Source organism: Peromyscus leucopus, chromosome 8a (assembly GCF_004664715.2).
Source record: "Peromyscus leucopus breed LL Stock chromosome 8a, UCI_PerLeu_2.1, whole genome shotgun sequence".
NCBI classification, from domain to species: domain Eukaryota; kingdom Metazoa; phylum Chordata; class Mammalia; order Rodentia; family Cricetidae; genus Peromyscus; species Peromyscus leucopus.
In genome coordinates, this window is record NC_051085.1 from 27,233,866 (window position 1) to 27,305,954 (window position 72,089).

At 39.6% G+C, this 72,089-nt stretch overlaps 1 protein-coding gene across 1 annotated transcript; it reads right to left on the reverse strand.

Moving 5' to 3' along the window:
* Nucleotides 1-4,317: 4,317 nt before the first annotated feature.
* On the reverse strand, nt 4,318-16,007 carry Tmem244 (transmembrane protein 244). The gene is given in 5 exon segments (XM_028877412.1): nt 4,318-4,370; nt 7,170-7,295; nt 12,846-12,919; nt 15,747-15,832; nt 15,945-16,007. Coding segments are annotated over 5 exon segments (402 nt in total).
* Between the last annotated feature and the right edge of the window lie 56,082 nt (nt 16,008-72,089).

Below are 72,089 nucleotides of genomic sequence, written 5' to 3' on the forward strand. Positions count from 1 at the left end.
TTTCCTTTAGCAACAACCTTAACATTCTTCAGAACTAATATTCTATAGAAAACATTTTTCAGAAACATCACATTTTAGAAGTTCTGCAAAATTTTGCTTACGCATTCTTTGCTAAGATCACTCTGTTCTCCATTCACTTCTGTGCTTTTTATAGTTATAAGGTATACGGAGTGATTCATTTTGGAATACAGCTCGACACAATATTTATAGCTTAGCAATTCCAAGGTAAATGAATCCAGTTGTACTGTTAAAAATTATCCAGATCTGGATAGATAAAGTTGTCTTTGAACAAACACTATACTAAAATCTGGCCTCCACATATCATTGAAATTAAGCCGGAAACTGCAAGTAAATAAAAGGGAAGTTCTGGTTAACTGCCAGTAATGAATAATTCATGCTTAAGATTATGAATAAGAACAATCACCATCACTAAAATAATGTTCCTGAAACTGACATAGCATTTGCCATGAAGTCATTTACAGAATCAGTGAAGAGAGCGGTGCATATATTCTAGGGCTGGTAAATCATTGAATTTTAGAACTTCCTGCAGGGAACAGGCACAAATCAATAGTAAGGAGCCCTTAAAACTCGGCAGTTCAGAGACATGATGTCAGAGCTCTCGCCATATAATTCACAGTTCTTAATTCTTTCAGTTTATCCGCCTGCCGTGTGTTCGCGTTGTTATTGTTTTCTTGTCGTTTTACACATGGTCATGCTATGTAGCCCAGGATAGACTCAACAATCCCCATTCCTCTGTCTCAGGGGTGCAACATTTCAGATGTGTTTTACCAGACCTGGCTGTTGCCTTTGTTTTGTGATATTACTGTTACTGTCTGTATCGCTACTACATAGCACACGCGCATGCATGCCCACACGCGTTTATAAATGATCTTTTAAAATTATGGTAGGAAACCATCCACATTAAACTTTCAGTATAGGACGAGTTTTTAAAGCTAGAATTCAACATATCTGTGCTATTTGGTTTAATGAGACCTGTTTTAGGTTTTGTTTCATTTGCTCGGTGATTCTTGTTCCCTTTAAAATATAGATCCAACCACTATTGATCCAATTACAGAGTTCTCATAAATCTGCCGTTGCCTCTGTGCCAGTAACAGCACAGTGCCTGTGACAGGTAAGCCGCCCTGAGGTAGAAGCCCCGAGGATTACTGACTTCCTCACCCATGGAGAGAGACTCAGCGACCACCTTTCCATGACACCTAGCCATTTTAGTCTGCTGTCTACATTTTCACTCAAAGGAAAACAAAGACAACAGTGTCATGTGTCATACTGTGACTGTTGTCTGAATAATCCCACGTCTTAAAACAACCACAGCTATCAATACTGAAATTCCTTGAACTATTTTATTATGTCCAAAAGGCAACTTTCTCTGGCCTTGAGTTGACATTCTCTATGTGTGGGAGATGGCCAGGGCCCCAGTGAGGTAGACTTCTGTATGTTGTAGATGCAGTTGGAAGGAAATTGTTTCCACAGCATTATTTTCCTGTACTGGGGATAATACACAGGCCAGGCAGGAACTTCACAATTGTGCCACACCCCTAACCTCTATGTATGGTCCTTCAACCTGCCCTCTTTCCTCCATTTCAGCACCTCTTTTTGAAGCTTACTAAAATTTTCATCTTTGAAAGGTTTATGCCAGATAAAACCTCAGTACTTTCTATGTGTGTTATCTGAATGTACCAAACAATACCTGCAAAAAGGTAGAAAGTTAAGACTTCATCCTTATGGATATGAAAGTAAGCAGTGAATACAGATAACACTGGCACTAGAGATAATTAATTGTTGTTGACAACAGCCAGCTGAAGCGAATGAAGAGGCTTGATTCATTGTCTTTCTTATTTTTAAAGATTCATTAATTTTTTATTTTATGTGCATGGGTGTTTGGCCTATGTGTGTGTGTGTGTGTGTGTGTGTGTGTGTGTGTGTGTGTGTGTGTGCTTACAGTGCCCACAGAGGCCAGAGGAAGGCACTGGAGCTTCTGGAACTGGAGTTACAGATGATTTTTAGGTGCCATGTGGGTACTAGGAAATGGACTCAGGTCCTCTGCAAGAGCAGCCAGTGCTCTTAACCATGGATAGGAAAGTAAGTAGTGAATACAGATAATACCAGCACTAGAGCTATTCAGTGGCCATCTTGCCAGCTCATTGGCTAATTTTCTTACTACATCAATGAATTCAGTTTCCTGTGTGAGCAGCAAAAATAGTCACAATGGTTCCATGGCTTCCTGTACTCGTGTGGAAATGACAATGTCATTTTTGAAGAGAAGAGTGTGTCACAAATACACATCCAGGGTTTGATTCTATATAATCTTGTAACGAAAGTCATGTAGTCCTCTGGACTACATCAAAATTATCTTTATTCTCCCACTTTATATACAAGCATATAATTATATAAATATATGATATGAAAGTGAAGTATCATGTGATGTAATCATAGTAAAACTTTCAATAGCTATAATAGTCTACAAAAACAATCATCTATTTTCTTTCTTAGCCCTCCCAAGGTAAAGATTCAACAGCCTCCCTCATAATTCACTAAAATATGTTCCCTATGTGAAACTCAATGAGCTTACCACACTGAAGGAAAAGCTCTGGTACTTCTTGACATCTCATTAATTCTTTCCATATTTACACAACACATATGTATTAACACCATTATGGGTCAGGTATTATGCTGGGGGTTGGATCCTGAATATGCTATAAATAGCCCTTAGGAGTTGTTTCAAATTCTTGAAAATAAATAAATAAAGCCGTCCTGTAATTTTCTTGTCAAGAGTGGAAATAGAAATTCGCTATTTTTCAACCAAGTCTTATTTCCCAAGACCTGTCTTGGATGTTTCTGTTGTTCAAGGAGACGGGGAGAAACATTTCTAGGGTCAGAAAGAAAGAGGGGAGCCCTCTCGGAACTGTTGATTCCAATGACCACCCTAGCTTTTTTTTTTTTTCAGCTTCGTTAGCACTTTGCATTGCCTAGGAGTGGTTGCCTCCATACGTTTCTGTAAGATCTGCTCTCTCTCCTGCGCATTCCCAGAGAGCTCTCTGTAGGATAGTCCTGGGGTATCTATGCGAAGGCGCCTTTGACGGTGGCCCGAAGCACACAAAAATTGCCTACTTATAGGACTCACTGGCTCCGTAAGCTTCGTTGTCACATTTGAGAAATTAGAATCTAATACCCTACAGAATTGTAGTAAAGTTAGTGAGATATGTACAAAGGCCCTGGCTCATATTAAGAAATCAATAAACCTAAATATTTTAATTTTGTGTGGGCCATTAATACTGAGTAGCAATACCAGAATATGTTTGGGTTTGCCTGCTGTTTGCAAAACAGATTGAAAATATTAGACAAGATTATTGCCAAATCAAGAAGAATAATATTTCTTACAAATTACATAATCTTTGTATTTGGAAGCCAAATACAACAGATTTATAAGTAAATAGTTTCCATACTTGACAAGCACTGAAATCTGTTTAGAGACGCCTGGCTTCGCTTTACATGGTCGTTTATTAATATAAACAAATGATGGAGCTGCGAACCTACTTCTCTCTCCTTCCTGACTCTCTGATCGTTACACAATATAATTAAGGAAGAAAACTGACACCAACTGTCTCATTTCCTGCATGCTGACTGTTTCACTTGATTTTCCTACCTACGATTTCTATGGGATCCAACTCCATGACACACACTTTTTAGGTTCGTTTGCTTAGAACTAAGGAGGAGCTGGATGTGGGCAGCTTTGGTTTTAAGTTAGGTGTTGCATAAAATTAGTAAGGCTTGGAATGTTCTGGATTTGAACCACTGTGAGCCAGCAATGCCTGTGCTGCCTGGCCTGATGCCCAGCTGTGCATGCTTCACTTAGGTCCTCAGGATCTCTAGGAATGAGTTCTGTTCTAGGCTGTCTCACTTTCCCTTCCCCTCATATCTCTTATATGTTGCTCAGTACATAAAGGGACATTTATGGCAGTCCTTCATAGGTTCAAATTATATAAAAAGGAGAAGTAGAGTATAGGGTGTGTGTGTGTGTGTGTGTGTTTACTGATCTATTTTTGACTCAAACACATGCTAAAAATGCAGCATGTCTGGTGTGGATTATTTTGGGGCTGTCCTGGGAGCATGTATGTGCCAGAAGAGACAACCAGTAGATTCTATCTTTAATAAAATTGTAATGGTTTTTATAATTCAGACAATTTCATAACTATCTTAGAATAATGTAATAAAATCTATGCCTAAGGTAAAGTCTATTTCCAACATTTATTCTACTTAACATTGTTTTGTGCATTAGAGGATCTAAACTTGAGCCCTTCATGTACCTAAAGCAGCCCACCAATGTGACGTCAAGGGGAATGCCAATGTAACTGCAATAGAAAAAGAAAAAAAAAATGCTGACGTTCATGTCCAAAAGTATGCATTTTTATTAACTTACCAAGAGATATTTATGTTTGATCAAACATATCCATATGACAATATTTTTGTCTGAATTCATGAAACTAGGCAGCCAAATTTTATTTTGCTGTAGAGCAGCAGTTCTCAACTGGTGGGTCATGACCCCTTTGGGGGTCAAATGAGCCTTTCACAGGGGTCACCTAAGAACATAGGAAAACACATATTTACATTATGGTGCAAACAGTAGTAAAATTACAGTTATGAAGTAGCAATGGAAATCATTTTATGGTGTGGGGTCATCACAATGTAAAGAACTGTAATAAAGGGTCGCAGCACCAGGAAGGTTGAGAACCACTTCTGTAGAAGGTCATTCATTTATTCAGGTGAATATTTGTAACACCGCCCCATAGGAAAGGCATCGTGAATTGTCTAGAGATCATCTGGAGGAATAAGCAGTAGTGATGATTCCAAGACTGTGCTAAGCACCCAGTGCCTCACACCCTAGGGATTCTGAATCACTTCTCTTTGGTTTTAATTGCTTTGAGAATCTTGCTATGTAGCCCAAGCTGGCCTAGAACTTGTGATCATCAACCTTTGTCTCTTGAGTGCTGGGATTACAGGAGTGTACCACCACACTGCTGGCTTTGATCTATATGTGCTCCATCAAGCATTTGTTCAATAGTTTCTGCATGGCATGTATCAGGCAATTTGATAGCATTTTTTTCTGATTACAGAGTTAATAACTCCTCTCAAACTTAAGGATTGGACCATATGATGCCCCCAAATGCTCCCCCTTTTTTTAAACAACTATCTTATGGCTATCTTATAGAAAACTGAGATCCCTAAGGTAGAATAGAGAATCTGAAAGGGCCGTGGAGGAGGGGGGACTACCCAGTGATTCTTTGACAAACTGATGGAGAGATGGAGAGCTTGTGTCTGATGATACTAAAGCTAGAAGGTAAATTGGCTGGGACTTCCTAAGGCAGTGAAGCTGGCAAGAAGCAATTCACTTGGACAAGTGTGCTACTGAGCTGGTGGCAGCTCATTCTATCCATATATCAAGGCAATGGAGATACAAGACTGGTTAAAGTTGGTGATAAGCAACAGTTAACGTTGAGGTAGAACATGCTTGAAAATGACCCACACTTTGACTAGTATGCTTTAAAAAAATAATAATGATGTAGGATAGAAAAGGAGAAAAGATTAGAGAAGAGTAAATGTTGAACAGCTGGATGAAGAGATGGGTGGAACTATCTATCTCTCCCTGAGTGTCATGTGCTAACTGCTCTTCAGACAGTTTCTCAGGATCTCATTGAAAGTTCACCCACCAGGTCTCCCCACTGTTGCAGTGAAGGAAATCTGTGTGGGAGGTGTGACTTGTTCATGACTTCCCTCTTAGTAAAAGGTAGAACTGCAAAGCAAATGTATTTTAATTTTGACTCCCAAGATCATCAGTTAAAAACAAAGACATGTTAGAAATGATATTCCTTTTTAATGTTTATTCTCAACACCCCCCCCCCCCCGTGTGTGTGTGTGTGTGTGTGTGTGTGTGTGTGTGTGTGTGTGCATGTGTACATGTGTGGTGATATATTATGTACCCCAATAAAGCTTGCTTGGGAATCAGAGGACAAAGCCAGACACGATATTAAACATAGAGGTCAGGCAGTGGTAGCACACGCCTTTAATCCTAGCATTCCAGAGGCAGAGATCCATCTGGATCTCTGTGAGTTCAAGGCCACACTGGGAACAGTGGCACACGCCTTTAATCCCAGCACTAGGAAGAAAGTAAGATGGCAGGGCACAGAAAGCTATATAAGGTATGAGTAAACAGGAAGTCTCTCTCTTGAGGCTGAGGATTTTGTGGAGGTAAGCACTTGGCTGGCTTGTTTGTTTCTCTGATCTTTCAGCTTTCACCTCAATATCTGGCTCTGCATTCTTTTGTCTTTTGTGTTTTTTTGTTTTTCGTTTTTGTTTTTTATTAATAAGACCTTTTAAGATTCATGTTACATACACTCACATTTTAAATACACCTATGCACAGGCCACAACACACATGTTCAGGTCCAAAGATAACTTGCTGGAATCATTTCTTTCCTATCCACCCTGTGTATCCCAGGAATTGAACTCAGGTCTTCTGACTTGGTGACCAGAAGTGTTATCTCCTTAGTCATTTTGTTGTCTCAGAACTGGAACTATGAAAAATAACCTTTGACTTGTAAATACACTAGGTTTTCTTTGTTTCCTCATCTTTTTGGTCCCAGGGAAAAGTTTTGGAAAAAAAAAATAATTATTAAGGAGGCAAAGCCTATGTTAGCCTATGGTAGTTGAATGTGAAAAGAGGAGGAACATTTGCATGTCAGTACAGCCCTGGAATGAAAGAATTGGTGGGAACCATTTCCTGCCAAAGCACAAGTTCAACTCTTAAGAGTGGTTTTGTGGGACCCCTGGTAGTGGGATCAGGATTTATCCCAGGTGCATGAACGGGCTTTTTGGAGCCCATTCCCTGTGGTGGGATAACTTGCTCAGCCTTGATGCAGAGGGGAGGGGCTTGGTCCTGCCTCAACTTGGTATGTCAGACTTTGTTGACTCCCCAAGGGAGGCCTTTCCCCCTCTGAGGAGTGGATGGAGGGTTGATGGGGTGGGAGAAGGGGAGGGAGGGGGAACTGGGGTTGGTATGTAAAATGAAAAAAAATTTTAAATAAAAAGAAGAGTGGTTTTGATACATCAGATGTAATACACTTTTCCTTGTTTCTGTTATTTTATCTTGCGTACCAGCTGATGTGATGAGTACAGGAAGTATAGTCACGGAAATCACATAATCCCAAACCCATTCTTATACAATCAGAGCAAAAAGCAATCCACAAACCAAGTAGGTGACTTCTGTTGAGACTAAGAGGACTGCAAACAGAAGAAAGAAGGTGATTATTTGTGCTTAGAATATTTAACAATTCTGAAATGCAATTAACACACGACCATGAAATCTTAATCTGCCAAGAACTACTTTAAATTTAATCGTTTTTTAAATTAGAGAACTTTATACTTGAACACTGTATTTCTATCATTTTCACTCCTCACTCTCATGCTTCCTACCATGTCTCCCCCTTTCCCTCCAAAATGCATGACCTCTTTTTCTTTAATTGGTATTGTTACATATATATGCAGATGTATGTATACATGCATAAATACAACCTGCAGAGTTCACATGGTCACCTAACAAGACCTGCATAAGTATGATCTATTGGTGGAAGTATTAAGGCCACTCCATGTAGTGAAAAGAAGGTTTATTTTGTTGGGTAACTTACAAGTGAAGGGATAGGTTACAGGGTCCGGGAAAGGTGTGGCGCAGTCCAGCAGTGTTCTCTGGGGAACTCTGCTCAGTCTATCTCCAGCGTCCAGGATCCAGGAAAGGAGAGCTGGTGCATCTGGTTCTCAGGTCTTAAGGACTCCTCTCTCGGCCCCGACTCGTAGGTGTGACAGTTACTGGAAGCCTCAATGGGGGTAGTACTTCCAGGTCAAGGGCTGGAGCAGCCACCCACTACACTGATCAGTTGACAAGCCACCATGCATGGGGAGCTGCAGGCCATTAGTGGCTCCAAGGAGAGGGAGAATCATTCTTCCCCAGGGAGGAGCTCCTGATAGGTTATCTAAGCTCAAGTAGTCACTCCTAAACACATGCACATACATGTAAAGTATTTTTGGTTGAAGTTTTGCAAATGTTCTCTTATCCAAATTCAAATGTGGATAAGAACTTCTCACATTTTCTATCTTCATTATCCTCATGTTTAAAAAAACAACAACAAAATATAATTTCTGTTTCACAGTTTTTGTGGTTAACATTGAAGTTACAACACAGTCCATGCAGGCAGACCAGCTATTGAATTGTGAATCTAATTTTAAGAAGTATGAAATATTAATGAAATTAATGAAAAAATTCAGTTCTGAGTTTTTAGGAATAAAAAGATGAATGGGTTTATTCAATGGTAATTTTCTTTTCTTTTGGTACACACAGTGCTTAATTAGAAATAAGTTCCTTCGTGCTTGTGCAATCATTTGGTATGTTCAGGTAGTCATCTGAAAAGCAAGGTTTATCACCATAGGTGAACTAAAGCCTTATCAATGACTGGTGTAGCTGGAAATGCTCCCAAATCCACTGGTTGTCACACAGGGCTTTCCATGAATGAATATAAAAAATTGGTTATTTACAGGTCAGGACCACAAATCTTAGTGCCTTGGGCATATGAAGGGACAGCTCTTTGCCTTTTTGGTGGCTTTTAAAGATGATAATAGTTTCATGGAAGAGATCCATCCAACTTTAACAAATGTATTTGATATGCCACCAAAGTCCCTTTGTAAATAATACTAGTCCCATAAAAATTCCCTTTCCTTCACTTTAAAACTATCAAATGATTGGTGTATTCATATAATCCTGGAATCAATAAATGTAGGCAGGCAAATGTGAGAAAGAGCAGAGCAGAAAGTAAAATAATCACCCTATTTCCTACTGTGTGGAGGTAATTTATTAACTAGCAAACCAGAAATTGCAGAGGAGAATATGAAAGACATCTAGCAAGTGAGTTCCAGGCGACATCTTCTGAAGGCATCCCTCATGCTCCTCTTCAGTCTCATTCCATTTAACTCAATAGGTTTCGGAAAATGAATGGAGAATTCACATCAACTCCTTTTTCTATGGCATGGAAATCCCTTTGACTAATGTAAATCAGGTTAGCCTGTCCATCAAGTCAGCTGTCTATCAGTTCATCCTGTTCTGCACACTAAAACCAAGGAAGGAAGTATTGTGCTGCATCTTACTGATATCACCTAGTACACATTCCTCCTGCTTCCTCGGCTTTTTTTAAAAAAAAGACAGGGTCTGACCATGTAGCCGTGGCTGGCCTGGAATTTGCTATGTAGTCCATGATGGTCTCAAACTCACAGAGATCCATCTGCCTCTGCCTCCCAAGTTCTGAGATTAAAGGTTTGTGCCACCACATCCCACATTTGTGGGAGACCCTCCCACCTTTTTAAAGGGTTCCTATGAGCAGGAGAGAGGAATAAGAAACATTTTAGATACAAAGATAGCAAAGATGAGACAGACAGAAACACGGGATAGCTTTGGGAGGACCTAGGTCAATACCCAATGGCCCCTTTTGTTGCTTCAATAGGCCTTTTTATAACAACGCCAAGGGGTGAGGCAAAAGACCTCCCCCTTGCTAGATCAAAGCACATCGCACAGGCAAGTATATTGAAAGCCAATCCTTTCAAACACCTAGTAATCACTCATGTGATCAAGTCATCCCCTTATGCAGCCCTTCTGGGTAAAACGAGCTCAGATCTCACAAGGAAACCTCTGTGGGCTCCCACACACATTCTAGAGAGATTTCTATTGTCAACATTTGATTTTATAAGTTAACTTAAAGCTGCTTGGAGAAGGTGAATTTTGTCTTTTGTCACAAGGTGTATTGGCATGTACTGATGAAGAACACTTAAGCTTTGCTTAGGGTTTGAAAGCAAACACAATTCAAAGTACAGAACTTGAGGTCAGGGTACCAGCAATTCAGTATCACCTTCAAGAGTTCAAGGACAATGAGCAGGGTTGGGAACAGACTACTGTTTGATCTAGACTGACCTGTGCGACACAGCAGAAAGATATTAGTCATAAAATAGGCCCACTGGATGCATATTTCCCATTGCCATTGCTACATCTGAGCTTGAGGGCAACCGAACTGTTGAAACAGACCAGAAACTTGACCCTAAATCCAAGGCCAGAGCTTTGAGACTGCCGGGAAACTTACCTCCCAATCAGACAAGCCTAGATTCTCAAAGCAACAAAATTAAAGCGGTCTAACTAACCTTCATCCTCCAAAGCCCCCGAATTAAAGATTTACAAGGTTAGGGACTTACTTGTGCACAAATATCCGCGTTTCCTAACAGAAAATAACAATGCAACCTGAGTTAGATACCCAAGGACCTCCACTGACCTCTACTGTATGTAAATATTCTTCTCCACTAAGCCTGTGGCATCCCATCTTCACTGACTGACCCAAAGGCAAGAATAAATACGAACAGATGGGTCTGAAGTCTTTCCCCTATTCCAAATACATGTACAGTCCATAGCTGACTTTTTTAAATAACTAACTCTTTATCATTTTTGCAGTCTTGGTGCAAAAACAAACCCAGTTCAATAGGGAAGTGCATGAAGAGAAAGTTAATAGCGTGCTTGACATCTTCTACCTTGTTACGATAAACATCTCTTGCTCTGACAGATTCTTTGCTACCCAAAATTGAATCAATAATGGCCCCCAAACAAGGTTATCCATTGGAAGAAGGCATCTTAAACTTTTTATTAGAATTCAGTAATTCTAGCTGACCAAGTTTCCTATACAAATCATATTTATTTGAAATCTGTTTTTTTTCTAGCTTCAGGCAAGTTTGTACATTTCTATAGTTTTTTCCCCCAGAAAAGATCACTCCGTGGTTTCCTGGTGAATTTTAATGTTTAAAGAATCAACAATACATTTTTTGAAATGGAGGATGAAATTTAACATAATGTTAGGAATAACTGCAATGAGAGTGTACATTTATGATTTATTTCCTTTTTCTCTTTTCTATATCTAGGTGTTTTAAGCTCTCCTGATTTATGTGTTTTATTTTACAAAGAAAAATGATGTTAAACTTGAATTTTCTAAAAATGAAGCAAACTCTTCATGAATGCCCCAAAACAAGTGTGCTTTGTGTACAATCAGAGTAAAAGGGTTCACCTATTAACACACCAGGCTTGTGAACTTATGAGATACAAGTTATTTATCGTGCAAACATATCAAATTTAAAAGAGACAAGTTTTTTCTAAGTATCTTCTTTCTTTCTTTCTTTCTTTCTTTCTTTCTTTCTTTCTTTCTTCCTTTTCTTCCTTCCTTCCTTTTTTTTTTTTTTTTTTTTTTTGGTTTTTCGAGACAGGGTTTCTCTGTGTAGCTTTGTGTCTTTCCTGGAACTCACTCTGTAGCCCAGGCTGGCCTCAAACTCACAGAGATCCACCTGGCTCTGCCTCCCGAGTGCTGGGATTAAAGGCATGTACCACCACCGCCCGAGTATCTTCTTTCTTAATGTTTCCCCCTGGAGTGAAGTGGATTTTTATTTAACTTTTTAATTGATGCATGATAATTATGTCTATTTATGGAGTGCAGTGTGGCATTTTGATACATGTACGTGATGTGTAACGGATAGTTCACGCTAACTGGCATATCTGTCATCTCAGACATATATTGTTATTTCTTTGTGTTAGGAGCTTTCCAGATCTCTCCACTAGCTATTTTGAAACATCCAATTAATTGTCACCAACCCCAGTCGCCCTCTTCTGTGTTACAGAACATTTCCTTTGCAACCAAGTCTGCATTGTTGGGAGAAGAAAAATAAAACAAGCAAAGCAGGAAATGAAGGTTCTCTGTCACCACCGCTGGGAGAGCATGGCTCGATGCAGAATTCTCCAGGCTTCTTTCTACGCACACCGTGGTGTCTGTTCCTCAAAAATGAAACAACACTGTGCAAACTCCTCTTCACTCTGTTTTGTACCTCACAAAGACTTTGTGTGTCAATCCATTGTCATGTCTCTCCCTTTTTTTGAAAATGTATTTACTGCAATGGGATACATGCAGCAAGAAACACGACAGCTTAAGGAGAAGCACACCAGGAAAAGGGAGGTAGGGAGGATGATGGAGGGCATTTGGGAAGAAGCAAATGAGTAAGAGTGGCAGGTGTGGATAAAAATAGCACAAAGCGCTCTGTGTGTGTGTGTGTGTGTGTGTGTGTGTGTGCATGTATGTATGTATGTATGTATGTATGTATGTATGTATTGTGTGTGTTGATGATAATAAAATGAAATAAAATTTACATAAGAATGTGAGCATTTGCAGCACGGTGGTGGCACATGCCTTTAATCCCAGCACTCGGGAGGCAGAGGCAGGTGGATCTCTGTGAGTTCAAGGCTAGTCTGGGCTACAGAGTGAGTTCCAGGAAAGACGCAAAGCTACCCAGAGAAATCCTGTCTCAGAAAAAAGAAAAAGAAAAAAAATGTGAGAATTCTAACTCTTTCCCTACATTTATGCTATTCTTACCCACATCCTAGGAATATTCCCTTAAATGTCTATGTATTATTTATTGTGACCTGCATACATGTGAAGATCAGAGGAGTTGGCCCTCTCTTTTTATTACCTGGGTTCCATGGCTCCCATAGTTCCCATGGTTCCAAGGTTTTCAGGCTTCACTGGGCCACCTCGAGGACTCCACATTAAAAATTTTGATGCTACTTTTCCTAATGAAGTCAGATGTCATCTACAGATAATCAAAAGAAAAGCCTAATGTTTTTGCACTTTCTACTTCACAAAATATTTTATTTTTGCTTGCATTTGGTCCACTTATCAATAAGGATTAAAAGATTAAAAAAAAACCAATTACCTTTATAATTTGTGTTGAGCCATGAAGGACGTGTTTCGAAGTCAAATGGTGCCAGGACATCCAGTTCCCACACCCTGAGAGATTACAAATGAAAAGTTTGCTCTGAAGGAGATCAATCTGGTCTGTACATTGAAGCTTTGCACCTCACTCTTCACATATGAGGACATTTGACCCACCTATGTTGAGCACATTTTGAAACTGGCTGGCAGGATGGCCGTCAATGAACATCTTGTCCGTATTGCCTTCTCTGCTCAATTAAATCTACTTTGTCAGGGCTGGAGAGATTGCCTAGGGTTAAGAGTGCTTATTGCTCTTGAAGAGGACCTGGGTTCAGTTCCTAGCATTCACCTTGCAGCTCACAAGCATCTTTAACTTCTACCCTAGAGACTTTCATCTGGCCTCAGTAGGCGTTTGCACAAACATGGTGTACATAAACTCACGCAAGCACACACACCTATTTAAATAATAATAATAACAAACAATAAATACATTTAAATCCACTTTGATCATTAAGCAATCTTAATTATATTTAAGGTCTCAGCTATAAACTTGGTAGTTCTGTCCAGTAAACGAGGAGAACCTTTAATATGGAGAGAACAGGGCCTTGGAAGCCAAAAGACACAAATCTAAGCCTTGTTATAACTGTGAACTTGGACAAATCATTTAAGGTCTCTGAGTTTCAGTTCTTAACCTTAAAGTAAAGAGATTAATTTGTGAGGTTCCTTCCTGTTCTTAGAGCTGAGTCTATAAGTTATACACCTGGACTGGACTACGATAAGGAATGAAATCCTGGGCAGCTGGTCAACCAGTTAGCTGCTGTCAACAACTTCAAGGTCCAATTATCTCAAATTCTTTATCCCTGCTGAAAACGGTAGCCCTCACCCAAAATCTCAGTTCTTGAAAAGTTAAGGTTGAAAGACTGAGTATTTGGAGTATCCTGAGCTATGTAGCCTGAATTTCTCTTGAAACAAACAATAACCAAGAAGTAACCTATTATAACATTAATTATGCACATAATCTGACTTGTATTTATTTAAAAGCAATGAAAACAATAAAAGCTAGTTTATATTTGTCTGTTTTTTTTTTGTTTTTTTTGTTTGTTTGTTTGTTTTTTGAGACAGGGTTTCTCTGTGTAACAGCCTTGGCTGTCTGGAACTCCCTTTATAGACCAGGCTAGCCTCAAAGAGATCAGCCTGCCTCTGCTCCTGAATGCTGAGATTAAAGGGGTGCGCCACCACTTCTAGTGCTGGTACATATTTACAATCCCAGCAATAGCGAGGTACAGGCAGGAGGCACAGGGAGCTTTGGAGTCAGCCTGGACTGCACAGACACTCTTTTTTTCCCCCCACCAAACACAAAGACAAACAAAAATTCCTCACCACAGACTCACATTAACTTGAAATCTTCAGCTCATTTGCTTGGAGAGCCAGGAAGAGTATGCATAGTTTTTACTATCTCTAGCCCAAGGCCACAGTTGAGATTATGAGTATACACTGGGCATTCCTCTGTGGGTATGTCAGCAAGCCTGCTGAATGACATTCTTTCCATTGCAAAAGTCAGTTGATTTATTTTGGGGATTAATTTGCATAGCGAAATGGAATTTTCTGCTTTCATAGTAAAATTAAATTACATAAATACTCAATTTATAGGAAGTTAATTGTAAGTATATATAATTTATTTTAAGGAAATTGTGTTGGCAACTTAAATTTGTAGAGAAAAATGTCAACTAGAGTAAGATTTAAAAAAAATGTGGCAAAAATGCCTCAAACTGACAAATTGTATCATTAAAACCCACCAGTTGGGCTGGAGAGACTGTTCAGTGGGTAAATTCACTTGTCACTAACCCTGATGACCTCAGCTGGAGCCCTTGACTCCTCATGGTGGAAAGAGAAAGCTACTACTTGGGTGTGGGTACATGCACCCACATACATACACATAGGTAATAAATAAACAAATGTAATTTTTAAAGCACACAGATTATCTCGTTTTGTCCTCATGACAACGCTTTTTGTAGGTTATGATTTCCCCTAGACAAATGTAGACACTGAAATAAGAGAACTTCTGTGACTAATTAAAGACAAATCAAGAATGGAACTGGAGAGATGGCTCAGCAGTTAAATGTGCTCCCTGCTTTTGTTGAAGACCCAGGTTTGGTTCAGTTTCCAGTACCCGCATCAGGTGGCTCACAACTGCCTGTAACTCCAGATAATGGGCGTCTTCCCTCATCTATACTCTGCAAGTACCTGCTTAGGCGGGATGCACATAAACTCAGACACGTGTGCACACACACGCACACACATAAAAGTCAATCAGCTGATCTTCTAAAAAGTGAATCAGGAAGTTAGTAAGAACCTGGGCCAGAATGCATCCCTGGCTTACAGTCCAAACTTATGTCTAGTATTTTTTTAGAAAATTCTTAAATGAATGTGGGCTCTCTCTCAGATATTGTCTAGTGCAAACTCTCTCTGCTTCAATACCAGCCCGAAGAGCATGGCTTCACTTTTCCTGCAGTATGAAATAATTCTGCCTGGTTCTAGCTTTGTTCATGGCACTGACTTTGGTCATTCTTGGGTTTTTTTTTTGATTTTTCGAGACAGGGTTTCTCTGTGTAGCTTTGCGCCTTTCCTGGGACTCATTTGGTAGCCCAGGCTGGCCTCGAACTCACAGAGATCCGCCTGGCTCTGCCTCCCGAGTGCTGGGATTAAAGGCGTGCGCCACCACCGCCCGGCCCAACTTTGGTCATTCTTAATAGCAGAATGTTAGTTTGTATTTACTTTCAAGACAAAATTTTAGATGCCATCAAAAAATCTACAAGCTATAATCCATCAAGCCCTGTCATTAAGTATAAACTCCTTTTACTCCCTGTCCACTTTTAAATCGTGTTTGAAGACAACCTGCCGCTCCCTTGAGTGGCAACATATGCTCAGTGATGGGTAGTAAACAGTGTAGAATAAGATGGCACACACCAGAAGGTTCTGCAGAACAACCTGTAGGGAATCAGGCAGAGAGATCTAGCGGTCTGAGCTTTTGTGTACAATAAATTACTTAACAAGGAAAAGAAGAATAACTGATGTGTGGCATTGGTAAACTACATATTACTTGAAGACTTGTGGCTGAAAGGGACTCAGAGTACCTGGTATTGCAGACAGAGTGAACTGCCATGTCACACCATGACACCCAGGATCAATGCAGTTCAGAGAGCCATACCACTTGCCCTGCGTTTATCCAAAGAGACATCCTACACACCAATTGTGTTCGTCACTTTTCGTGTTGCTGTGATAAAATACTTGACAAAAAAGAAAAAAAGGCCGGGCGGTGGTGGCGCACGCCATTAATCCCAGCACTCGGGAGGCAGAGCCAGGCGGATCTCTGTGAGTTCGAGGCCAGCCTGGGTTACCAAGTGAGTTCCAGGAAAGGCACAAAGCTACACAGAGAAACCCTGTCTTGAAAAACCAAAAAAAAAGAAAGAAAAAAAAAAAGGAAAATCCAGGAAGGACAGGTTGATTTGGGTTCACAGTGTGATGGTCCAGTATGTCAGGGCACAGAAGGCATGGTGACCAGAGCTTGAAGCAAGCTGGTCATGTGTCTGTACTCAGGAAGGGGATGGCGAGAACACTAGCGGGTGGATCATTCTTCCTTTGTGTATAGTCCAGCACCCCAGCCACGGACCCATGCTGCCTGCACATCAGGTATGTCATACAACCTCAATTAACACAATTTACAAACCCCTCATAGGCATAGGCATAGATTTGTTTCCAAAGATAACTCTGGGTTCTCTCAAGTTGACAATCAGTTGTGTAGACTCTCACACCAATGTTTATATCCTAACTTGACAAAATCATGCTAAACCCCAGATATAATACTAAAAATAATAAGAGGTCATTTTGAAATAATACTCCCCTGCACACATATAATAATGCAATTAATGGCTAAGCCCATTTGCAAGAATTTTCAGAGCAATTGATTAAAACACAATAGATGATGTTGAAATGGACCCTTCTACATGTGAGCCTTACCAAAAAGCGATACAGATTAATGGAGACCAATGGATTATTCAGTAAAAGATGTGAAATTGTCTGGCTTCCAGCTAGAAAAAAAAATCCCATTAGATTCTAGTCTTGTACCAAATACCATAATAAATTTCCAAATGGATTAAAGGCTTAAATGCCAAGGAAGAGATTGGGAGAAAATATTTGAAACATATATATCACAGGAAAGGGCTTGATAGCTACAATATAAATTCCCACAAAAGGCAAACAAATGGAGAGAAAAATGAGCAAAACATATAAATATGTGTTTCATGTGAAGAAACACTTAAAAATCCAAGAAACAATCAAAACCTCCCGAATCCATCATCTATCTTCAAAAACACATTCTTTAAAATGTCAACATTTCACGTGGGAAATTTTCTATTTAGTCGCCCTGCTTTGGAATTTGTTTAAAATCATTTTTTGCTCAGTCAACACACAATACTTTAGGAATCAGTTTTCCCCAGGTGATAGATTCACTGAAATCTTCCAACCTAATGGGCCTGCATAAAGAAGGCACTGTCCACTAGAAACAAGGGGAAAGTCACTGGTGTTGCATACCACGTCTAATTTTGTCACCACGGAACTGAATTTACAGATTTATTAAGAGTCTACCTCTCTCAGCTATCTAAAAATGAATGAGCAACCTTGTCTCAGGGGATGTATGAATCCAGACTCTGGAGTTCTGGGACCTTTGGGAATGGCACCACTCAGATTCACCGCATTATTCTCAACCCCCTCCTAGTCTCGGACTCTATGTCCCCCATACTTGCACACCAGAACTCTTCCCTCTGTCTTCCATACTCATCCCATCCTTATCCTTTCATATCTCTCAGGGTTTATGCTCTAACCTCTCCTCCCTCTTCAGTCTGGGTCTTTCCCCTCTACACTTAGTTTCCTTTCATCATTTTCTCTCCAAGAGACATCCACAGGCATGTAGATGCATGATGGCCACATTTTGTACATGTATATATGTGTGTGTGTTGTATATACATGTACATGGTGTGTGTGTGTGTGTGTGTGTGTGTGTGTGTGTGTGTGTGTGTGTGTATGCATGTGCATATGGAGGCCAGAAATCACTGTGAGGTGTCCTTTTCTGCCATTCTCAACTTGATTTTCTAAGGAAGTACCTCTCACTGATTTCACCGAATGAGCTTAGCTCTGGGGATCAACTGCTCTCTGTCCTTCTACTCGGCTTATGGATGCATACCCCCATGCTTAGTTTTTTTACATAGGGTGGGATCTGAGCCCAGATCCTCATGCTTGGACTACACACACTTTATCAGCTAAGCTAGCTCCCCATCCCCATGCACATTTTTGCTCATATTATTTGCATAAAATATTTATTTCATGCTGACATTGTCGCATATACATATAATCAACTTTGATGGCATGCAAGCCATCCCTCTTGATAATCCCTCCTCTCCACATTCCCCTTCTTCTTCACTAACAGGAATCTTCCTCTTCCCTTTTCCTTATTCTCCCCCCACTTCTCTCTCTCCACCCATCTCTCAGATTAAATATACGAGAGAATACAGGGAATATGTATCTTTCTGAGTTCAGTTTATTTCAATTAGTAAGAACACAACTTTCCTGACAAAGACATACATTCTTTATTCTTTATAGTGGATTTGTACCTTGTTCTATCTGTGTACCACATTTTCTCTATCTACTCATGCTCTGATGGGCAACAAGCTAATTCCATACCATGACTGTCCTGAGTGGTACCACAAAAAATGCGCACACAGCTCTCCACGCTGTGTTACTGAACTTGGTTCTTTTGTATATAAGGAAGGCATAACTGGTTCATGCATCATTTTTATTTTTACATTCTAAAGACCTTCCAGACTGATTTCTGTAGTGGCTGCACTAATTTACATTCTTGCCCATGTATAAAGACTGTTTCTTCCACATTCCTGCCAGTATTTGACAGTCTTACTTCCGTGGATTTTATTTTCTTTTGCGATAGCCATTCTGATCTTGATGAGATGAAGCTGAACATAGTTTTGGTTTGCATTTCTCTGATGGCTAGTGATAGTGAACATTTTTTTTTCATATCTCTTTGGTCATCTGTACTTCTTTTGAAAAAGTGTTCAGATCATTTATTTATTGATTGGAGAATGTTGTTCTTCTGAGTTTTCAGTTTTTGAGTTCTTCATGTTTTATGGGTATTAATTCCATCAGATAAATAATTTGCAAAGTTGTTGTGCTATTCTGTAGTCAGTGTCTTTATTCTTGTGTTGTCTTTGCTGTGAGGCAACTACTTTGTCAATTCTTTCTACTATTTTTTGAGATACAGGCGTCCTTTTCAGAATATGCCTAATCCTGTATCTTAAATGGCTTCTTCTGCTTTTCTCTGTTAGTTTCAAGTCTTACATGAAGATATTTCTAGTTGATTTTTTTGTACAGGGTAAGAGATAGGAATCTAGTTTCATTTTTCTAGACAGCCAGCCTTCCCAGAGCCAGTTTGAAAGTAGACTGCAACGCTAGAATCCCAGTTTTTATTTTCTTGGGTAGTTAAGAGCCTATTCCCAGGAGTAAAGTCACAATATTATAAACCTTTCATGGCAGCATCTCCTAAATTTTTTTATTAGTGAGGAAAAAGACATGGAGTGGATAACTATCAGGGTCATCCAAGTGAAGGACTTGATTTAAAACCAGTTAAAAGCTCTGGTTTCCTAGAGATGGCATTATGACCATGATAATGTGAAACCTTTGACTATGTCCTCATGAAGACAGGGTCAATTAATTCCCAACTTTTGAGAGGAGTGTCTGCAGATGGGAAAGGAATGTATAACACAGAGCAATCTTGGGCTTCTTTGTCTCTTAATTCTCTTGAGTCATGTGGCTTTGGCCTTGCTGGACTCATTACACTATGTATTAATATTAACTTGTTTTCTTTTTCATTTAAATAGTCTCTATTTGAAATGTTTTTAGGTGATTACTTTATTTCATTTTAATACAAAACAAAATGAATAATATATAATCTTTATACTAATATATATTCAAACAACATAACACTATTTTTATTTCTATAGTAAAAATGAAGTTTCAATATATTTTAGTTTTGTAAGGTTACCAACTTGCTAAGAAATCTTGCTTTCATAATCCATCAAATTATACTGCAGAGAAAAATGACAAACATTAAACCCATATAACATTTTAGAACTGGTTTTTAGAAGTTAAATCATATTTTGTGAGAAAATGTATTTGTTTATAAATTTTGCACATAAAACACCTACTTTCCCAACAAACTTATAAAACTTTATATATAAACGTAATATTAAAAGAATACATTTTATTGTGAATGTGTAAGTTTTTAAAGCAAGGTATCCTTTTTGTAAATTATTACCATTTCTACTAAATTATGAATCTTAATAGTAAATTTTTATTAGTAGATTTACTTACTTCCAGTAACTTCATTTAATCTCTACTATACATAGCCTTCAAGAACTAACATAAAAGACAATCAGACCATGACATTCCCCTGCTTGACATCTGTCTATGGTTCCACACTGTCATTAGGATTCATTTAAATACCTGGTACATTTGACAAATAGTCACTGAGTTTGGGTAGTAGTCTGAGATGGCCTTGGATATATCCTAGACCCAAAAGACTCAGCCCTAGGTCTGAGGTTAGTCCTAGGAATTTGCAATTCTAGTGAGTTCCCAGGGAATGCTGGGTCTGTACATCTCTGACCGTGTTTAGAAAGCCGTGATGTAAAGGCAACAATAAGAAAAGAGAAAGCCACAACACAGAGGGAAGAGCTGTGACTGAGGGGTGCTCAGAATGTTGCAGATGTCCATGCAGGAGACCAAGGGTGTAAAGATGTATGGGGGGGGCGGGGGCTGGTGAGGGAGAGGAAATTTCTGCAGGAAATACTTGACAATAATATTTATTATAGTTTTACTTTGTATCAGATGTTATAAGTGCTTTACCTCATTCAAGCCTTGTAAAATTTCTGAGTAGCAAGTTATATTATTATACTTTTTTTAAAAATGAGACTTAAAGAGGCTTAGCAGCTTTTCCAAAGCTTGGTGATAGATGCAGAGCTAGGATTCCAACCCTGCTCTCTGAATTGTAACCATCATGCTCTTTGTGATGACCTGGACCAGGGATGAGGAATTGCCGTACTGAGAAGGAAAAGCCCCATGCAGACAAGACGAGGAATAGATGGACAGTGTCAAAAAGAGATGAGATCATGATCCTGAGGATAGGGCTCAGCCATGCAAGCCTGAGGACCAGAGTTCAATTCCCAATACCCAAGTAAAAATCCAGACACTAGTGGCACATGCTAGGGAGATATAGACAAGTAGATCTCTGGGACTCATTGATCAGCCAGATTAACCTAGTCAGTAAGCCTCAGCCAGGTCTCTGTGAGAGACTCTGTTTCATAGAATAAGGTGGACCATTCATCTGAGAGTCACCAGTTGTGTGTGTATACACACACACACACACACACACACACACACACACACACACACATTGAGATCAATCATTATTTATGCCTTGTTGAAGAATTTGGAGAGCCTCTGAGTGCCTTGGAGATTGAAAGCTTAAAGGAGCAGTATAAAAGTAAGGAACCATTAGGTAGGGAAAACATTTAAGTGTTTTTGTTTTTGTTGTTGTTATTGTAATAACTCAACTCAGCAAAGAGCTAGACAACAGGACAGATGCATGAGTTACCAAAGAAACAGAAGCTGCCAAGAAATTTGAAAAGGATTGAGTAGAAAGGGAGAGAGGCCCATGGGTTACATGACCCAATTTCAGACCTATTTGACTGGATAGACAAGAAGGAGAAAGACGGGTCTCAAATGACAGGAATGGTACCAGTTGACGGATCCTGGTACTATCTCAAAGAAATAATGCAAGCCACATATGGAATTTAGACTGTTCTGTGGCTACTCATCAAAAACAAGTGTAAAGCATGAGTGCTGTACATGATGTTGTATGCTTGTACTCACAGGACTCAGAAGGTCAAGACAGGAAGATCATGGATTTGAAGCCAACCTGGGCTATGTGGCAATCTTCAAGGCGGCCTGAACCATGTAGCAAGACCTTAATCTCGAGAGGGAGGTGGAGAGGGAGAAAGAGAGTGTGAACTTAATTTTAATAATATTTTCTTATTTACTTAATCCAATTTTGTCACGATGTTATTTTCAGCATGCACCAAACATTAGCCATTACTATGGTGTCTACTCATGCTACATCATAGGCATCAAGCATGTGCTTGACATAAAGCACATCTCAATTTGGGATAGCCGTAGTTTGAGGGCTCAGTAGCCATCTGTGGCTAGCAAGTGCCACAGCTGACAGTGGAGCTCCAATCACTGCCTGACCTTTTAGCTTTGTCTCCACCAACAGTTGCTAGTCACGCCATATTTATTACAGTTGGGGGATTGCTATGCAGCCATCCACACACCCATATGTTCTCATTTTGTACGTGCTCACATAAAAAAAAATCTCTCCAGGTATAGCTGATGACTCTGTATTTCACAGATTCGGAAACTGGAGTGAAAGTTAAGAAAGATGTCCCAGCTCATGTGGATCATGTGTGGCAGGGTTTGGCTCTATTTTACTTAGCACTGTGACGTCCCAATTCTCACATAGTAAACACAAAATAAAAACACCACCAAAGAATTCTAGCTCAACACAGTCTTCTTTAAATTCTGAAACTGACATTTAAATAGTCTGGGTGAATGGCTCATGGACATAATGATTAGTTAGTGGCACAGTTGAAATTAGGAAAAAAAATGTAGGGCTGGGGAAATGGTTCAGTGCATAAGAATGGTTGGTGCACAAGTATGAAGACCGGAGTTCGAATCCCCATCCCCCACATAAAAAGCCAGCTGTGCCCATGCATATGCCTATAACTCCAGTGCTATCCAGGACAGAGACAGGAGGATCATGGGAGTTTGTGGATTGCCAGCCCAGCTCCTGGTTCAGTGAGAGATCCTGCCTCAAAAGAATAAGGTGGAGATTGACAGAACAGCACACCCAACTCTCTCTTCTGGCTTCCCTGTGTGTGCCTGGGAATGCACACCTGGCCACACAGGTTTGCCTCCACCACACATGCATTCATACACACACATACACATACAGAATTCACACATAATTATCAATGGGAAGGCATTTAATAACAGCATCCAAATGGCTGAATACATAACTTTATTATGCTATTAATAATTTTACTGTATTGTAATAACATTCAATACATATGAATAAGAATTTTGTAGCAATCTAGATATTCACTGGCTGCCAAGATTTCTATCATTATTTAGAAATATGTTTGGATCTATAGCAAACAGACCATAAAAATATAATGATATTTATGAGATAGTTGGCTATTTGAATAGTTAGTGATTAAAGTATTCTTACTTCTTTTTAAGTGTGATAATAGCTCATGTGGCCTGTGTGTGACAGGGCTCAGCCCTCTTTTATTTATCCTTTTGATGTTCTAATTCCTACAAGGAAGACTCAAAACAAAAGCCTGCCAATTAATCAGTTCTAGCTCAACACATTCTAGATCATACATATCATGTTTTTAAAGTCTTTACTCTTAAAGATATATGGAGAGATATTTACAGATATAATAGCCTAAAAGTTGGAGATTTTCAAAATGAAAAGTGCGAAGAACAGATACAAAATAGTAAGGAATGTAAATGAGATAAGACCGGAGGTGAATTAATATTTGAGAAGTTAGGTGAGGTGTAAATGAAATTCATTCTGTTGTTTTATTTAAGCCCACGTTTACTTTTGCACAATAAACATTACTAAACATACATAATCAGTGAACAGCTTTACAATATCTGAGTATGTCCTGATGATGGAAACTTTGAGGGGTGTCCCAGTTCCCAGCGGGTTGAGTTATGATCTTTGTTGAATACCTAGGCGTGCAAGTGCCAAGTAGGCACTTGGCAAACATCGTTGCCTTTCATTCTTACAGTAATGCTACCAGGCAAGAACTGTGATTCACATTTATGATAAGAAACCTGTAACCCTCTGGAGTCAAACCTCACAGAAAGCACTCTGGGGGTATTTAGATGAGGTGGGAGGAGGGGAAGAGGATTGTGGAGTAGTGAACTCGAAACCGCAGGGACCAGAAAGCATCTTGTAGCACCAGACAATGTAAGGACAGAGAAGAGACTATTAGCTATGCCTGCTAGCAAGAAGCAGAATGCATTGTGTATCCTTGGGATCCATGAGGTCTTTGACAGCACCAATAGCCCCCAGGACGTCAGCAACAAAGGGTTTTAGGTAGTCTACCCTCATCCACTGTCTGTTTTCCATGTGCTCTGACCCCTGATTCAGTCTCACACGTGAAAACACAAAACCCTTTCACAGGGTTATTTAGTCTACAGATGGTTGTCCCTGGCCTCTGCAGGCTCCTTCGTGGTCTCTACTCTGGAACACAGCACCCACATTCGCTCTTTATAATTTCTGAGAGAAAAACAAATTCTGCTCTGTTGGGTGCTCACTAGCACCCTACCCACCCTCAAATACAGCCCTCATGGGTCTGACCATGCATGGGAAGCAGCCAACTGTAACTGAGCTTGTATCATAGTCTACCTAATTCAGAACGTTATAAATGCACACAAGACATGCACAGGCTGAGGCCAGACAAAAACCCAGTGCGAAGATAGGCATGAGGAGAATTTCAAGGCTTCTGCCCTCTTTCCTTCTCATACTATGGTGAAACTCTTCTGGAAGTGGGATAAGTGTGCCGCTAGTGACACTTTGAGACATGGCCAGAGCCTTGAAGCTGCTTTCTCACTACCTTCTGTTGCCAGTCTTTACATTATCATCTTCTGTGGGAGACTAGAATGGTGGTGATCAGACCCCAGGTCTCCCAAGCTAGGAAAATACCCTACTAATTTCTACACCTCGAACTAGTTGTCATCTTCTTTGAACAATCTATTAATGTCAGCTTCCATTCTCTGAACAATAACACATCTTCATTGAGTTGAAATTAAGTAATGACTGCACTTACAAAAGGAGAGACTAAAGGAAAGCTGCGTTAGTTTGAGCTTCCTGAATCCCCCAGAACCAAAACAGGTCACTAGGCTGGAACCCCAATAAATTCTGAGCATGTGCAAATGTCCTGACCTAATAATACAAGGCTCTAGGAGACCCTAAGCACTCCGGCTGCAGGACCCATTCCAATCTAATTGCTACCCTGTCTTGCTTTGGTATGACTCCTACAACAGTCACATTTTCTTCATGTAGGTCTTAAATTTCTCTTGTGAGATTGAATATACAGCAAAGGCATATCTTCAACATATGGTTATTCAAATAAATAAGATACCAAGCCTAATTGTTTTATGTACTTATTAAGGAGGTACTGGGTGTGAAGCAATAGGTCTACTTGGTTCACTGATGGATCTATAGTTGGTTCCTGGCACATAGTAGGTGCTCACTGAATATAAATTGTATGACTCAGTATAGTTTAAGTACTGACAGAAGCGTAGACCTCCAGGACACTCAAATTAAGGAGCATCTGTTATAACTGGTCAGAGTCCCAAGCACAGGACACCACTCAAGGTAAAGGCAACCTTTATGGTAACAATAAGAAATCAACCATCAGAAAAATAGTTTCCTCATGTGGTTCAGGCCTGTATTCATGCATCCATCAACCCTCATTCTTATTTTCACAGTAGATGAAAATTAACACTGAGATCCACAACTGGTCAAGGTAAGGAGAATAAGTGTAGCCCTGTAGGAAGCATCTATATCATACTTTCTCCTTCCAAGACTCGGAGATCATCGTGGAAGTGGGGGCAGCAAGATGGTTAGAGCCAGAGGTGGTGGATGGCTACAAGGAAGCAGGGTTTTCTGGACCCAGCAGGGCATATGAGAATTCATAACAACAAGACAGCATGCACAAGACACACACAGGCAAGACAAAACCCTAGCATGAAGAGGGGAGATAGGCACAGGAGGAAGGGGGAGAGTCAGTTTTCTTTAAGGATGTGACCTCTGGTAGATTGACTATGTCCAGTGACACATCCAAGAGTATAAGGGTACTGCCAACTACACTTGATGAATTGAAAAAAAAAAGTTCACAAGCCTGGATGGGTAGGAAAGGGAGGAAGGATCTGGGAGGGATGTAAGAGGAGTGAATATGATCAAAATACAGTGTAGAAACTTCTCTAAGAACTCATAAAGACGAGGAACGAAAAAGAAAGACAGAAAGTACTTTCTGCGGACATCCTGCCCAGAGCAGATTCAGGCTGTCCTGAGAAAGAAGAGGTGAGATGAGGGCAAATAACTACACAATAAGCAATAGAAAAAAAGCAAGGGTAGCTGGCACTTTCACAACACTGCCGAGCAAACTTCAAGGAAACACCCAGGCTAGGGGTATATTTGCCCTCATAAGCGAAGAAGCAGAATGGAGACAAAATAAGTGACTTTCCCATCAGAAGATTTAGGATTATTTATCTATCTATCTATCTATTTATTTATTTATTTATTTATTTATTTATTTTCAAAACAGGGTTTCTTTGCATGGTCTTAGCTGTCCTGGGATTCTCACTGTAGACCAGGCTGGCCTCAAACTCAGTGATCTGCTTGCCTCTGCCTTCCATATGCTGGGATTAAAGGCATGTGCCATCACCACCGAGCTGATCTAAGATTTTTTTTAAATACTTTTTGGCTCCCAATCATGAAGTGCTTTATACTTCTAATGACAGGGACAAACTACCTCATAGCTGATATATTGTGCACCCTAATAAAGCTTTCCTGGGGGATCCGAGAACACAACAGCTACTAGATTAGGCATAGAGGCCAGACAGTGGTGGCACACATGCCTTTAATCCTATCACTCGGGAGGCAGAGATCTGTGAGTTCTGTGATCTCTGTGAGTTCAAGGCCACACTGAGAACAGAGCCAGGTGTGGTAGTACATACCTTTAATCTCAGCAATTGAAATCTCAAATCTTTGCTTGAGAAGGACACATGCTTTTTTTTTTTTTTTTTTTTTTTTTTTTTTTTTTTTGGTTTTTTGAGACAGGGTTTCTCTATGTAGTTTTGGTGCCTGTCCTGTATCTTGCTCCATCCCAGGAAGTGATAGCAGGAAGCGGAAAGGTGTATAAGGTGTGAGGACCAGGAACTAGAGGTTTTTAAGCAGTTCAACTGAGACCCTCAGGGGTAAGGATTCAGAGGCTTTCAGTCTGAGAATTCATGGAAACAGGATCAGCAGAGGAGTTGGTGAAGTGAGGTTGGCTGTGGTTTCTTGTGTTTCTCTGATCTTTCAGCTTTCACTCCAATATCTGGCTCTGGTTTTTTTATTATAAGACTGATGGGGGATATCTTTCTGTATGCTGTGAATATGTGTTGCTCTGATTGGTTTATAAATAAAGCCTTTTGGTCTATGACAAGGGAGCTTAGAGGCAGGTGGGAAATCCAAACAGAGAGACAAAAAGAAGGAGGAGAGAGACGCCAGCCACCACCGAAAGAGAAACAATATGCTAACAGACCAGTAAGCTATGGAACACATGGCAAAACATAGATTAATAGAAATGGGTTAATTTAAGATGTAAGAGCTAGCTAACAAGAGGCTTGAGCCATAGGCCATGCAATTTGTAATTGATACAAGCTTCTGTGTGTTTACTTGGGTCTGAGCAGTTACAGGACCAGGCGGGACACAGGAATTTTATAAATGGCTGTGAGACCTTGGTGCCGGTCAAGACCAGGAAATCTTCCAGCTATTATAAGACCTTTTAAGATTCGTGTTACACTACCTGACAGAAGAGACACAGTTTAGAGGTCATAAAATCACAGCCTATTAGTAGAAGTCATACTAGCCCATAATCTTCATATTTGGTGTCAGTCTAGATATTCTTTCTCAAACTTCATTTTTACTTTCAACCCTGGCATCTGCATTTTAACAAGTCTCTTCCAGTACTGCAGTGCAAAGATATGCTGAACACTTAGGAACTAATTTAGGTGATAAAAAATCTTGGCTTCTCTTAGTTTCTCTCTCAGGCAGAAATTCTAAACTGGAATCGGACAGGGAGCTCGGAGATTAGGGTTTCTAAGCTAAAACAGAAAGAAGCAAATTTCCATCCGAAATGAATAAATACAGGATTTTGTTTTACTAAAAAGACGTGCACACTGAAACAAAAACGGGACAACATTGTTCTCCTATCAAATTAGCCAACATATGTGTCTGTTTAAAACTTAGTAACTAGAGGGTGTGGGAACACAGTTCAGCCGGTAAAGGATGTGCCAAGCAACTGAGATCTATCCCCTGGAGTGCATGGAAAAGCTGGATTTCATAACGTGCATCTGTAATCCCAGTATTCCTGTGTGGAGATGGAGGCAGAGACAGGAGGGTCACAGAGATCTGCCTTCCTCTGCCTCTCGAGTGTTGTGATTGCACAATCTGTTTTTTTTGTTTTGTTTTGTTTTGTTTTAAATGTAGTGACTTCTCCTCCTCTGTCTTGTGGCACTTTAACAATGCCTTTGACTTTGTCAGGTTTATTCTGGGACATCACAATAATATCCTGAAGTAAGGATCAGCCATCCCCACAGGATGAATGACAGATTACTCCAGAAAAATCACAGAACAACAAGACATGGAGGTTAAGAACCTAGAGTATCTCTCATCATATGCACCCTACTAGGCTTTCTGGATTCTCCTGTTTTATTCATGTACAGATAGTGAAGCCTGCTCACTTTGTGTGTTTTGAACAAAATTCCTTTCATCAGTGAAACTGCAGTGAAAACCATAATTCATTTTTAATGCTCATTAACAAAGGCTCATATCATTCTCAGTAACACTATCGTTTAACTTCCTGAAGACCTACTCAAAGAAAGGTATTTCAGATATCAATATTAATTAATCAATATTAATAGATTAATATTAGTTTATGCACACACCTCATGGTATAGTATGCCTACTTTCAAAATAGTCTGCTTTTTTATACTAATGTGTATTTGTTCCCCCCTTTAAATGATTTAAAATTTAACAACAGCCTTTGCGAAAAATATGACAAAGTATAAAATTCAATGTTTATGTGAAATTGTAACACATTTGCTATTTAATGGCAGAAAATAAAGGTGGATTTTTTCAAAGAACTTAAGTATTTTCTCTAACATCTCACAGAAACAAGATTGCTCCAGAAAACCACAAAGCTATTACGGTGCACACAGTCGTATATGGGCATAAAAAAACTATTCGTATGGAGTCCATATTTAAATGTCTCCAGTTGTCCAAAATCAGAGCATCCTAGGATTGATCAAAGTCTCAAAATGCACATTTGTTTGTCGTTTCCCTGCATGTCATACTTTGAACTTTTCTGATGGATTCCTTGTGGTTAGATTCTTTGGAAAGAACTCAACCGAGGGCATATTGTGTCTCTCTCACTGTATCTCATGAGGAATGTGGTGGACCATCTTAAGAACCTGATTGGATTCAGAATCACCGAGGAGATGCCGTGTCAGTGAGGAGGTTTTGGTGGAGGATTAACTGGGGCAAGGGAAGACCCACCAAGAATGTAGGTGGTGCCATTCTATGGGATGGGAGTCCAGATACAAGAGAGAGCCGGTTGAGTTCCAGAATTCTGCTCTCTGTTTCCTGGATTGTCATGATGTGAACTGAGCAGCCCTTCCTGCCTTCCCTGCCAGGCTGGACTGAGCCTCCATAAACCACAAATCCAAGCAAATTCCCTCTGCCTTCCATTGTTTCTGTTCAATGTTGTATCATGGTGCCACAAAGCTATTGAATACAAAAAGACCCACAATAGTAACTCATCTCGTTATTAATGATGGTCAGTTTGATTGTTTGATAAAAGTAGCATCTGCCAGAGCTTTCTGTCTTAATGGCCCTGTTTATCCTTTATAAATAAGTGATCGCTGAGGTGAAATTCCCTCAAAACGTTTCACTCTGGTTTTGGCATCCATTCGAACACCTTGCTGGGATCAATTGCTTCCACGGATGTTGAAAACTGAAAATGTAGTTTCGCTATTGCCCCACAGTTTGTAAAAGGTGTTCTTCCACACAGAGGTTTCCTTTATTTACTGAGGTGTTAAGTTACACATTTATTCTTTATTCACTTATTTATGCTACCCTATAATCTTTATCTCCTATGCCTCATAATCAACCTCTAAACATTGTCATTCTTGGAGCAGCACTGAGTTCCGTGACAGGGTGTATGTATAGCCTGTGAGGCCCTGGGTTTCATCTTCAACACTGCAAACAAAATGGAACAAACAAACAAACAAACAAAGCACCGCCACACTCCTTACTGATGTGAACTATTCCAAATATGACAACGTTGCAAACCCATGCTCTTTTACATATGACCTATCATTTCCTAGCTCCATGTCACGCTGGTCCAGCAAGACACTTTTTGCATATTTCCATGGCATCTTCACTTGGGAGCTGTCTGGTCTCTTTCATTTCTCTCTCCACTAACCCATGAGTCAACATCACACCATCCTAGCTATTGAAGATTTCTACGTGTTCTAGTATGTGGTAAGCTGTGCATCATGAGACAGAGCTCCTGTTAGGAGTTCTTACCACACATGTGTACACACAAAACCCTCAAGGAATACATGAAGGCTTGAGGAAGCGATGAGACTGCTTACGATCTACATTATCGCAGTTTCACCGGTGAATCCTTGCAGACTCATCAAATTGTAAACATTTAGAATGTGTAATTTTTGTATTTATACCTTGCTAAAGCTGTATAAATGATACCTGATTTAAAAAAAATCTAATGAAGCCATTTTCTTCCCATCTTATTTTCAGTCTCTCTTGGATAGTTTTTATTCTTCCATAGAAACTTCACAATCTACTTGACTGACTTCCTAAAGCAATCTAAATATTTTTATTGTAGTTATTTTACTGTAGCTTTATTATTAAGATGGAAATCAATAGTAGCTCTATAATGCTTTCCCAAGCTATCCAGAAACGACCTGATCTCCCTGGTTGAGTTCACGTTTATATGTCCAGAGGTCATGAGCTCCTTTTGAAACCTTGTTTCATCAAAAGGTCTATGGTTCTTCTTCTTTTTCTAGGCTCAGAAACAATTTGAGTAACACCAGGACCATGTTTTTGAAGATTTAGAAGACTTTCCCCAGGAAATCTTGGTGTAGTCCTTTTACAATTACATTCCCCAAGTCAGTGAAAACCAGAACTCCTTTTGTGATTTTACAAGGCAGACACTCTTCCTTCCTCATTTTAAAGCAGTAGTTCTCAATCTTCCTAATGCAGTGACTCTTTAACATAGCCCCCTCATATTGTGGTGACCTCCTAATCATAAAATTTCATAAAATTACTGCAATTTTGCTACTGTTATGAATCATAATGTAAATATCTGTGTTTTCTGATGTCTTAGGCGACCCCCATGAAAAAGTCATTCAACCCCCCCCAAAGGGGTTGAAACCCACAGGTTGAGAACCCTTGTGGTAGAGCGAGCTGTGTATGTTCAAGACCTCTGCCATATGTGTTTCCTTCTCTGAGTGTGTTATGTGCGTGCCTTACATACCTGACAGCATTCAGATCTGCTCACATTTGTGTCATAGCTTTCTGTTCATTTCTCAGTCTCCACACACTTTTAGTCCTGGATAATTCCCTAGCATCCAAACTAATTCTTATGCTTTAGTAAATACTCAATAAATATAGTTTGAATAACAATGGAGAACTAAAGAAAAGTGAAAGCACAGGGTGATGAGAACCATTAATGAAGAAATGTGGATTCTGGGCAGGAAAGACAGCTCAGCAGTTAAGAGTACTCACTGGCTGTTCTTCCAGAGGACCTGGGGTCCATTCCTAGTGCCTACATGGCAACCCACAAGTATCTATAACTTCAGTTCCAGAGGATTTGACACCCTTTTCTGGACTCAGAAAAGGGCACCAGGCATGCATGTGGTACACAGACATACATGCAAGCAAAACAACCACACATATAAAATAAATTTTTTTAAAAAAGGATGTGAATTATAAGGTCAGGATTTCTTTCTTATATTCTCCCTAGAAATTGGATGACACTGGGCAGTAACATTGTGTGTTCTAATGCGGTTCATTTTCATGGAGCTTTGTATCTACACCCTGTGTAAAACTTGGAGCATTGAGTACTACCCATGCTCAATAGGTAATGCTTTCTCTTCCACTACTACCCATAGGCTTACTGTTGAGTTCACATGACAACTTTTACAGGAAATCATGAGATACGACTCTTTCACCTGTTGGATCAAAGTACAGAACCTAACCTAATCTACTAAAAGGAAGTTCATCCAAAAGTACTCATGTGGATAAAGTACTCCAGTGCAGACGACAACACCGAAGAAATAAGGACCAGGGTGTGCTTGGAGTTCTCAGTGCACAGCATGCATTTGGGAGAAGAGGACTGGATCAGCTTACTACAGGTATGGGAATGCAGAATACATTGTATTCTGGGCAACAAAACACTGTATCGTGAACAACAACAACAACACAGCAGTCCTCATACCTGGGCTTTCTTCCCAGTTTTGTGCCATTTCCCCAGACAGCAAATTAATTAAATGGCCTTTGGCTGGGACTTTCCCTAGAGTCAGCTCTTTCTGTCATTTAAATTGTAGAGATGAGGGGGATTCAATTAACCCAATGCCTGGCACATCATGTGCACTTAATAGAATTTTGTTGAGTCTTAGAGTTGTCTTTGGACAAAGGTCACTTTCCATTACTATTAATGTATAAGCACATTGGCAGCTTTGTGTTGACAGTATTGACAATGAGCAAAGACTCAACTCATCGTGTGGGGTGATACATTTCGAGAATTCCGCAGCCTGCTCACTCTGTTTGGACAGCTTCACTTTAGTCTAATAGTCTAAGGTTGTTAGTCCACACGAAAGCTCTGAGATTCTAAATGAGCTGGAGAAGCCTGCATCAAATAGTCCTCCCTCCTCTGTGTGTGTGTGTGTGTGTGTGTGTGTGTGTGTGTGTGTGTGTGTGTGTGTAATCCTATACTGAATATAGGTTCTTTATTCTTTGTGTTAAGCTACTTAAGGGAAAGAATATTACCTTTTCATTTTCTTTAATCTCACCAGCAAAAGTTATTATTGCTGGTTCCATCTCAAAGCTATGTATAAATTAGGATCAGGTTTTTTTTTAAAGTTCTTTAAAATAAGTTTATTAGAAATATTCTTCCTGAAATAATATTTTTACTGACCTAGAAAATTTTTCTTAGCCGTTGCCATACTCCACATAATTTTTACGTATGATATATGCGATGCTGATGGCAGTGAGCAGAAAAAAGCTTGAGGAAATATGCACAGTGTTGAAATTTTACTAAAACAAATGTAGCGCTAACTTATAATCATAATTTATTTTTAAATAACATTCTGATCCCCCCCACACACTATCATTTCTTTAAGCCTGGCTCTTTATAGTCCAAAAGTCTGTGTAGATTTACACAGCTGCCTTGAGGCTTTGCATATTTTCTTGTTTTAGGCTTTTTGATTTTTAAAAAGATATTTCACACTCAAATAAAACATAACTAATACTAGCCTTGAGGAACTCTCAAACCCACCGCTTAAGAGTGCCTCCCTGCTCTGCCTTTAAAGTCTTGCACATCCTTTAGAAGGAACAAAAAATAAAAGCCACGCAGGCAAGAGGAAAAGATGGAGGACCAATTGTCAAGATTTCAGGACGCGATAAAGAAAGGACAGGTGTCATCACCAGGAGCCAGCAGCTTCCAAGCAGAATGGTGCCTTGGAAACAGTCACTAGCTAAACATTTCAGGATCCTTCCTCAGACCCTAGTGCCTCTGCACTGCCATCGTTATCACACAATGCAAGCGGCAAAGGTTTTCTGTATGGCACCCAGCCAGAACAGACACAAGTGGCCTCCTGACAGAGAGGCCATTTCTAGGACACAGTCATTTCCACTAGCTCTAGGCCGTGTAAAAGGCAATGCCACGATGGCATCTCTTTGCCTTGCTTGTAGCAAGTCTGACTTGAAGAGCCAGAGGCACGTCCCCCGTGTCAAGGGAGTGACGGCAGCCACCCTCCTTGTACAGGCGACATCTGGAAGAAGAAAGAATTGCCACTGGAGTTTTTCAAGGACTCCTGGAGAGTAAGCATGAGACACAGGTGGGCAGGGTGATTGGATTACAATGTATGAGACAGCAACCATCTGTGAGGCCTGCATGAGCTTTTGAGTGCCAAAATGAACATCCACAAGAGATGGCTGACTCCTTGTCCCATTTGTAGTTTGGTCTAACCTGGAAGGTGCATTGACGGTTTGTAGACAGCTACAAATTGGCTGGAACCTGGATATTTTCCCCCTGGCTGGCTAAGTAATAATGGCCTCAAGCTTTACGTTAGGAACGTGGGTTTCACTTAGGAGTTCTGGAGATCATCCCCAAAGAATGCTGTTGCCATTCAAGATGAAACATTGCTAGACCTCTCTCTTTCATTTTCAAGCACCACAATACTTCTAGAGAAAGAAATCACTAGTCTTCTTTTTTTTTTTTTATGTTGTGGCAAATAATAGAAAACTTCTGACTTTGTGTGAGGGAATTTTAAGACAATCTCCATTATTTGTAACAATGTAAACAGAGAAGCTTTTCATGAAGTGCTAGAATGTAGTCCTGGGGCTCTGGGAGCCCCAAGGGTCCAGAAGCAATTCTTCATCTACCACGGCTCCTCACCTCGCCCTTTGAGTGGTACCAATTTAGCTGGGAAATCACCTTTGCCTGGTAATCCTTTTCCCATTACTGCACTCCCTTAACCTCCATTAACTCTTTCAGTAAGTACCCTGATGCATAAAGGCATGAATCTGGTCAAGGTTCAAAGACTTTCTTTTAGCAATTCCAGGGACTGACACTGTTCATAGCGATATATTATTAAATCTGATATTATAGCACATTAGAAACATTATCAATGTTTTTATTAATACACCCAACAATTCCTTCAATTTATGCTTGTGTTGTTCTAAACTAATACTGTGAATCCTTACAAAGAACAACTCTCTACCTGCCAGTAACAACTCTCAGAATCTGCTTCAGATTTTGACACATGACCAGTCTGTGGTAAATGTTGATTGACAGTCCAAATCCATTGCTCTGTTTGTAATAAAGAACAATAAAGAAACTGGGTAACACTCTTGGAAGTCAAGTTCAGAGAAAAGTAAAAGACTTAGCCTTGCATTGTTCCTTCCCAATATTTACAGAGCATTTTGTGAAAGTTTATATTTTACCTGCATTATTTAGTTAATAATTGACACCCCAAAACTATCACTGGAAGCCAGTTTTAATTAGATTCCAATCAGTGACTGAATAAAATATGTAAAAACATTAATTTTGTATAATCTGATTGGGAAAGTTAGGTGACTGATGGCCTATATTGTGTGCAGATGATGTGTTGGCATGTGCCCTGACATCTACAATGACAAGAAGCCTTTTTTGAGTCACTTGTTATGATTTGAATGTGAACTATTTATTCTCCACAGACTCATGTGTCTGAAGACTAGAACCCCAGAGGGTGGTAGTGTTCAGGGAGGGTGTATATGGAATTGGGGGGACATGGTACCTAATTGATAGGTACAGAGTTGGGGCTTATGACCCACTTCTGACCTGAGTAGCTCTTGCTTCCTGCTTGCTTGTACTAAACAGCTGTCTCATACTTCTACTCCCATGGGGCTCTTGCTCCATGAGAAATTTCTTCCTTATCGTGATAGACTGAGTCTCTTCAAACCACGAGCCAAAATAGAATTTTCCTCCCTTACCCTGCCTGTCTTGTATTTGGTTGCAGCAATGAAAAAAGTTTAACACACTATGTCTATGATCTATCCTAAGTTTATATCACACACACACACATCACACACACACACACACACACACACACACACACACACATACACACACACACACACACACAGACCAGCACCAAAATTCTTTTGTTCAAGTTTGCTGTTTAATTGACCAAGGATAGGCACTGTATATTGCATGTATTATATGCATATACATCCATATATATTCATTATGGAAAGATTACATATTCATTATGTAAGCACCAATATGGCAGTTAAGGGATAAAATGTATAAAACTCTTCATATTCTTAAGTTTTGAATTATGTCTCTTGTCATTTCACTGTGGCTAATTTGTTTTCTTTGTGGTAGTGACAATCATGAGCTTCAAATATCAAAGAAATATTTTGAGGACAATAGTACATAAAAAGAAGAAAAAAAAATGAGCTCGGGTCCACAATTACTAACACTAAGTCACTAGGGCCCCTTATGATTCTGGTTTCAGAGTATTTTGAATGATATAACGATAAGGGTCTGGAATTTCACTCTGTTTTAAAAAAAATATTTTACAAACATGAACATATATGACTATTACCACAAATGAGATAAAGGCTGTAAGTATTTATCTTAATTCAGTTTTCCCACAAAATTAGTTTAGATCAGGTAACATACTGGCACTTAAGGGCTATAAAAATAGTTTCCACAACTTCTAGATTTTTAAATCGCTGATACGGAATTGTGGACCAGGATGGATTTAGTCATAAGAAGCTGCAGATGTTTGAAGATCTAACTGTTAACTTCAATTTGCCCTGAAGCTGCTTCTGTTCCTAGCAAACGGCCATCTAACTTAGTGTGTGAGCGAGCCTCGGTGTAACTAACAGCATATTCTTGAAACAAGTAGCCGAGTCTTAGCTGGTAACTGGAGCTGAACTTCAGCCAATCACAGGTTACCAACTGATCAGGCCATGTCCATATAAGGCAAATGTCTCATCACACCATTCCAAAATAAGGCAGAGCCCATGCAGCCAATCAGACTGATTTGGTTCTGTACTGCCTTTTTCCATCTGTGAATATTGCCTGCTTACAGTGCAGCATGGAGCCCCCCCAAACCTCTCCTGCTTCTTAGGGTTGCCCAATTCATAAATCTCTCTTTGCTCAAGTAAATTGGGCTAAATTAAATTTGCCAAAAGTTTTTCCTTTTATGTTCCAAATGCAATCTTAAATGATGTGGCGAGGATAAAGACATTGCTTTAACAAAGTAAAATTACCCCAAAGAAACAAAATTGTAAAATCCCCATGTTCTTCTGCCAGGATTGAATGGAACAGATTCTCGTTAGTGTTTTCTGTCCCTTCTAACTGGCTTTGCCTTAGATGTCTGGCTATGTGTTGTTACTTTTACTGATTCTCACTGACCTGTGTCCCGTTTTCATGGCCTTCTACCATGGCTGTTGTTCACTGTCTTTTTAAAATTAAAACAGGAGTACAGGACATTGCTAAATCAAAAATATATCTTAAAGATAAATGGATTCTATTTTATTTCAAGAAGCCAGGGAAATAACAATGCTGGGTTTTTTTGTTTTCTGTTCATAGCTTTAATAGACTTTTCTATGACAAAGAGAAGATATATCTACAGACATATATATATATATATATATATATATATATATATGTATGTATATATATATATATATAAACACTCATTGATTTCACCATTTTAGATTTCTTGATTAGCAAATTGTGTCCTGAAAGATAATCACAATAAGCGATAGTTCTTTACATGGTGGTGATACAGAAGTTGAAGGCATAGATGAGGGATTATGAACATCCAGATCTTAGATAAATCTTAGCTTAGATAAACCTAAGCCACTACTAAGAACTGTCTGAAATGTGATCACTTGTTATCCCATTGAACCTACTTATAAGTCAGCTGACCATGTGCTGGGTCTTAGTCTGTGCTTAGAAACTAGACTAAGGAATTGTTACGGAGGCCATAAGGAGTGTTGCTTACTGGCTTGCTCCACTTCCTACCTCTGGGTTCCTGCCCTGAACTCCTGCCCTGGCTTCCCTCGGTCGTGGACTTTCAGGTTAAAAGGTGAAATAAATCCATGCCTGTCCAAATGGCTTTTGCTCGCGGTGTTTGATCACAGCCATATAAAGCCTAAGTGCGACAAACATTAAGAGACTTGAGAAGAACATTTACACTGTACATGCCTGAAATAATGTCGGGAAAGGAAGAAAATATGTTGGAGCAAATTTAATATAGCGACCGTAGAGTAATACTGATAGATGAGTTAGAACCCTGACTTGAGGAATGGATTTCCCAGTAGGAAGAGAATATAGAGCGATGGGAAGGAGAGGGGAGACACTACATGTGAGAAGAGTGTGTGAGCTATTCATTGATAATGAGGGAGACCAATTATCAGGGGAGACACTGGTTGATGAAAATCCCTTACTCACATAGGAATGTTGCATTTGGGTTCAAAATAAAAGGCCACTGTTCCAGAGCAACTTTGGGGAAAATAAAAATCTGCGTATGAGGAAAATATTGTAATAGCAACAAAGAAGACACCTGTTGGAATTTGGGTTTGCTTCGGAGGAAAAAAAAAAAAGAACTGGGTTTTTAAGAACATTTCTATGATAGAATGAGTAGATGTCATCGTGGTGGATGGTGGACATAAAAGAGGAAGAAGAGGAGGAGGAGGAGAAAAATGACTCCAAGATTTTGTCAATACATTAAAGCGACATGGATGGGAATTAGGAGCTGAGTGCGGTAGCTCATGCCTGCAATCCCAGCACTTGGGGGGTAAAAGTAGAAGGATCAGAAGTTCACGTCGTTTTTTAGCTACAGTATGAGGCCAACCCAGCCCATGAGAGACTGACAGTATCTCAAACAACAGCAACAAAAGAGGGGTGAGACTATAAAAAGGGAGGAGGACTGGAGCAACTCTTGAGTTAAACACATCAAATTGTAGGACAAGGCAGAGATGTAAACATAGTGACCTGAGTTCACATCCCATCACCCTTGTGGAAAGCCAGACACAGCACACACAACTACAATCCCAGTTCTGGGAGGTAGAGACAGGAGGATCCCTAGGGCTTGCTCACCAGTGAGTCTAACCCAGTTAATAAGCTTCAGGATCAGTGGGAGACTCGGGTGGGGCATCACTGAAGAAGTGCTTGATGTTGACCTCTGACCTCCACATGCACATATGCACACATATGAACACATTCACACACATACACCACACACATTACAGGACTTAAGAATCACCTAGAGTTCTTGTTTAAACATGGATTGTAGGTCTTCATGCCACAGTTTCTGATTCAGTAAGTCTAGAGTGAGTCCAATGTTTGCATTTCTGGGTACATTTTGAGAGCCATTAAGTAGTTATGTCCTCTAAGACAAACAATGATGGATGGCGATAGTGGGAATGAAATTGATGGCCAATGACATAAGAATGAGAATTATCCGTACCCATTATTGGAACTGTTGCAGAGCCTTCTGATTTACAACCCCCGTCCATCACTTTAATGCATTCTATCATTCATTTCCTCAATGATTCTGTGGACATTCAAAAAAAATAAGTGTAACGTCTCTGGCACTTGCAATAAATGGGACTGAAATTTAGGAAGCAACAACACTCTACGAAGGAAACGGGTGTGTGAGGGAAGACGGGAGCATCCATCCGTTCTGAAGAACGCAAGGGAAAGAAGAGACCATAGTTCCAGATTCAATGGCAGAGAAAACAAACAACACGACTATCAGGTGCTTGACACTCCTGTCTGGAAATCCCTTCTCCTTCTCAGTGAAGAAGCAAAAGTGTAGAAAGTTAAAAGGGAAAGTTAATAAGACCACTTTGTACTTTAATTATCGTCAAGTACCCAGGTGCTTAAATGAAGAGTTTCATGTACATATAAATTACTTCTGTGCCCTGGCATATTTGTAGAAATCAAAATGAGATGTTGTTCCATTTAAAATTTAAATAATTCTCCTGAGAAAATGCCAACCAGATTGCCTCAACCAGGAGCCAATGCATAAACATCTATTTATTATTTATGTGTTAATGTCTTCAGTGTCTGGAGTAATTTTTTAATGAAACCTAAAGTCCTCCATAATGAGACTTAATGTCCCAAAATGATGTTTTTTAAAAAACAAACAAAAAAAACCCCAAAACTAAGCAATATTGTACAAGATTGAGAGAAAGGAGATCCCCCTTTTCAAACAAAATCATTGCCAAATGTGATACTTCATTGTGCCAAAAGGGCCCAGACATGCCTTAGCTTGCATATTTTTTTTTAAACCAAATGGCAGGTTTGTAGCCTTGAAGTCGACTTTTTTTTTTCTTAAATGGTGAGTCAGTGAAGGAAGTTTATATGAGACTCCAGTACACTGAGGCGATTAAGAGGTGAAGTTGGATTTATTCCACAGGCTCACACTGATTGAGTCAGCCTGGGCTTGGCAAGGCAGCTGCTGGCAGAAAGGCACAGTCATTTCACATTCTAGTGCTGTTGGAAGTTACCTCCCTCCTACAAGTATATTTTGAAGGTAAAATGGGGTGGGGGTGGGGGTTATGCAGTAATCGTTAATACTTAATAATATACATTGCATATGCTCCAGTCGAAGAAAGATGTGGCCAAAGCCATAGTAGATGTATTTTTTAATGTCTCTTGAGTTTCTTGGATATAAAATTGTTTTTGAAAACAACAGTGTGATGAGTTAAGAATGAATGAATCAGAAACATACGGATTAAATTTTCCCGAAATTTGCATGAATTTGGAAGTCATGCAGAAAAGGACACTCGGCAAGATACATTTGGGATTTAACTGAAGCAAAAACATTGGAGACATCATCTGAAGGGCTTTGATAGGCACCACTGTATCAAATAATTTCACTTTTATTAGCTGTACTCTGATATAAAAAGAGGGATTGGAAGTTACCTAATTACAATTTAAGGAAGATATAGAACCCTGCTTGTGTAGCAACTATCAAGCTTCACAGATCAGCGCTGGTTCCTAAGAACTTAATCTAAAGTTATTTAAAGAGTACATTGTCCACCGATGCTCAGTGCCAGGGGACAAAGGTGATTTATTTCCTGGCCACTTTTCTCCATCTACCTAAATGAAATTAAAATAAACAACAATAGTAAGTAAAACATTGTTTTTAAAGAAAAACACACAGTGCTGCTTGTCTGTACACATTATTGGGTTTTGATTTGTTCTGTCTTGGTTCACAGCTTGTCACTAAGATGATACCTTCGCCAAATACTGAACCTCGCAAAGGACTTGAGTTGCTTATCGTAGAAAAGAAGAAGGAGCCAGATTTATACTAACTGCTATGAAAGCCGTTCAAATTAAGCTTCAAGTTACTTTCTAAGCATTGACAAGGTCATTAGTCACATGATAAATGGGGAGGAAATGGACATATTTAAAAAGCAGAAACTTTTGTTCTGTTGTGTCACAAAGTGCTTTTCAGCCTTAATAAAGAACTTAATGGAATATTTTCCTCCTTTGCCTTGTTCTGGAGGATCAAAAATTAGCTTCCCTGGGGTTTTGTTTAGTTTTTCCCAGCAGCTGAGGATGCTAAGCAAGCTCTCTACCACTGAGCTACATCCCCAGTCTCAACCTAGATTTTTGTTCATATACGATCTAATTGACTATCTATATTGAGGCGGGAGCTTAGACAATCATTAAAAAAAAAAATTCCATGCTGAGTGGTGGTGGCTCACGCCTTTAATCCCAGCACTGGGGAGGCAGAGGCAGGCAGATTTTTGTGAGTTTGAGGCCAGCCTGGGCTACAGAGTGAGTTCTAGGAAAGGCACAAAGCTACACAGAGAAACCCTGTCTCAAAACAAAACAAAACAAAAACAAAAACAAAAACAAAACAAATAAACATACAAACAAAAAATTCCTAAGCAGTTGCTACTTGATGCTAAGTTGAAAGTAGGTGATGAACATACATTGACTACAGCTAGAGCTTTTCCAGGGATGGAAAAGCATGGTGATCATCGTTGTATTTAATCCGGGAACCTAAAATGGAAATTTGTAATGTGGGCACAGGGAAGCACATCAGAGATGACAATTTACACTGCATTTGCTCTTTCTCAATGCTCCATGAATTTTTTCTGGATGGGAAGATGGGCTGTAACTCTTTAAAAGAAAGGTTCCTTGGCGTGTCAAGTCCATTATAAGCCTCCCACCTCGCTGGGAGTTAAGAGTGAAGTGGAACGTGAGGTGAACTGGGGAGCTGTTTAGAGGGCAGATGCTGCCAGGTGTGTGCACTGTTGCTCGAGCACACTAGATTAACTGCATGCCTGACACTTGAGAGAAAATCAGCCCCCTGATTTCTGACTCTGTGGACGTGACGTCATGTGACACACTGAAAAGCAGAGCTTGGCAAGAGCAAACAGCAAGGGCCTCGACAGGGAGGTGTGCCGAACGTGTGGTAAGAGAGACAGACCCAAGACACAAAAGCAGAATTTCCTCTAGGCCTGTTTTGGGAGAAGATACCGAATCCACTCAGAGTGGACAGGCCTTCGTGGTCACAGAAGAGAAATCCTGAGACCTTTGTGAACGCTCAGATTTGTGCATTTCACCGCATTATACCGCTTTCCCACAAGGCAAAAGCCAAAACCACAAGTGAACACATATATACCTCTTCAGACAATGATTTATTTCTCTCAATTAATGAATGTGTTGCTGGCTTTTGTATTTGCTGCTCTTGTTGCTTGGCTTTTTTTTTTTTCCTTGTTTCTATACAGCATATAATTCTGTGAGGCTGAATTGCCTCCCTGTTAACAGTTTGAATATGAATTCTGCCCACTGGTTCATTCATGTGCTGTATGTTTGGTCCCCATCTGGCAGAGCTACTTTGGGGGAGTGTCTTAGTTTGGTGTCTATTGCTGTGAGAAAGACTCTGGCCAAAAGCAACTTTAGAGAAAAGGGTTTGTTTGGCTTACAGATCCCAATCATAGGTCATATTGAATGGAAGCCAGGACAGGAACTCAAGGCAGGAACCTGGAGGCTGGAACTGAAGTTGAAGCCACTAAGGAACTCTCACTGGCTTGCTCTCCACAGCTTACTCAATTGGCTTTCTTATTCAACTAACCCAGGACCATCTGCTCAGGGTCGGTAATGCCCACGGTGAGATAGGCCCTTCTTTCACCAATCTTTAATCAAGAAAATGCTTCACAGACCAATATGCCGGAGACATTTTCTCAATCGAAGTTCCCATTTCCCAAATGACTTGAGCTTGTGTCAAGTTGACAAAAAATAATCAGTACCTAGACCAAGCTCTGGGACTCCAGTTGAAGAGCAGGAGGAAGGATTATATAAGCAAGAGGAGTCAAGGTCATGATGGGGAAACCCACAGAGACAGCTGACCTGAGCTCATGGGAGCTCATTGACTCTAGACTGACAGCTAGGGAGCCTGCATGGGACCAACCTAGGTCCTCTGCATGTGGGTGACAGTTGTGTAGCTTGATCTGTTTGTGGGGCCTCTACCAGTGGGACCAGGATCTGTCCCTGGTGCATGAGCTGGCTTTTTGGAACCTATTCCCTATGGTGGGATACTGGGCTCAGCCTTGATGCAGAGGGGAGGAGCTTGGTCCTGCCTCATCTTGATATGCCAGGTTTTGTTGACTCCCATGGAAGGTCTTACCCTTTCTGAGGAGTGGATGGGGGGGATGGCGGGGTGGGGGGTTATGAAAGTGGGGATGGGGAGTAAAAAGGACATGGGAGGAGAGAACGGGAGGAGAGGAGGAAACTGTGGTTGCTAATGTAAAATAAATTTAAAAATTTAATAATAAAAGAAGTCAGTCCCACAGTGACGTACTGCCCTAGTGCATAGAGTCAAGCAGCCATGTGCAAACCTCTTGAAGCCATGAACGGAAGAAATCCTTCTGACTTTTAAGTTGTTCTCACAACCATCACTGGTCCCAGTGATACAAAGTAATACTCCCATAAAGGAGAGCCGTAGTAAAACCCAATCTACCATGTCCAATGAGTCAGCCTTATATTTTAATAGCATTTTGAAAGCTTTCATTTCTTTTACCGACTTACTTCTTTGTTTCCACGTTTGACCTTAACAAATACTTTTCTTCCTAGAGTCCAGTTTTAAAAAGAAACACAATCCTACCATCTTTGTGAGATTTACTAACATGTACCACATTGGAGAGAGAACTCCAAGTGGCCACTTCTTGCCAATGAGTGGCAAAGACACATCAAGGTTGGCCCTCAGCCTGGGCATTATCCACTCCAGAGAGTTTTCCAAATCCCTCTCCCACTCTGCCTCATCCACCTTCTTGGTCTTCCTAGCAGTGTTCCTAAGGTGGCCTGGGCATGGCCCATGTCAGCCGTGGGCACAATTGTGGCTGTCTGCTTACATATATGTACACTCACTAGATCCTCAGCCCTCAAAAGGTAATGTGGTAGCTGACCTCCTCTGTTCTTTTTTTGTAACCAGAGCAAGTGTTTATGGTATAGTGTAACCAAAGAAATATTTTTAAAAGCCTGAATAAACATTTCACAATAAATAATGTAGTCCTTGAGAATTTAACATGTACAGATGGACTGGCAGTATTTCCAAGTGTGAAGCCACAAAGAGTAGCAAGATGGTGCTGAAGTTTAACAATAGACTTAGCTGTCATCAGCAAATAGCCAGAGAAAAGAGATAAAAATGCTGAACGTAGCCTTCTTTTAAAATCAAGCCTTAACAATAGATTTATACAGTTTATGCCCAAATCTTTAATTTTCTTCCCTTAGCCACACTGAATATACTGTTCACTGCTTTAGATTTGATTGAGAAGCCAACTGAAGCTAGCTTTAAGCATACCTCATGGTCTAGCCATCCTTAAGAAGTTGAGATATCATGTTTGTGAGACCCGCACTTTATCATTAATACTAACATTTGGACATTTCCAATTTTTTTTTTTATTGTTTTACAAAGTATGAAGAGAAAGGGCAATGAATATTTGAATGACTATATACATAATGCAGTCTAGGCCAGGATGGTTGCAGTGCCAAAAGAGCCGAGGTTTGGCAGGAAGCCTTGCATGCAATCCGTCAAGTTCCCAAGGGTCCTCCTCCAAAGCATGCTTTGTGTGTGTTGGCTTCTCCTGCTCTCCACTGCCGCCACCAGCCTCCCGGTACTGCTCGGCTAGATGTAAAACAATTCCTTGCTTTCATTTTGCCTGCATCTAATACCCCGTTTTCTAGACACAGAGCAACCAGAAGGTTTACAAATATGTCAAGGTTTATGAATATATCTGGTTTAAAAACTTCGTGGCATTCTGTGTGCTCTTAGGAAATAGGTTTTGTTTCATATGTATTGTAGGAATAAACTGGTCTAGACTTCTCGTTGACCGCCCCGTGATCCACCATTGGATACTCTTCTCTCCTTGGCCTTTACTTGGCCATGCGTCTGCTTTGTACTTTTGTGCCTTGTACTTCTCTCCTTGGGATACACTTTCCATTTTCCTCCTGTGCTTTAGACCTCATTCTATCTGTCATCTAAATTACCCATGCAACAACGTTACCACATCACCTGATTTTAAGATGCTGAGCAGACTCTATTGCTCTTGAGCAATTTCCTCCTTTCTTGCTTATTGTAATCTTTCTCACAAGAATGAAGTTCTCTGAACACAGGACTTACGTCTCTTGGGGGAGTTAGAGCTTACAGTTGATGGGTGGTACTTAAGTCTTCTTAAACAAACCCAAGGCTGATTACATCCTTAACAAGAGAATCATGTCAGAAAGATGATACATTCTGAAAAACAATTCCTTTTGTCTATGATGTTGCTTCCCTTCCCTAATAATTGGGATAACTGGGAAAATTAAATGTATATGAAACACTGTAAAAGGCTCTGTACATATTCAAAAGGCTTACACAAGTGGAAAAATCCAGGCCTAACACATGAAAACATTTAACACAGAACCTGATAAATCAAGTGCCAAAGTTTGTTTATTGGTCCATATATTTATCACTCATTATTCATTAATCCCTTTGCTGGGAATTAATTACCAGATGTGGTCTCCTAAACCAGAGGGCACTGTTGACAGTAGTTATAAAAAGAGCCCATCTTCAGAGAAAGATAGAAAGGAAACCCACCCAAATAGTTAAGGGCTAGAAACGTCGTGCCCAGAAAGGCTGCTTTACAGCCTTCTAATGTTAAACAGTTACAAGGAACTAAAATTGGACAACACAGGAACATTTCTAAGGAGAAAAATTGCATGGCATCTTGTTGAGAATGAAGCCCGTCCTTGATCTTTGAAACACTGATTTTCAAAACTTTTAGGCATGTGTAGAGGCTCTTTTTTGTAATCCCAGCACTTGGAAGACTGAAGGCAGGTAGATCAAGAGTTCAAGGCTAGCCTTTTCTATATAGCCAAGTTGGGGAAAGTCTGGGTTAAATGAGACCCTGGCTCAATGGAATAAAGCTAAAACTAAACCAGAACTAATCAATCAAACAAACAAAATCTCTTAAAAGCAAGAATTCAACCTGTAAATATTAATCTAGTTACTGTGTCTACAGAACAGATTACCCCAAAGCTTGGTAGCAGATAATAATGAACTGATATGCTAACAAATTCTAGGTTAGTTTTCACTTAAGGCTGTTGTATAATTGCAGTCACATTAGGACTCAGGTGACTGTCACCTGGAGGGTTCACTGGTACTGGGTGTCAACTGCCAGGGTGGTTCCATCTAGTGCTTCAGTTTCTTTCCACAAGAGCTTCTTCAAGCAGCTTCCCGTAGTATGGTGGTAACTTCTCTTGGTGTTTGAACAATCTGGGAGCTCAGGGCTGGGGGAGATGTAAGATTATCAACAACTGTGAGAGTTATGCATGGCTTCTTCTGTATTCTCATGGTAATGGAAGACCAGCCTTCATTTGCTGTGGGAGAATAAGGGTATGGATATCAAAGGTTGTATGGACCACTGGGGTTGATTTTGGAAGCCAACTAATACAAGTGTCATTAAATATCAACACTTGGGCTTACAATGTGGTTAGAAGAGACCTAAAGATTTAGAAAAAGGAATTGTCTGAAAAGAAACAAAAATAGAAGTAGGACTATTAGGGAAGAGGAACAACTTTAGGAAACAGAATGAGGACAGGGAGCATGATAAGAACATGCTGTGCACATATAGGACAACTTTATACAATAACCCATTATGTATATTAGTTTGAAAATTAATTTTGAGACAAGACAAAATATTTAGTACAATTAATATTCACCAATCATTTTTAAATTATTTATTGACTCATTTAACTAAGTATTGCATGTATTTGTATATGTGTGTGCATCTACGCAGGCATGCCAAGACAAGAGAGCTGTGTGGCCGTCAGAGGACAACTGTCAGTAATCGGTTCTGTCTTCCACTTTGTGGCATCTGGGGATCAAACGGGTTATCTAGGCAGGTTATCTAGGAGGTGCAATTCAGGCACTTCCATCCACTGAGCCATTTGAGAGTCATAATGATACTTTTGAAAGGTATTTTTAAGACTGTATTAAGAAAAATAAATTAAGGACTGGGGAGCTGGCTCCAAGGTTAAGAGCACATGCTGCTCTTCTAGAGGACTTGGGTTCAATTCCTAGCACCCACATGACATCTCATGATGGTCTATAACTCCAGCTCGAGGGGATATGGTACCCTCACACAGACAGACAGACATGCAGGCAAAACACCAATTCACATGAAAATAAATCTTTGTAAAAAAAGAAAAGAAAGAAAGAAAAATAAATTGATCTCAGGGATCAACAACTAACTAACAATATATGTTTATGCAAAATGCATAATGTGGCATATTTATTAGAGAATTCAAAATTATTTTAGTCATGAAAATTTCCAAATATCTTCAGAGACAAGACCATTCATGCAAATGTTCCATTTCATGAAAATTAATTAAATAACTGTTGTCCTTGCTAAAAGCACCTGTGGAAAAAAATACTATTTCCATTATGTACATGTAACCTGGACCAAGAAAGGTATTAGTGCCGTGACCAAGAAATCACAGAAATGCATAAATTCTGCATGGATTGCTGCCTTCAAAAATATGCTAAGACAGGAAAAGTTCTGGAACACTTGGACCCATTTGCTGACAGTTTTCCACTGTTCCTTCCAGTATGAACCCACAGCAAGCACTGGGCAGTGGGGGTAATGAAACTGGGTTTGAGTCTCACTAGTTTTAGCCTAGTTTGTTTGTTATTTAAGATACATACATGAGCATGACCCATAGACACATGCACACCCTTGTAAAGTCATGAGTTAGTAACAAGCTGTGCAGATGAATGTTGGTCTTCAGGTTCTCTGAAAATCAAGTCCAGATGACTGTAAAACAAGCTGATGGTAAGAAGGAGAAAACAGGTTTTTTTTGTTTTTGTTTTTGTTTTAAACCAAATTTAGAACTGCTCAAAGCCCCATGGAATTGAAGTTTAAAATAAACCAAGTTTTCCAAATCTTTCTGGGTTTTGCTTTGCTGGCATTGGGGAATGCATTACTCTGGAGGTGTATAAAACAAGGGGTAAGGAAGAACAGGCATCTATAACAATAACTCCACAAACTGAAAGAAAGAAAGAAAGAAAGAAAGAAAGAAAGAAAGAAAGAAAGAAAGAAAGAAAGAAAGGAGGGAGGGAGGGAGGGAGGGAGGGAGGGAGGGAGGGAGGGAGGGAGGGAGGAAGGAAGGAAGAAAAAAGAAAGAGTAGGTAAAGTAGCATAAAGATAGCTTGTTTGTTAATTTCGTATGTGTCTATAGAAGAATTAAAAGAATTCATTGATAGGTATTTTGAATCCGTGGTATTAGGTTTCTTTGCCCATGCAATAAGTCAAATCAAGATGAATTAAAAGTAAAGGATCAGGTTTAATCTGAGTAAAGTATTCCTAGGTGATCTCGAGGGAAGAGGAGAAATCACATGGCAGGTCTATGGACTGGAGCTTAAACACCCTGTAGGCACAGTCTTGAGGAAGTCTGACTCTTGGTGGAATTTCTGAGGGGCAGGGTTTGGAGAGGGAGGAGTGTGAGGGGGTGGCTAAAGCAGAGCTTCCAGGGGAACATTCATCTTTTAAGGTATGATCTGCTCCAAATGGGTGTGAGTAGAGAGATGTATGATAAAGTTCTCTTGAATTTTAACAAAGCCAATGTGTTTGAATACCATCTGAAAGGATATTAGACCAAACTACCACTAGACTTACAACAGTGGGTGCCTGCTAGATGGATCTGCAGGTGAAGACCTTTTCAGCTAAGCCCGATGACCTGAATTTGATCCCTGGCACCAATGTGGTGTAAGGAGAGGACCAAATCTGAAAGCTGACCTCTGACCCCCACGTGTACCTTGTGGAGTACACACTCATACACACAAATGGCCACCCATACATACAAACACAAATATATAAATATAATATAGAGATAACTGTAGAAGTAGATATAGCAAAAACAGTTACAGAACTAGACATATTCAAAATGTATTTAAAAATAACCATCCACTATTATCGCATGTACCATGGTGCAGACAGGTGTTCCAAGAATAAGTCTATACCAGTAGTTTTCAACCTTCCTAGTGTCACAACCCTTTAATACAGTTCCTCATGTCGAGGTAACCCCCAACCAAAAAATTATTTTGTTACTACTTTATAACTGTAATTTTGCTACTGTCCTGAATCATAGTGTAAATATCTGATATGCAGGATATCTGATATGTGACTTCAAGGGGGTTAAGACCAACAGGTTGAGAAATGATGGTCTATACACTCAACATCTTCATTTCCAGCCAAGTGTGTTGTTGTGAAATTCAATCACAATGGCTCCTAAGCCTCAACTGAGCATATAGTTGACTATGCACAAATTTACCTGGGACAATTCCTGCCAGCATAGGGTATTTGTGCTTGTTTGCATGTATCAGTGACACTCCTAGATGATTTGAAGTCTACCATAAGAATCACACTTGCAATAATACATTTATTAAGTTAGGCTGGTTTGAACAAATTGCTATGATATCAACTGACACTGTTTCTTCATCTTGGGTTAAAAACAATCATCTATTTCAGGAAGTGAACTTAACTGCATGAAACTGAACCCATGCAAGTTCAAGCTACTCTGATGAACTTTCCTCCTAGAATGTCCTACCATGCTCTCTCCTAAGTCAGTAAATGTTCAGTGCTATTGAGTGGTAATCAGAAATCCAGATTGGTGAGAGGCTTCTGTTCATTCCCTGTCTCTTCATAAGCAAGGTCACATTTCTTTCCTCCATGCTCCCACACTTAGGAATCACTTTTATTACAGTAGAGGAACTTGGGAAAAAGTCTTAATAGGTTCATGTAAATATCCACTCACATCCTAGTCATTCCCAGGACTCCATCTACTCTGACAAAAGTAGTGTTAATAAAATTCTTGAGAGAAAGATTCCTACAGCCAGTTATTCCAACAGTTTGTTGGTTTGATTTAATTTTTTTGTTTGTTTTTAAACTACATTAATCACTTAACTCCAAGGCTGAGTTAGTATCCAGTGATCTCTGAAAGGAAAATAATTTTCCATTGGACCATCCCCTTGACCTTACCAACAGAGCACAGATGAAAGAGACACAAACCAAGATAAGAAGCTGCTACATGATGCCAGGGAGGAGACGGATGGTTCAGAAAACACACTTGATACTCAGAGTCAGTACTTACAAAGAGATAAGGCCAGAAAACGTGTCATTGTTCATTTACAAATGACAGAAGAACATGGAAATCCACACAGAAGAAAAAACCTTCACTCCTAAGGGACAACCTTTTAAATTGCATAGTATCAATAGTTATATTGATTTTAGCTATTTTTTTAAAATACAGATCACAACTAGTGAGATGACTCAGGAGTTAAAGGCCTGACTGAGTTCAGTCCTCAGGACCCACATGGGAGAAAGAATCAATTCCTGAAGGCCGTCCTCTGACTCTCACTTCATGCCATGGACTGTGCACATGGGAACACAATAAAATAATTGTGATCAAACTTAAAAAGAATACTGATGGCATTTTATAATTTTCCCCTATGACCATGTGTCTATATCACTATTTGGTATTCAGAACTGCTGCAGAACACTGCCTAGAATGGAAGCTGACTTTCACTTAACAAATCCCTTATGTCTGGAACTTTACCATGTACATGTTTACATGCAGCTGTTGCTGTTTTATTTTAAATAATTTGTGCTATGAATTCTTTTATGTTTACAAATAAATGTTCAAATGAGGTAAATTACTAAAAGTGGAACCACAAGGCAATGTTTGTTGAGTATTGACCAATGTTCCCCTTGAAAGGTTCCATGGATTGCGAGCCAGCTGTGTAGACAACATGAGGTTCAAGACGTTGCACCCAGCTCTTGCAAGTATCCCTCAGTACATCACAGTGCTTCTATCTCTGGACTTAGAATTTGGGTCAAAAGGAAAAGCCAAGCTGACCCAATCTACAGCCACATCTTTTTTTCCTTGCTGGTTCCTTAATTCTTTGTAAGTAGAACACATTAATTTTTGGAAAGTACAAAGCATTAGAAATCAGGATAAAAATCAAGCTTGCTAATTTTTGTCTTGAGACTGGAAGATATTTATTGAGTCTTTGAAGGTTACATAAGCAGCTAGTGACTAGTCAGATAATCACCAAGCCAGTTTTTCCCCTAATAAAAGCAACTCTAATCTCTAGGCTAATTTAAAATTAATAATAATAAAAAATACTTCAGACGACTGCTCAAAAATCTTCCACCCTCTTAATCTATGATCCAAACGATGACATGCTTCTTATGATCTCATTCATAAATGAGTCAAAATTCTACTGTCTCCATGACTGTAATTCAGGACTGTGCAGGAAACAAATGCCTTAAAAATTTAGTTAATTTTAAAAACATTAGTTATCTGAAGCTTCGTATAATGCCCCAACTGATAGAAAACTCTAAGGATGTGGGGGAGAACTGCGCCCCCCCAGGCAGTCCATGCAGATTTAAAAGATTATAACATTTTGCTCATTGATTATTCTGTAGTCATTTTCCCCACTGATTATCTTTCTGAGGTTAGAAGTTTACTCTCTGCCTTTCTTGTCTTTTTTTTTCTTTTAAGAATTTCATAAAAACATTTTATTTGCTCTCATCAAACATAACCCGCTTTCAATCCCTTCCAATTCTTCCCCTATCTACACCACCACTATTTTTTCCAAACTTCAGATGCTACCTTTTTAAAACACACTGAGTCCACCCAGTGTTCCCTGTATGTGCTTGGGTAGTCTCAGGAGTCACATGCCTGAAGGAAATCTACTCTTCCTCTCCCAACAGTCATCAGTTGGGAACAGCTCCTCAAGCTATTGGGGTAAGTGCATAAGCCTCTCCCCATCCGTATTGGGATTTTTCACAGGCTTGATGCCGTGCAGGCTTTGTACATTCAAGCACAGCTGCTATGAGTTCATGTATACAGTAGAAGCATTGTCATGTCCCACAAATATGGACTGACTGTCAAAGTCTACTACATCCGACTCTTAAAATCTTCCTGCCCACCTCCCTCTACCACAGTGATCCCTGAGTCTTCAGTTCAGGGGATATGATACAGTTATCCCATTGAGAGCTAAGCATGCCACAGTTTCTTACTTCACACATGTTGTCTAGTTGTGTGTCTGCATATTAATCACTATTGTAAAAAGAAGCTTCTCTGATGAGGATTGAGAGATGCACTAATCTATAGCCATAAAGATGGACATTTAGGGGGAAGGTCATTATTATTCTAATTTAGCAGAATAAAGGTATTAGATCCTTCCCTAGCCAGCCATGGGTTTTTTGCCCAGTGTACAGTACCAGGCATGAGTTCCATCTTGTAGAGCAGGTCTCAAACCCATTCATGAAGTGGTTAGTTTCTCCCACAACATTTACACCACTGTTGCACCAGTGAGTATATCTTGCCAGGCCAGTCTTTGTTGTAGCTTGCAGGTTTCACAGGTGGTAAGACTGTTGATTATTTTTCTGCCCAGTAGCAAACATGGTACCTTCCAATGCTATGAAAGCTAGCCAATAGGCATGAAGCTTCTAGATTAGACCCAGCTTGATTTTTCCATGTTCTATGACCCAATAATGTGGTGTCTTCAGGAATCGGGTCTTATCATCAAATTCTGAGGGGTAACTGAGAAAAAATGGCAAGAGACTATAATATTTAGGTGGTATCTAGGGGAACCCACTGACCAACAATTCTGAAAGAGACAATTCATGTCTGGTGCTGGGATTTTTATTTGGGAGCCTTAGCCTTTGATGGGTGAGCCTTCTCTCCAGCTCTATATTTATATCTATACACATAAGTCCTGCATTTGTCTGGTATAACTTAGGTTTGCACATATATGTGTATATATATCTATCATCCTCCTGCCTCAATATCTCAATTGTTGAGATTACAGGCATGTACTACTATGCCCAGCTGTAGTAACATATTAATAATAAGCACATGACACTAGTGAAGTATGGATATGAGCCTTCTGAGCACATAGGATAGCTAAGACCCCCTGGCAGTGGGGTCAGATTTCAGATTTAAATTCGGGCTGCATAGATAGCACTTACTAACCACACATTTTGAAGCTTTGTTGGACCTCCTGTGAGTCAGCTCATGTAGACCATGAACAATGATGGTATCCACCGCTGAGAATTCCTGTGAGAATTTAATGTGATAAATACTCAGTGGGAGCCACTCAGAGTTCCTATTCCTCATGGTGGAATGGAAATTTATGACATGAGTATCTTTGCTTCACTAGTCTGTTAACCATTGGATCCATGCACCAGAATTTTGGCATCCAACTTGGCCTCTTCAGGAGGTAAACGTTCAACTGTTAGGAATTGCGACATTATCTCGAGTGAAAGAGAGGGCAAGATGGCTCGAATGTATAGGTCCAGAAGGACAGAAAGGAAAATTAAAACCATATGTGGCTAACATAACTATGAACCTGTGGGGTCGAGACTTGTTGCAACAATGCAACAATACTCAGATTAACATCCCTCCAATTTCAGAAACAAATCATAAAGTAGTACATGTTTCTGAGAGAAATATTGGAAGATATTATTCTGAGTGGTCACCAGCCATCCATATTATACAAGCACAGGCCACAACAACTGATGATCTTCCAAAGACACCAACAGCTCTACCTTTAAAATGGTTAACAGACAAGCCTGTATGGGTTCAGCAATGGCCTTTAACAACAGAGAAACTCCAGGCTTTAGAAGAGCTGGTAGAAGAACAGTTAAATGCTCAGCATATTGAAGAATCAACCATCTATTGTTGCATCTATTTGAGAATCTCCTAATCTAGAACACTGTCATGACTAGCAGTGAGGATTTGTTTTAATATATTATAGTTAAATACACCACATTTTGAAAAAAAAAAATACGCATAGAAAGGCATTTAGCCAGGGCTGGGGCACAAGCCCGTAATCTCAGTTATTTAGAAAACTGAAGTAGGGAATGGAAAGTTCAAGACCTGTCTAGGTAATTTAACAAAAAAACAAAACAAAAAACAAAAAACAACAACAAAAAAAAAAGCCTGGTATGGGGCACATACCTTTAATCCCAGCACTCTGGAAACAAAGGTAGAAGGATCTCCAAGTTCAAGGCATCAATCATAACTACATAATGAGACCTTGTTTCAAACTGCCTTTCTCCCAACCCACACCCAAAATTGGAGAGGGTGACACACTCTTAATACTTGGGAGACTTGAGTTCAGGGCCAGACCTTCTGTGCAAAAATGGATAGATAGATAGATAGATAGATAGATAGATAGATAGATAGATAGATAGACAGATGAACGGACAGAGACAGACAGACAGACGGATGGATGGATGGATAGATAGATAGATAGATAGATAGATAGATAGATAGATAGATAGGTGATAAATAGACTCTCAGTGGAGGGTAATTGCCTACAATGCAGAGGGCCCTGGATTTAATCACCAATAATACAATACACAAAATACAAATCCTTCACATTGTCTTTATTTTGTTGTTTCAGCTATCTTTTCAAAAAAATAATGAATTGCATGCAATAATAATAGGAATTATTTCCATTGCCTTTTGAAATCTGCTTCAAGTTTCATGAAAGCCTAAAGTGTGTGCCTACTTTTAAAAGATTATTTGTAATCATCTCTCTCTATGTATTAAATAGAACTCTAGACTGTACAATCCATGACGGTCTTGAAACTTGGCATTGTGCAGCTCCAGTTTGGTCCACCTCCAAGAGTGGCTAGTTATCAGAGAGTGAGAAAATCCTCGGCACAGTGTGAGTCACCTGCTGCTGTCCCCAAAGGGCAACAGGACTAACAAGCAAGGCTTCGATATGAAAAGGATTTTTGTACCGCAGAAGAACTTTTATCAGCATCCAAAATGTAGTGCCTCGTCTGAAACTACTTCAGTTTCTGTGTGAAGGAGGTCAAATGAAAATAAGCTGCCAGCATAAATACAGACACAGCCTTGCACAGGTTACAGTGATTGCATGGTAGAACAGTGGGGAGAACGTGGAGGCAAAAGAAGGCACAGTAATAGAGACATAGGAAGACCCGTCTGGAGGGGTGGGGATGTGGTTCAGTGCGGGGCGAGCACTTGCTGGGCAAGCATGAGGACCGGAGATCGAATCCCAAGCAGCCACCTTCAAAAGCTGCCCTTGCAGTGACTGTACCCTAGCATTGTGGGTAGTGGGGCGGGGAGGTCAGATCCTAGACACTTGCAGACCAGCCAGGTTACCGGAAACAGTGACCTTCTGATTCAGTGTCAGACCATGTCCCAAGGGATAGAGGAAGGCCTCGGAAGATGTTCTCTTCCAGCTGATACTTGAACACGCATGTGTACATAATACACATTGATTTACAGGCAACACACACTATAGAAAGAGAGAGAGAGAGAGAGAGAGAGAGAGAGAGAGAGAGAAATCTGTAGATAAGCAGAGAGAGAGAGAGAGAAATCTGCTGATAAGCCAAATTATAATATTGTAATATTTTTATAATTATAATTTTATAAGTTTAAAATTTTTATTTTATTATAAAATTATAAAACTAGACATTTTATAATTATAATAAGGTAAAATATTATCAATTTTTTTTATATTTTAAGACCTTGCAGTTTTCAGTTTTCCTGGGTTTGTATCGATGAGCTAAAGAAACAAAACTACACTTTGGGAAAAATTCTTTTAGGCCTCACAGCAGAAGAAATTTTCCCTTGGACTATTACCATGCTTATTTAGTTTATGTGTTGCATGTGTGAGAGCGCAGGTATGTAATTGCCATGGGGAGCACGTGGAGGTCAGAGGACAGCTTTCATGAGTTGGTTCTCTCCTGCCACCCTGTGAGATCCAAGGGACCCAAGTCAGGTCATTAGGCCTATGGGCAAATGCTTAGTCCCTGCTGGACGACCACACTGGCCCTGAAATGCTTATTTTTGAGATGGCTTACCGAAGTGATTGCATTTTACAATTATTAGATCACCCAATCCTAAAGCAAAAGAGGACATTATTTTGTGTATTTGCAATGCCCCCTTTTGAAATCATATCTGAATAAATAGGATTTTTAAATTCCAATTTTAAAAGAGATGGTATAAAGGAAATCAGGGCAATAACTACGTTTTGACATCAAACATTCTGATGAGATAGCTCCTCATCAGTTTGAAGTGCTTTCTAAATTTGCAAAGTGATTGGGACATGTAAGTGAGGGAAGTATTTCAACCCCAGTTTTTGACAGTAAAGCATTTCTGGATGCTGTGTGCTCATGAAATCCTAACTTTAATGTGTTCTCATAATGCCTTAGATAATTTGAACCACCATACTGATTTTGTCCAAAAGTAAATTTAAAAATAAATTGCATTTGACATTCATATATTGACACCTACAGATAAAAAGGGAGTATGTATGTGGCACTGGATCAAACCAGTTAGTGAGTTATAAATTTCCCAGTGTGTTACGCATGGGTATAGCAAAATAAAATATAAAATATGCTCTCTCTCAAGACAGTCAATCCTTACATACAATGTGTGGTTTAAGACAACAACCCAGTAAAAGTAGAAAGATGGAGGCATCATGTGGAGGAATTGTAAGTGGAAAGTGAGGAGATTTCTCAAGAATGGCATCATCTACACTCCACTATTTATATGACTTCTATTCATGTCCAATCATCCAAAGGCCACGTATTTGGGCTGTGCTATTTTATTGGCCCACAAAATTTCAACTGAATTTTACTTAGCTTTTCTCCGAGAGAAATTCCAGGGAATGTCCACATGAACCCCTGTTTCTAAAAATACTGCCTACTGTGGCTCCTACTGTCTCTTAAACAGAGACAAGCTTATGGCCCCAAAGAAATTTTGCTAGTGTTTTTTACCCTAAGGAGACTCTCTCAGTCTTCCCCAACTCCCTCTTCTCTATCCATCCAGAAGCTAAGAATTAAAGTTGTTCTCGAAATGTAATAGTTTCTGGCTCTAACAATGTATTCACACATATACACATGGTCTCTTTTCTTCTCCTCCACTTCCCTTTTCACGATTATAATTCCAGATTTTCTCTATTTTCTGTATCTTACTTGAAATCCTTACTTGGACCCTACTTTGTATGAAAGGTCATGGACGAATGACTAGTCAGCTAGATAGATTTGATTGACAGATCTAAGGAACATGGGACAAATCAAAGTTGTTTGAGGTTAATAAGCAGCATCACCTGGGAATGAACAATATTAAATTTAATATTTTATGCAGGTGAGAAAAATACATTCATTAATAAAATTTTAATGAAGACAGTTAAAGAAAGGAAATAAAGCAAAGTCCTCACAACCTCCCAGTGTGTTGTCTCCATACATGATACAGAGCAGATAGAACCTTGGCTTCCTCTACAACCTGTAGGGCCCTCTGTGCTGTTCTCTACATACAGGATTTGATCAGGAAGAAGGCATCATCCTGATAGACCAGGTGGGATAAGGCACCATCCCTTCCCACCCACCACACGTGAAAACTGAGCCACAGAGAAACTGAGATAGTAACAGCAATGCACTAGTTTGAGTTCTGCAGCCTGGTGGAGGGGGGTGCGGGGCGCCTCACTATGTTCTACCCATCAAACTTGCAGTGGAAATCCTTCTATGTTCAGTGAACACAACCTTCAAGTCCTTGAGCAGCTGGAAAACCAGTCTTTTCCTGACAGGCTCTTTATGACTCCCACAGCCTTGACTTTCCCTTTTTACTTTTTGGGGTGTCATTCCTACCTCTTTACCATAAAAATGTATCCCAGGATCTGGCGAGATTATTCATGGTAATGCACAAGTCATTGATATGGGGGTTGATACTGAAAGATTATGGAAAAAAAAAACCACTCCACATTTTAGCAAGGAGGGAACCGAGCGCTGGAAGATCACACGTCTAATGGTAGATTTTCACCAATCAGCAGGAAGACTAAGGGGAGCCCTGATTTAGGAGGGAGGAACATTAGACAGTGCCTACAGTCTTGACTCAGAAAATACTGCCTGAATTGAAATATTTGGAGGATGGCACAAGAAGTATTCAAGCTAGTTTCCCTTTATTGCTGCAAATCACTATGGTGCATGAACCACCGAAGGTCGAATGAGTCATAGCAGAATCTTCTTGAATATAAAATACTATCTTCTTGATTTTTCCCACTCATGGTTTCTTAGGTTGCTGCTACCTTGGATGAATGCATTTAACTTTTCTCTGTCTCAGTTTCATCACCACATAATACGATCAAGTCCAGAAGGATAATTTGAGAAGCTGTCAGTCTGAGTACACAATCCTGTATCCTTCCTGTTACTCTCATCTGTCCTTCCTCTTCCCCACAGAAAAGAACGGATGTCAGAGTCCATGGCACGTAACACCACAGACAAGCACTAACTCAAGTCTTCCATCAACCAACTTATATGAACAACTAATTCATTCTGTTGACCAATATTACAAATGGTCGAACTCCAGAATACAAATTTCCATTTGCACTTAACTGAATGTTAAAGTCAACTGTGTCTTTTGCTGGGCATTTTTATGGTATTGATGTTGTTAGACTACCATGAGCTGAATTTTGCAATTACCTCTTTTAATCCAAAACAGAGCTATATAATAAAGTCCTCCATGTGTGGACAGACTCCAGTTTAAATCTTACCAAAACGCACACAATTCGGAGTAGCACAGCTACAATTAAGATTCAACAGCTAACTGCTGCTGTGCATGGCCACATGATCTTCAGAGCTCGGTAGAAGCACAGGCAAATTAAGCATTATTATTGTCACATTACTTAAAGGTTATGAAACCAACATGGTATGAGTCACCAAAATGGGAGTGACTCACCATCTCTATTGTGAAGAATTTTTGTTCTGCAAATCTTTCCTCAATATAGAAGGAACTAATTTATGATGAGGTATTTCATCAAATAAAAGTGCAACATGCTGATGATGATAAGTGTATATACTAACAATAGCTGAGGTCTTGGCACCAATGATTAGGCTTCTTGAAATCATATATGTGTATGAGTACTGCAAGTGTAGTATGGACATATATGTCCACAGATATGTATATATATTTGTATACATAAATACATATGCAAGGTATATAGTTGGATTCTTCATATCTAAACTACTATTAGAAGACCGAGTAAAATATTTGCAAAGCAGGTGAGTTCAATTCCATTTCTTTCCTCTTGTCAGGTAAGCTACATGCCAGCTACCTTCCTGGGGAATTACCTCAGTATTGTACCCAATCACATTATTTGATTTTCCTATTGATATTATTTCCACAGAAACCAAAGAAGTGAGTCCCGTATGCTTGACTCCATTCTCCTTGACTTTGACACAATGTCTTATCATTCATTCTACAAATGTCTCTGAGTTCTTGGTTTGCTCATGGTCATGCCAAGCAAAGCAATACAGGGCACTATCTGGACAAAGACTATTTCCACTCTCTAGAGACCCAGCTTAATGCAACGAGCCTGTGTAGGTAAAGAGGCAAAGATAGAGAACTCTGGTGTGATGGGAGATAAAGAAAGAGAAATATTTTTGCAAAGGCAGAGTTGCAGGTGATGGTATTTTTAGGCAGGGCTCAAGATGGCCAAGAAATACATCAAGGACACCAGAAGAGCATGAGACCAGAGGATGCTAACTCGTATGGTTTGGGGACATTCTTCTATTGGCTGTAGAGGAATGGAGGCTAGAAAATAACCCATGTGTTCAGGAAAGAGCAGACTGTAGAGGCATTTCCCTGCCTTGTCATGGACATTTCCATCAATGAGTATCAGAAATGGGTCCTGAGTCTTGAGTCACATGATCACATCCGGAATGAGGTAAGAATCACCTTGGCTTCACCAGTCTGTGAGTGGTTCAAGAGCCCCAAATGTTCAAGCAGGACAGATGACCTGCTGCTTGCCACCCTTGCCATCTCATTTGTTGGCTGGAATGTCCTTAGTTTGCCTACAGGTATAATAGAGATAATTGCTATTCAATTTTATAATTTTTATGTGTGTGAAGAAAGCTACACAATCCATAAAATTCTCAGCCTAGTGTTTGGCCAATAGTAAGTGTTCAAAAATTGTACTTCATGTTTTGTGTCCTTATAAATGCCATTCACTATCCCTTGAGGTCCATCTTTCATTTCCATGACTTCCCGTGTAATCTCCTTACCCAACTTGACTCTCAGTGTCACTCACATTTACTCACAATTTCTAGAGTCACGTGCCCAGTAGTCAGATACCACCTTGATTTAGTCTTCAGCTCAAATGATTGTGTGGTCTAAGTTTGCCTCGCTCTCTGTTCTGGCCTTAAACTTGACCCCAGGTCGCCTGTACACTCACTTTCTGGACTATTCTGTGCCTGGTAGAAAAGTAGGTAGATAATACAAGCACACTGACAAGGCAGGTGTCTAAGATAGACCAGTGAACTCGAAAAGAAAGTCACGCAAGTATAAGGACCAGATTGCAAGTCCCCATCACCCACATACAGGCCATGTGAATATAGCAGCCTGTCTGTAATCCCTGTTCTCAGAGGCAGAGACCCTGGATCCCTGAGGCAAGCTGGCTTCTTAGACTAGCCTAACTTGGGGACTCTGGGTTCAAGCAAAAGACCATGCCTCAATATATAAGGTAGAGGGTGATTGAGGAAGACACTGGACATCAACCTCTTAACTACATACATGTAAACACATATATTGGCATGCACACATACCACACATGCACATATATGTAAAACTATCTGTAGACTAAAATAGTTCAATGACCACATGTTTCCTGCAATGGTTACTTTCATATGTTAGCTGAACAGGAGGAAAGCATGCCTGTCAAGCTGATAAAATGTTTGTGAGAGCGTTTTCTAAAAGATATTATTATTTTAGTGTCTGAGAACCTCTTTATTAAGTGAAGACAAATAGGTTTATACATGTATGCTTGTTGCTAGAGTCTGAACCAGGATCTCACAGATGCCAGGCAAACATGGTACTGCTAAACAACACCCCCAGGTCTGGTTTACTTCTTTTTTGTAGAGTGCCCCTAAGACTGTTCTGTGCTTATATCTTGATAGAAGATTTCCCTCACCACTGTGAGAGGGAGTCATCCCATCTGCAGAAGGCAGGAGAAGGGTAAACTTGAAATACTTTATACAGAAAAGACCTCTATCTTCTATCTGAGACCACTGATACCACTGGCTCTCAGGCTTGGACCAGGGCTTAGATCGTTACCCACCTGCCTTGCTGGACTTGGATGGGGCATACAATGTTTGCAACTCCAGTTTGACTTTCAGGTCTTCCAAGTTTGGATATAGCTATACCAGCGGTCTTCCTGGAACTTCAGTATGCAAATGGCAGACCCTGAGACTTCATAGTCTCTATAATCCCATGATCCTCATGATAAATCTCTATTTGTCTCTCTATGAATAGTCTGTGGATCTTGTTTCTTGTGAAAATCTCAACATACTACTTGGATCTTTCAGTGCTTATTTCCATTTTTAAAGACATTGGTGTAATTTGTAGCCATCACAGATTGATGAATGAAAAACATGTTAAGATAGTTGTGGTGGTAAGTAGTATGCTGAACCTAGTTCTTCCACAGTGACCATGGATGACTATTTTTACAGGATATTAACAGCTTTTTAGAAAAGCAAACCAACTTAGCCACATATCTAAGAAACACTATTAAGTGAAGATGAATAGGTTTATACAGACATACATGAACGCATGTATGGATTGATGGATGGATGAATGGATGGATGAGTGGGTGGGTAGGTATATGGATGGATGGGTGGGTAGGTGGATGGATGAGTTAGTGGGTGGATAGGTGGATGGATGGATGGATGGATGGATGGATGGATGGATGGATGGATGGGTGGGTGGATGGGTGGGTGGGTAAGTGGGTGGGTGGATGGATAGATGGGTGAGTGGCTAGGTGGGTGAATGGGAGGATGGATGGACGGACAGATGGGTGGATGGATGGATTACAAATGGACAGACAGATGGAAGGATGTGCTTGTTGCTGGAGACTGAATCCAGGGCCTCACTGATGCTAGGCAAACACTCTACTGCTGAGACCACCCTCAGCCCTGGTTTATTTTTTCATGTACAGTGTCTCAGACACTGTAATGTTCGGAGGTTCTTCTGAGTAAAATGGGGTGCTATGACAGTAACCTATGTCTTCTTAATGGAGCAACATTCAGCATAGGTTTGGGGTTTTTTTTGTGTATGTGTGTAAGAGAAGAAACTCTCCAAAGTTGAGATATGATGACCAAGGTGAAGATAGTCACTTCTCTCTCTCTCCTTAGGTGGCAATTTTTAATCTCTGTTCTTTAATCCTCTTCTTATCAAACTATTTATTAACCAGACTACCATCTTTAAGATGAAAATATAATTCAATGTATTTAATAGCTATATAGTCAAAAATTCAATGCCCAATGAACTCAGTTATAAATAACTTCAGGCTGTTTACAATTTATCCCAAAATGAAAAGGCATCCAGCTAAAATAATTATTTCCTATATTTGGCAGAAATATCTCCTTTACTTAAGAGAGAAAATTATGTTTTTAAGAAATATTTTTGAATTCGGTTATTAAATGTGAAACAACCCTCATTATTATTTGGACCTCTTGATCAGAAACAGGTTTCATTTTCCTCATCACTGAATGATGTTTAAGGCATATTATCATCATTGATCTCCGCATGGGGTCCATTATCATCCAAGCCTTTTCTCATCAGCTCGCTCATTATTTCATTCTTCACTTGTTCCTGGTTGGGTTTTTCTTTGTGCATGTATATGCATGCAGGCATTCATACATGTGTATGTGCAGGTTTGCACTGTGTCTCTGTGTGCAAGCATGTGTGGTGTGAGAGCCAGAGGTTGATGTTGACTGTCTTCCTCAATTGCTGTCCACTTTAAATATTAAGCAGGGTCTCTCACCTGAATGTAAAGCTCCAGATCCTACTAGCATAGCTTTTCCAGGGAATCTCCCATTCCGGCCCCTGAGAGGTTATAGGCAGGCAGCATGGGCTTAGAAGATCTGAACTCTGGTCCTCATCCTTGTGTCGCAAAGGCACTATCCATTGCGCCATCTCCCAGCTCTACCTGCTCCCGTTTACATTCATTTCCAAACTGTTTCTCACTTGCTCCCAGCTATTCTTTTTTTTTTTTTTTTTTTTTTAATTTATTTATTTACTATGTATACAGTGCTGTGTTGCATGGCCAGAAGAGGGCACCAGATCTCATTACAGATGGTTGTGAGCCACCATGTGGTTGCTGGGAATTGAACTCAGAACCTGGGGAAGAACAGCCAGTGCTCTTAACCTCTGAGCCATCTCTCCAGCCCGCTCCCAGCTATTCTATACATGAAATACAAAATTTGGGAACATTTTATGAATTTTTACAAAAAATAAAATGTTGTTCTGGTATTTGTGAGAATTATTCCAATCTTTATACCCAGAATCTTATAAATAATTTTTACTCTGTAGTAATTTTAAAATAAAGTATTAAAAAATAAAACATGGCTTCTAGGAAAAACTGAATAACTCTTTAGAATCACATAAACCAGTGGTTCTCAACCTCCCTAATGCTGTGTGTGACCCTTTAATACAGTTCCTCATGTTGTGGTAACCCTCCCATCATAAAATTATCATTGCTACTTCAAATAACAGCAATTGTGTTGCTGTTGTAAATCATAATGTAAATATCTGATATGCAGGATGTCTGATATGTGACCCCATGGAAGGGATGTTTGACCCCCAAAGGGGTCACGACCCCACAGGTTGAGAACCTCTGATGTAGAAATGTGATGGAATAAAGCAATGAGTTTAGTATCTATGTGTCTGTATTCCGTTCAGTAATATGAGTGCAAAACAAACCCCCACCTCCAAGGAACATTTTGGTATTATTTGCTAAAGATGGGAATATTCATTTTATCATTCTCTGCACTCTCCCTGCAACGGCAAATGACTTCTGAATATGCCGCCTCATCTGTCATTGTCAAGCATTAAATATAAATCAAATTTGCAAGTTTTTTAGAAGTTTGCTAGAACAGAATAATGTCATTGTCAACACTTTTAAACATTTTATGACTTTGGGATTTTTTTTCTATAAAAAGAAAAAAAGCACATTGCCAAACTAATTAAAATTGTTCATGAATATTAATAATTGAGCTGAAAACAACTGCCACTAGGTGGCAAACAATCTACACATAGACCTATATGAAAGAGAGCATGGTAAATATATTATATTATGCACATATTAACCTATACAGTACAAATATCTGGTTAACCCTCTGTGTTCAATCTACTATTAATAACATTACCACGTAAGTCTAACAGTGTAAACAATGACAAACGGACTCTGAGGAGTCAAACTTTCTTTTGTCTTACACAAAGTCTTTTTCTTTACAAGCATGAGTATAGCTGGTATGTGACCTTAGAGCTATTTATAATAAAGAATATCCGGTGGGCCGGGCAGTGGTGGCACACGCCTTTCATCCCAGCACTCGGGAGGCAGAGGCAGGCGGATCTCTGTGAGTTCGAGGCCAGCCTGGGCTACCAAGTGAGTTCCAGGAAAGGCGCAAAGCTACACAAGAGAAACCCTGTCTCGGAAAAAAAAAAAAAAAAAAAAAAAAAAAAAAAAAAAAAAAAAAAAACAAAAAAAAAAAAGACTGTCCGGGCTATGGACATTTATAATTCAGCTCATATGTGCTCTCAAAGTTGAAAGTACATCAATAATGAAACACAGGACCTGGAAGAACCTGAGTTTTGAGCTCTGGGGCTGCAAGGCTGGCTCCATGGAGTCCAGATGCTCACCCATGTTAGACCATGTTGGGTGACAGAGATAGAAGCCCTGCTGGGATTTTTTTTTTTCACTCTCTCTGTTTGATTCAACACTCTGGGGAGTGGAGAACACAAAGTCACATTTGGTAGAACCTGGGACTGGACTTTCAGGTTTGGATAGGAGCACAGTTGCTTTCTAACTGTGAAGATGTGGTCAGTTATATGATTGTACCCAAATGGCAATTTCATCTCCTTGAAAGAAGATCTTCATGGTTATCTCTTTCTTACCTTGGTGTTGGTCACATGAGTGGCATATGAGGTACTATGATGTACGCAATAACCAGTAATGAGTTCCCATAGGCCCCCATGTTTTTTCCCTCTTTGAGCAGTAAGAACTCACCAATCCTTCAGCCTGGGGTCTGGCATGGCCAACAAAACAGAATGCAAGTCAGAAGGATTGGCTGATATGAGTTACTGAACCTCAAGGGTACTTGTCATTTGCTGACAGAACATCACCAAGTAAGATCTGACCAAGAAAGTAAGGCTCAGTGTTTTGACTTGCCAATTGAAAGACATCTTGATTTTTCTTTTCTACCATGTCTTTAGCCTGTTTCTTCACCGCCTAATGATGCTTTAAAAAAAAGTATCCATTTTATAGTGATTGGAAGGTTGGGTGAATGAATGAGAAAGAATATGGAATAACATACAACCTCATAAAAAGTAGATATATTTACTAAAGTAAACTAAATGTGTCTTGGCACAGTATCACATGCTTAGAAGGTATTTGAGAGGTGGAGGTAGGCAGGTCCCTTGAGACTTCAAGGCCAGTCTGGGACAGCACTATACAGCATTGTCTCTATAAAAAGTTAAAAGTTTCTAAATCAGAATATAGTAAGGGAATGGATTTATTTAATGTCTGCTTGACTCTTTGGGTGTTTTATTCATATTCTATTTAATTATAAGATGTCTTTAGACATTCCTGTCTTGTAGAAACAGTTAGAAAGTACCCTAACCCAGTGCTTCTTAAATATGGTGGCCTGGGGCTTGCTTCTTAAATGTCCCTTCCTTAGTCCCTCATAAATTAATACTTTCCAAAAAGAATAGAGATAAAACTTGGTGAACAAGTTTTTTTTTTTCAGGGTTATTTTTTTATTCTTTTTTGGAATTTTTAGAGACAGGGTTTCTCTGTGTAGCCCTGGTTGTCCTGGAACTCACTCTGTAGACCACGCTGGCCTTGAGCACAGAGTTTTGCCTATCTCTCCCTCCCTAGTGCAGGGATTAAAGGTGTGCACCACCACCACTTGGTTCAATGAGTAAGTTTTAAAAGACATACAAATAGAATTCCAAGCCAGGCGTGGTGGTACACACTTTTAATTCCATTACTCATCAGGCAGAGGCAGATGGATCTCCATGAGTTTGAACCCTGCCCCCCACCCCACCCCACCCCCGCATCCAAAAAGAAAAAAAAGAATTCTAACTTACTTCACCAGTAGGCAAAAGTTCGACTTAATTCATAGCATTGAAATAAATAAAACACTCAATATATCAAAATTGTCCACATTACTCCATGAAAATATCCATATAAACAAAGACAATAAATACAGAAAGTAACTATTTCACTTTAATTTTTCATCATTTCATAATTATAAACTAATCAAAGTGAAGCAATTTCTCAATACAAACACCACATTCCTACTTTATACTACTCAGTTTGTAAGGAGACAAAAAGCTTGCTTCCCCCTGGTTAACTTTCCTAATATCCTATTTTAACAACAGCCCATAAATGACGAACAAATGTGGGCTGTGTGGATAAAAATCACAGAAAAGATCGTAGGGCAGCAATTGTAGTATATTCAATTTTGACTTTTATCCAAAAATGAAGCAAATGATGCTATATGTTTAAAATTTAATTTTTATCAAAGACCAAACTTAATAATTTATTTTGAATGGCTTTAGTTACATTTAATGGTGTTTTAAATTAATTTTTAGATTAGCATACAAAGTAATGTGTTTCATTATGGTATTTTCATATATATATATATATATATATATATATATATATATATACATTATTATACTTGGCTCTCATTCATTTCTCTTCCCTGCTTTTTAAGGAAAGAAATCAATTCTAGGCTTAATACTTTTGCATCCCAGCTGGCAGGTTAAGATACAGTGCTATAACGGGGTCTGCTGTGTGCAGTTAGTAAGCATCTTTAATTCCAGGTCGCCTGAGCCTATACAGGACTGACTTTAAGAAAACCTAAACTGTTCTACGCTGTGCTAAAACCATTCAACTGGTTGTACAGCAGATTTCTAAATGCTGCAGCTACTGCTCCATTTCTGATTTTGTTTAAGTTAGGGATGAAAAGGGAAATGTCCTCCACAGGCTCATGTGTTTTAAATACATGATGCGAAGCTAGTTGTGTTGTCCTTGTAGACACTGGAACCTTTGAGGCAGGGAGTGTAGCTTGTAGCTAGGCCACAAGGGCAGCCCTTGATTATATATATATATATATATATATATATATATATATATATATATATATATATATATATATAAACAACCAGTTGAATGGTTTTAGCACAGGGAAGAACAGTTTAGGTTTTCTTAACTAACTTTACATAAATACATGCATACACACACACACACACACACACACACACACACACACACACACATATCCCTACTTCCAGTCCAAGCTATTTGCTTGCTGATCCACCAAGATGTGAACAAGTCATGCGGCAAGCGCCTGCCACTGTGTACCGGACTGCTCCAGCTGTTGTCTTCTTCGTCATGGTGAACAGTATCCTCTATTCTGTGAGCTGAAATAAACTGATGCTACTTTATGCCGCTAATACAGTCTTTATGAACAGACCACAACCAAAGTACAGATGACAGTGCCGTGAAACAGGTCTTGACAGATATGATAGCAAGTGGCAGGGATATATGTCAGTGCCAAGTCAGAATGACTGGTCTCCTTCACTGTGCAAAGTCACTCTTCTATTAAAGGCGGCCAGTGGATAAACAGGTCATCTGAGTTACGGATTATGTTTGTTCTGCTGCTGGTACTGTGCAGCAGCAGTTGGCTAATGGAAGCCTGCGAGCAAGCATAGAGATGGTAATTCATTATAAATATTTTGTAGTATAGCTATAGGGTAACATGTTATTACATTAAATAAATATTGTGGTCTGCTCTTCAAAGCTAGTGGTTTTTAGATTCCCCCCAACTCTGAAGTCTGTAAGTACAACTGCTCCATTGTATTGCATGCTTTTTGATGATAGAAACACCATCTTAAGAGGTTCTGGAAGCACACATGTATCCAGAGGAGATTGACTGGAGCCATCCCCCCATGCAGGACTTGGGTTACAGACAAGTGTGTGTGTGTGTGTGTGTGTGTGTGTGTGTGTGTGAGAGAGAGAGAGAGAGAGAGAGAGAGAGAGAGAGAGAGAGAGAGAGAGAGAGAGAGAGAGAGCACATCTGCCTTTTTACTATAGTGCTGATCTGAACTCAGGTCCTCATGCTTACACGGCAAGCCGTTTACCTACTGAGCCGTCTCTCCCTAACTCTTACTTTGTTTTGTCTTTTAATATCACCTTATATAAGGCTTTACCAAAATGTTCATACAATTAATACATTTTAAGCCTAGAAAAAAAATGGGATCAATTTAAAGAATGTTACTACTTTTTTCCATTTTCTCAAGCACAGGTACTTACAAGCAGATTTGAGCGCCACAATTTTTGAAACTTTGCTTTTTTTGGGGGGAAGCTGATATACAGGATGAAGAGGAATATGATACACACATGAGACATAGGAATCATTTAGGTTTGGTACCTAGAAGGCTCAGCTTTCTCAAGGTAAGGATATATCCTTTTATCCTGCCATGTGGACTTCAAGAATTTTGATCATTTTGTTTTGTTTTCCTATGATTGGTTAAAAGTTTTTTAAGAAGCACAGTGGGGTTGGAAAGATTGCTCAGTGGTTGAGCACACTGTTGTTCTTGCCAAAGACCTAGGTCCAGCGACCAGTACTCACGCATGACTCACAACTATCTGGAACATCTGCAACTCCTCTAACCTCCACAGGCTCTGTATACACACAGTGTATATATACATACATGACTTCCACAGGCACTTTGTGCACATGGTACACATACATACATGCAGGCAAAACCCTTATACACGCAAAATTAAATAAATAAATCACCAAAAAGCAGAGTCTACAATGTATATACATTGAGAACATTGACATTTTAAAATAAAATTTTATCAAATGTATCCATCAATACAAATACAATACATGTGTTTATACATAAATGCAAGTGTTTATACATACATGCAAGTATATATTCATATGAAAGATTGTATTTAATTGTGAGACATTTAAAAACTCTTGTTTTTCTCCAACACATATTTCTAATCTATTCCTTCATAACATATATTTATGATCCATTTAATACTCAAGAGTCTTTAATTAGCTGATAATACTTTTTCCATATGCATTTCAAGTCATATTTCAAAATTTTGTGAACATAAGCTTCTACATGTTTAAAGACCCCCATCTGTATTCTTATTAACATTAGTACTAGTATACAACTGATCATATCAATATTCACAGAAGCTTTGGTAACTATCAAAACACAAAATACAAAACATAAAGCTTTTCTTGGAAATGCATCTTTTAAGAAAAGCAACGGTTTTGCATCTATGCATGAATATTATTTATTGCTGGAATTCAAATTTCATGTAAGTGCCAAGAAACAAAGCTCAAATGCATAGAAAGAAATGAAAACATTTACTGTGGGTCTCTTAGTCAAGTCTGCAGACACCTAAATTTTATCATAAATAATACGGTGATCTGCCATCAAAAATAGTGTTAAATACTCTATTGGCTAAGAAGTCTTTTAAATAATAAAGACAAAGGGGCAAAAAGGGCATGAAATGCATGTGGAAGGGTGACCTAGGAAGAGTTGAAGCAGGGAGTGTGGGGGTGTGTGTGAACATGATCAAATTGCATCAAGAAATAAATAAAATGTATCTCTTAATAATAACATAATAACTCCCTTAGGCTTTTTCTTGGATAGGGAGCAATGCTGTATAGGTCAGGCTAGCCTCAGACTCCCATAGAGCTCCTTACCCCAGCATCACGAGTACCAAGGTTACAAATATGTGCTGCTATACTTGATTAGGTCTTTATTTGTTTGATTTGTAAGATTTCTTTATGGAATTTTCAGAATACTTTGTTTTCGTTGTCCCCTCCCTGACTCCTTCCCACATGTCCTTGCCAATCCCCCATACCCTGTTTCCCTAATGCATCCTTCCACTCCAGCATTCTCCCTCCCTCTTTAACATTCCATATGTTCTACTGTCTTCCTGCTTTAATTCCTTAAAAACCCCTGTCTTCCTCCATAGACCCCTTTCTAATTTCCTACCCTTTACCTACCTATCTATTTTCTTGTCATTTACTCCCACCTAATTTTGCATATTTGACTAGGATTTGCATATGAAAGGGGAAGTAGTTAATATAATGTTTTCCGGTTCCATTCATTTTCATGTGATTTCTTTATGGATGAATACAATTCCACCATGTAAATAAATGTATCAAATTTTCACTACCCACTCATCTGTTAATGAACATCTAGGCTGATGCCATTTCTTTACTATTGTGAAAAGAGCTGTGAGCATGGGCATGCAACTACTTTTGTAATGGAACATGGACTCTTGTTGGTATTTACCAAGGAATGACCCAGCGGGGTCATATGGCAGTTCTATTTGTTGGATTTGTACATTCCCACCAACAGTGGATAAGTGTTTCTCTTTCCCCACATCCTCACCATCATTTGGTGTCATCTGTTTTCTTGTTAACCACTCTGGCTGGGACAAGAGAGATCTCAGAGTATTTTTATGTTTGTTCATTTTTTTTTGTTTTGTTTTTTTGTTTTTGTTTTTGTTTGTTTGTTTGTTTTTAAGACAAGTTCTTACTGCATAGCCCTGGCTGGCCTAGAACTCACTGTGTAGACCAGGTTGACCTAGATCTCACAGACATCTGCCTGCCTCTGCCTCCTAAGTACTGGGATTAAAGGTGCCCTCCACCCTCCCTGGTGTTAGAGTAGTTTGGATTTACATTTCTCTGACAGTTAGAGATGTCAAACATGCTTTTAAATACAATCAATTTTATTGAAAATGGAAAATTCTCAACTAAGAAGGGTTTGTCAGCTGACCACTTGAGCTATCCACTTCCTTGTTGGGGTCACAGATGTTGTATTTCAAATTTGCTTTGCTCCACTTCTACTGGTGGCTGAGAAGATTTTTCTGAATTTTTATAAAAAGGAGAATAGGATGCCATGCATTTGACGGGAAAAGCCTGTCATTTCCTTTTCTAAAGTATGAGAGAGATGCCACAGAAAGAGAAAAGGCCAGCCGGGTGGTGGTGGCGCACGCCTTTCATCCCAGCACTCAGGAGGCAGAGCCAGGAGAATCTCTGTGAGTTCGAGGCCAGCCTGGACTACAGAGTGAGTTCCAGGAAAGTCTCCAAAAGCTACACAGAGAAACCCTGTCTTGAAACCGCCCCCCCAAAAAGGAGAGAAATGGAAGTGGAGAAGGACAGAAGACCGGCGCACACCCGTAGAAGTGGAAACTGGTATTATTTTCCCTTCCGAAGGACCACAGTTGTTTATTTTTTTCCTTTTATTGATAACAGATTTGTTTCTCATATAATATATCCTGATTATAGTATCCCTTCCCTCTACACCTCCTGGTTCATTTCCACCTCTTCTCCCATCTGGATGCACCCCCTTTCCAACTCTCATTAGAAAGCAAACAGGCTTCTAAATGATAATAATATAATAAAATATATATTTTATAATAATCTATTATATATTATATTTTAGAACTTGAAGCTATAATATATACACAAAGGACTTAAAGGGTAAAAAGAGAGGTAAAAGTAAAAAAAATCATACAAATAAAATAAAAATAAAAAAATAAGACAGAATTAAAAACAAACAAAAAAAGGGTTGACATAACATTATGAGACAAGGAACCCCTTAAAGATGCTGTGGAATTCATTTTCTGTTGGCCATCTACTGCTGGGCATGCAGCCTCCGTAGAGTGCTTTGTTTCCCCAGTGAGACTCCCTTGGAGAAATTTTCATTTGCAAGTGGTTATCAACTGGAGATTGCTTCTTGGTTAGGGATGAGACCATGTGTCCACCTCTCCTTTCAGCTCTAGGACCCCATCTGGTGCAAATCCCTGCAAGCCCTGTGCA